The sequence below is a fragment of the Mauremys reevesii genome, linkage group 12, assembly GCF_016161935.1.
Source record: "Mauremys reevesii isolate NIE-2019 linkage group 12, ASM1616193v1, whole genome shotgun sequence".
Lineage (NCBI taxonomy): Eukaryota > Metazoa > Chordata > Testudines > Geoemydidae > Mauremys > Mauremys reevesii.
The window spans coordinates 22,148,088-22,218,222 of record NC_052634.1 but is presented as its reverse complement, the minus strand read 5'-3'; the positions used below and the strand labels follow the sequence as shown (position 1 = coordinate 22,218,222).

General features: G+C 51.9%; 9 non-coding genes and 1 pseudogene across 9 annotated transcripts; 6 read left to right on the top strand and 4 right to left on the bottom strand.

The window, feature by feature from the left end:
- Window positions 1-2,775: 2,775 nt before the first annotated feature.
- On the bottom strand, window positions 2,776-2,848 carry TRNAR-CCG. The gene has a single exon. It is a non-coding gene; the product is annotated as a tRNA-Arg (tRNA).
- Window positions 2,849-6,519: 3,671 nt separating this feature from the next.
- Window positions 6,520-6,613, top strand: TRNAI-UAU. Its single transcript has 2 exons — window positions 6,520-6,557; window positions 6,578-6,613. It is a non-coding gene; the product is annotated as a tRNA-Ile (tRNA).
- Window positions 6,614-10,521: 3,908 nt separating this feature from the next.
- On the top strand, window positions 10,522-10,593 carry TRNAC-GCA. The gene has a single exon. It is a non-coding gene; the product is annotated as a tRNA-Cys (tRNA).
- A 13,287-nt stretch (window positions 10,594-23,880) lies between these two features.
- On the top strand, window positions 23,881-25,208 carry LOC120375704 (annotated as a pseudogene).
- A 7,113-nt stretch (window positions 25,209-32,321) lies between these two features.
- Window positions 32,322-32,393, top strand: TRNAG-UCC. Its single transcript has one exon. It is a non-coding gene; the product is annotated as a tRNA-Gly (tRNA).
- Window positions 32,394-36,836: 4,443 nt separating this feature from the next.
- TRNAA-UGC lies at window positions 36,837-36,908 on the bottom strand. The gene has a single exon. It is a non-coding gene; the product is annotated as a tRNA-Ala (tRNA).
- Window positions 36,909-38,195: 1,287 nt separating this feature from the next.
- TRNAK-UUU lies at window positions 38,196-38,267 on the bottom strand. Its single transcript has one exon. It is a non-coding gene; the product is annotated as a tRNA-Lys (tRNA).
- Window positions 38,268-50,940: 12,673 nt separating this feature from the next.
- TRNAS-AGA lies at window positions 50,941-51,022 on the bottom strand. Its single transcript has one exon. It is a non-coding gene; the product is annotated as a tRNA-Ser (tRNA).
- A 1,233-nt stretch (window positions 51,023-52,255) lies between these two features.
- TRNAC-GCA lies at window positions 52,256-52,327 on the top strand. The gene has a single exon. It is a non-coding gene; the product is annotated as a tRNA-Cys (tRNA).
- Window positions 52,328-66,749: 14,422 nt separating this feature from the next.
- TRNAT-UGU lies at window positions 66,750-66,823 on the top strand. Its single transcript has one exon. It is a non-coding gene; the product is annotated as a tRNA-Thr (tRNA).
- The last annotated feature ends 3,312 nt before the right edge of the window (window positions 66,824-70,135 follow it).

Below are 70,135 nucleotides of genomic sequence, written 5' to 3'. Positions count from 1 at the left end.
AGGACAGGAGGTAAGTCACAATAAGATATATCAACTTCAGCTACACTATTCTTGTAGCTGAAGTTTTGTGTTTTACATTGACCCTGTTCCCCCCCCCCCCCACCCACAGTGTAAACCAGGCAAAAGTGTAAGCAGTCTCTTAGCCTATCCATGCTGTGATCAAGTGTCTTGGGGTCTATCTACACTATGAAATTAGGTCAAATTTATAGAAGTGGTTTTTTTAGGAATTGTTTTTATACAGTCGATTGTGTGTGTCCCAACACAAGGGGCTCTAAGTGCATTAAGTCACTGGACTGCATCCACAGTACCAAGGGAGCGTCGACTTCTGGAGCGTTGCAATTTGGGTAGCTGTGGGTAGCTATCCCACAATCTCCGCTGTCCATTGGGATTCTGGGTTGAGATCCCAATGCCTGATGGGGCAAAAACAGTGTTGCGGGTGATTCTGGGTACATGTCATCAGACCCTCCTCGCCCTCCCTCCCTCCGTGAAAGCAACAGCAGACAATCATTTCGCACCTTTTTTCCTGGGTTACCTGAGCAGACGCCATACCACGGCAAGCATGGAGCCCGCTCAGCTCACCGTCACACCGTACGTCTCCTGGGTTCTGGCAGACATGGGACTGCATTGCTACACAGCAGCAGCTCATTGCCTTTTGGCAGCAGAAGGTGTGTGTTCTGATTAGTAGCCATCATCATCCTAGGTGCTCTTTTTGCTGATCTCAGTGAAATCAGTTGGGGCGCCTGGGCAGACAAGGGAGTGACTCAGCCAGCTCATTCCCATCTTCTGCCAAGCAGCCAGGCGATGACGATGGCTAGCAGTTGTACTGCCCCGTTTGCTACTAGCCTAAGATGTAAAAGCTAGATGGATCAAAACACGAAATTGACCTGATTTGTTTTGTGAAATCAACAGCCTGCTAAACCCAGGGTTTTGAGTTCAATCCTTGAGGGGGCCATTCTGTGTGACAGTTGTTTGTGTTTCTCCTGATGCAAAGCCACCCCTTTTGTTGATTTTAATTCCCTGTAAGCCATGCCGTCAGTCGCCCTCCTCCATCAGAGCAATGGCAGACAATTGTTTCACACCTTTTCTCAGCGCAGAACCAGAAGCTGCAAAAGCAAAACCAGGCAAGGAGGCGACAGCAGTGCGGTGACAAGAGTGATGAGGACATAGACATGGTCATAGACTTCTCACAAAGTATGGGCCGGGCAATGTGCCCCGGCAATGTGCACATCATGCTGATGAGCTCAGCATGGTCACCTGTGCTGATCAGCACACCACGCTGGCCAAACAGGAAACGAAATTAAGAAGTTTGCAGGCCTTTTCCTGTCTATCTGGCCAGTGCATCTGAGTTGAGAGTGCTGTCCAGAGCGGTCACAATGGAGCACTCTGGGATAGCTCTGGAGGCTAATACCTTCAAATTGTGTACACCACTACCCTAAATTCGACCAGGCGAGGCTGAGTTCAGTGCTAATCCCCTCGTCGGAGGTGGAGTAAAGAAATCGATTTAAAGAGCCCTTTAATTTGAAAAAAAGGGCTTTGTCGTGTGGATGGGTCCAGGGTTAAATCGAGGTAACGCTGCTGAATTCAACCTAAAGTCATAGTGTAGACCAGGCCTCCGAGAGATTTTATAGCTACTGGCTGGCTGGGTGTCCAAAAAAGGGAGCAACCCTCCCCCCCGCTTCCATTGATCACACTTGGTAACTACTAAGCAGAAGCACAGAATCATAGATTGATTTGCTGGGTCTCCTGCAGGCCTTCCTAACAGCACAGCAGGGCTGCTCTTGGATCTGCACAATGTTGTTTCGTTTAGCAGTGACTGTGAAGGCACTTCCAGCTATTTGGCCGTGGGAACTCTGGTATTAAGTGGACACCCTGTGTATGGCTGTATTGCTTGTAGATTTATATATTCTGTATTGATGTTACCAAATGGAGTATTTTGTAGCTGTCTGCTATAATTTGTTTAACTTGTATGAAATATGAATATGCTCCCTCAGACTTAACTACCTGCCTTTCACACACTCCCTGCCCCTCGCTCTCTGGGGTGGGAACAAGCCACCAGCATGTGTGTCCATTGGATTTTTTTTTTATTTAATTACTTCTCATTGTTAAATTATTTATGAGTGGTCTTTAAATTTCATTGCAGTGCGTTTTCTTCCTGCCACTGTCACCTGGCAGCTCAGGGATGTGAGATTCTCCTCCATTGCATTTCTGCCCACGGAAAAAGAAGAGAGATCACACGTCAGTACCTTTGGAAATAAAAGCAACCTGGAAACAAACCAGCTGTCTCCTCAGTGTGCAGTTTGTGTCTCTTTTGCTGCAGTTGATGTGTGTGCAGCATGTGTGGTGCACAGGGGCACTGTGTGCTCACATGGGAATTCACCACCCTTGGTGCAGGATTTGACTTGTTCCTGGAGTGAATGTAGCACTGTGGAGTGTCAGGCACAGGCTGCATGACCCCTTCCATTTATCCTTGGCGCAGATACAGCCCAGGCAGTGCTAGTGCAACCTCCCCTCCTGCTGCCCTCCACCATCATCTGCACAGCCCACCTGTCAGGGCAGGAGGGGAATGTTGCTCCATGGATCCTGGTTCTCAGATGGGGCTGCCCTGGGATGGGGGTGTGTGGTTGCATCCATTAGGTCACCAGACTGAGCCTTCTAATATCCTTGGTGATTGTTCCCAAGATCCAGGACGTTGTGCTCAAACAAAGAAACATCTCCCAGCTTCCTGGTTGAAAATAAGGCCCTTTCCTTGCAATACAGAGGAAAGAAGTAGATCTTCACCCCAGATGGGACTTGAACCCACAATCTCTGGCTTCGGAAGCCAATGCCTTATCCATTAGGCCACTGGAGCCCTGATGTACAGCTGTTGACGAGATGGAAATTTCCTCTCATAAATGCACATTCCTCACATTTGCTTCAACACTAAATAGCCCCTTTATGTGCCCTAGAGAAATGTCTGCATCCCCTGGCAGCGAGGCAACTGGGCAGGTCGCTGACAGAGCTGAGCACCACCTTTCTGCCAGCCATCGTTAGAGAAGAACCCCACCCTAGAGTCACCCCTCCCTCCTTCAGCACCTCCACGGCTGTGGCTCTGAGTGGCAGTAGGATGATTAGGGGGTGAATCCGGGGCTGGAAGGGGGGTAAGGTCGGCCTATAAGGAGTGACCAGGTGGGGCTGACCCAGGGGGAGGCTGTGGGCTGCTGGTTGGTTGTTGGGATCCGAGCTCTAGATCAAAGCTGCACAGTGACCTGACACCCAGGGTTATAGGGCCGACATAGTGACCCCCTTACTGGCCTCGGTGACCCCCAAACCCTTGTTACTAAGGGCATTGAGGAGTCTCTGTCACTTAAAGCTTCTGGGAGCTCCCAGCAGGCTGTGGGCGTCAGCCGCCTCCTGCCTCACAGGTTAGACTCTTGGCACCGTGCCAGCCGCCCCCTCGCTTGCAGGCCCAGTGTAAGAAGCAGGAGGCCTGGTGCTGGCAGAAGAGGGTTTTGATTAATCGACCTCTGTGTTATGGGCACAGGACACTTCCACTGTGTCCCTCTGCTGGCTTTTCTTCAGCAGCGCCTAGCGGCCCTGGCTCCAGGCTAGTGCCTGGTGAGCTCTGGCACCGGCAGGAAGCGCTGCAGGGTGCTGGGCAGCGGCCCTGGCAAACCAGCTGCTGGTAGGTGTCTCTGTGGTATCATGGGTCAGTGAGTGCAGCTGTTAATGGAAAGGAGGGGGGGTTATGCTCCCCCAGGGCTGCCACTGAAGGCTCCTCATGGGCTCCTCGAGGTCTGCTGGGGGCCGTGTGGTCCCCTTTGCCACGTTGAAGGCTCCTCCTGGACACAGTGGATTCACCTGCTGCCTACAAGAGTGGGGGCCGTGCTGCAAAAGCGCATCTCCCAGCAGCCATGCCAGAGCCTCAGGTTTAATCCTCAAGGCCGAGTGCAAAACCTTCAGCCGGGAACATTTCGCTCCCTTCCCGCCTCCGCCCAAGCGGCAAGGGAGAAGCGGAGGAGACAGGCCGGCTCAAAGACGCCTCCCTCCCACTTCCCTGTACGCTGTGCAAAGCTCTTGGCCTGCCTCATGCCTCGTCAGGAAAGCACGGCCATGCGGCCCAAGCCTGAGTCACGTCCGCAGCCTGGCCCGCCCCGCCCCGGCTGACAGCGCGCAGAGCCACGCGAGTCAATGGCAGGTCGAGTCGGGAGCCTCGGCTCTTTCCCCTGACAGCCACACACACAGCGCTGCCTAGCGCCCCCAGAGCCTCCCTCGTGTTCTCCCGCAGCAGCCGCCTGCCGCTGTGGGTGGGAAAAGGGGACCAGGAAGCACTGCAGCCTCATTCCGGGACAGGAGGCCCTCGCCACGCCCAGGCCTGCCTCTTGCCTTCAGCCCAGGCAGCCAGAGGTGCCGGGGAGCTCCCTGGCAGGCCGCCGCCTCAACCAGGAAATAAGGAAAAGGCGATGAATGACTAAGTCAGGAAATAACAAGGAAATGAAGAGGTTTGTCGAATGGGTTTCTGCCCGATTTAACATCTTCTCAGCTACTGCTCAAAGTTAAAGACCTAAAGTCGACCTATCGGCATAAGTACAGATGGTTAGATGGGAATTAAAAGGAGCTGCTGTCACAAGTGTTAGGTGCCTGCAAGCAGCATGCAGAGCATTTAAAACCACCGCAGTTAGAGGCTCAGATGAAACGTTTGCCCTAAATCAGAAACGACAATAGGAGGACCAGCAGAACGCCACTCTAGGTAAACGTCAGAGTAATGGAGGCCGTTAGAGGCAAAAAGTCATTCCTTAAAATTTGGAAATCAGATCCTAGTGAGGATAATAGGGAGGTGCACAAACTCTGGCCTGTTAAGTGTCAAAGTGTTACAAGTCGGGCCAAGAAAGAATCTGAGAAGCAACACGCTAAAGACACAAAAGCTAAGCATAAATCCGGTCAGTGCGAGTCCTGGTCTGTCCCTGCAGAAAGGTGAACCCCCTCTGTGGCTGGAGTGAGCTCCTCTAAGCCGACCTCACTACAGACCTGTGCCAGGTAGTGCTCATTGTAAAAATGTTTCCTCTGAAGGTTGGGAAAACAGGACCAGCGGTGCTCAGGCCGGCTGACACAATTAAAATCCCCCCCAACACCAAACATCATGGAGTCCAGAGGAAGGGAGCCTTTGATCTTCCCTCTCATGCCTTAACTGGGGACCATACACACTAATATAGCAGTAATCAGTGCCACAGAGCACAAAGCCACCAGCAATGCCCTCCCTGGTCTAAGCTCCACCACCTTCTGTACTAGCACCGTGAATGTGAAGAACAAGACTCCAGCCCCATCATTCTTCCCTGGCCAGGAGGCCTTTCCTCCAATCAACCTCTGCCTATTGAGCTACCCTAGAATTGTTAATGTGCATTTCCTGAACACCCACCATGGCCAAGTCCAGCTGCTCCAAGGCACTGAACAGCAAGCACCTCCTCCTGGGCCCCAAATCCCTGCCACCTTCCACATGGCCATTTCACAGATGCCCCTTCCCTGGTACTGCCCTTGCTCAACTGCGCAGAGGAGTTTTCATCCCCAATGCCTGCCTGCCACTGCCCAGCAGCCCTCTGGCACCATTCCTGAGGGCCACCACGTTCGGAAAGACAGCTCTCATCTCTCAGGGGCCCCATGAGAATACAGTATTGCAACTTTTTTAATGGAAAGGGCCCCCAAAATTGCTTTGCCCTAGGCCAGCTCTGCTCACCTTGGGTACAGGCACCGCTGTGCTTCCAGAGAACAAGCTGCCAAAGGACTTGCCAAAGGCTGGGGTTAAACCAGGGACCTTTAGATCTTCAGTCTAACACTCTCCCAACTGAGCTACTTTGGCAGCTGCTTCAAAGTGTTTTGGCCCGCTGCTTCTCTGCTCGGGATGTTTTTGCAGCAGTTGAAAAGCAGGTAGGAAAGCAGGGCCAGCCCCCGAGTGGGGCCTCTGACCGTTCCCACTCAAGGGGCTCCTTTTGGCAGGGGGCAGGAGATATTTCCCACAAGAGGCTCCTACGCTGCCTCATCCCCAAGACCCCTCCTCCCGCTCACTGCTCTCCGTCCCTCCCACCCTCACTCGCCCTTATGGTCATTAGAAAGTGGCAAGGCAGAGCCCTCCCATTTTTAAAAGCCCTGGGGTGTTGTTCCCCCCTGTTCAGGCTCCCCTGGGCCCTGCACTTCACACAGCTCTCCCTGATTTCAGCTGTTAGTGAGGGAGCCTCACTGCTAGTGCAGACTGGGCAGTTTCTTGCAGGAGAGACACTGTCCCAAAGCAGGACTAATGCTTAGAGCTGGTTATCAGTGATTTCAGATCTGTTGGTCTGCAGCAAGACTCTCCATTGAGTCTTAACCAGCTCTGTTATTACACAGGGAAGAACAAAAGGGTGAAATGGGGCCTGGAACCCTTAAGAAGAATCCACCCCACCGAGTACAACACTTGTCGCTACCTGCTCTCAGCCCCACTGAGAATGTTTTGGGGGTCACGCCTTGGCTTTATCAGCCTAGGGGGGTTTCAGAAAATACTATCCAGCAGGTGCTCCAGTGGTACAATTGGTTAGTGTACAGTACTTATAGGGCAGTGCTGAGAGAAGCTATGCTGAGGTTGTGAGTTCAAATCTCACCTGGAACAGTGGTTTTCATTAACCACATGGCATCACCCCCCCATTTGGCCCTGTGGAATGTAGAATTCCAGCCCTGGGACACTGAGGAGGGGAGGAGTGGGAAATGCCCCCTTCAATTATTACCTCCTCTCCAGAGGGCAGGTGAGAATCTACAATCCTTTCTCCTCCCTCAGCCCTGTGCCAGGATCCCTCAAGCAGAGCCTGGAGTCCTGCCCCTGGCGTCTGTACTATTGACAAAGACTAAGTGACAAAGACAAAACACTCAAATCCCGCCTGGTGCGGGGAGCCAGGTTTGCTCTTCAAATTCTGTCGTTGGTACATTTCCAGGCCTGGGAATGTCCCCCAACAGCATTGAATGGGAAGCTGCCTGCAGAACAGTGACACTGCACAGAGCTCCTGCGGAGGAGGGGTGGGAATTAGTAACATTTTGAGGATCGTTTGGGAAATGAGCCTTTGCTGACAAGGTTTGTCTCTGTTCATATTTCACCTTCAGGTGTTATGTTGAGGGATCTTTAGTATATTTTTGGGAAGTTAATAACTATCTCCTCAACTTTATTTACTCAACTTAAAAATTGGTGTCACTTGATTTTTGCATCTCCCTGTGAAAATACAACTGACACGTGTGGCTTTCTACACAGGGTCATGATGTTAAAGTTGAGGAATTCAGTCTCTACTTCTGGCCGGGGGGGGGTGTTGCTTTTTTACAGCTGCCTCACGGCCAGGCACACCGGGCTGTTAGCTGCACCCACGGTCCTTGCCAGGGGCGCCTGCTGAACCCTGGGCAGCTGCACTGCAGTGCTGGGGTGACTGCAGGTGGAGAAGCTGCTGTGGAGCAATGTAGAGCAGGTGCAGGAAGGAGACGGGGTCACTATTCACATTCTGAACTGCACAATTTTCCAAATTTGGGAATAGATTAATCGATTCATAGACTTAAGGTCAGAAGGGACCATTATGATCATCTAGTCTGACCTCCTGCGCAACGCAGGCCACAGAATCTCACCCACCCACTCCTGTAACAAACCCCTAACCTATGTCTGAGTTATCGAAGTCCTCAAATCGTGGTTTAAGGACTTCAACGTGCAGGGAATCCTCCAGCAAGTGACCCGTGCCCCATGCTGCAGAGAAAGGCGAATGTCCGATAACAATTCTAAGGGGAAGGTGAATGCAGAGCTATGACATTGGAGATGCCCAGACCTCCAATGGGGGCAGCATGGAAATTAATAATGGGAAGATCACTTGCAAAATTAGTCATCACTGACAAGCTTTGTCTCTGTTCCTATTTCACGCTGTGGTGTTAGTTAGAGGAATCAGTACAGATTTTTACTATATTAATTAAACACTTAATTTTATTTAACCAAGACAAAAACTTAGTGTCACTTATTTTTTCTCTGTCCTAGCAAGAATGAATTGAATTTTGTGACTTTCTGGAAAGTGCAGCGAGATTAAATGTGGGGAATTCAGTCTCTGTGTTTGTGAGCTGATGTTTTCCTCTCACAGGTCAGTGCCTGCATTGAAATACCAAAAGGGATCTAAGGGCTGGTGTACGCTGGGCACTTCACTGGCAGAGCAACGTCTCTCAGGGTATGAAACCCCCCGTCCACCCATATAGTTACAGTGACCTAAACCCTGGTTAGATAGTGCTAAAGAAAAGGAAGAATTTTTCTGTCAATGCAGCTATTACAGGGATGGGAAAACCTCTCCACTGACTGTCTACTCCAGAGTGCTATAGCAGTGCCACAGCAGCATTTTAAGTGTAGACAGAGTGAAACTAGATTTAGCTCCAGTTTGCACTGTGAATGCTCAGGCACTAAAACTACAGTAATCATAACAATAGTGCAGAGCTTGCGTAGTTGGCAGGATTTGAACTCATGCTGGGCAACCCCAATGGATTTCTAGTCCATCGCCTTAACCACTCGGCCACAACTACTTGAAGTATAATTGTTTTACTACACGATAATTCAGTTCTCACTGAATTGTCTCTTCAAATTGTTTGCTCAGACCAGCTTCCCCAGCACATTCATGGCTGTGCATCAGTGTAAGTGTGTCCTTGGGTGAACAGCGAGAATTCCTGCCCATTTCCCTTCCGGCTGGAGCAGGATGAGAGTGTGTTTGTGTGAACGACATTGCTGTAGATTGTTGTTCATTCCCCACTCTGACAACTCAGCCAGTCCCTTTCCTAGTCAAATCTCCAGCACATCATTCCAATATCAGGTGGCAGGATTTCTCTGGGGCACTGAAATTTTTCAGGGGGCTGTTGCATGAACTGAGCCTTGCATTCCACCCTTGATGTTTCATGGACTAACAACAGCAGCAGAAAGAAAGAGCCGAGCCAATATCTCCCTGGCAGGGATGCAGGTGCCACGTCCCCTCTGTCTGACCATCACATTGCAGGAGAGAAGATTTCACTGGAATCGAATGCCCTGGCTCAGACCAGAGACACAGGGAGGTTTTGCTGTTCATGGATCTGTGCAAAGGAAATTGTGTCTCTGTGGGAAATGGAGGCAGGAAATGAAACACCCAATGCCCTAAGGAATGTGGGTGAAGGACTCGGGCTGAGCAATGATTTAACAGGGGTTTGTTTCAATTTATTGGCCTGATTAAATCTATGGCTAAAAGCCCCCTGTAACAGAGGTTGCGGGACAGGACAGGCAGTTCTGCGCACAGTGTTCAGAGCTGCCCCGTATCTGCCCTTTCTCTGCCCCGCCCCTGCTCCCAGAATGCACCAGGCCCTGGACTGAACTCTTCCCCTGCCGGCCGAGCTGGTTTCGTTTGCTGTGATCCTGTTGGCTTGGCAGGGGGGGAAGTGACAGTCCCACCCCAGAGCCAACGCCCCCCTGTCACCCAGCCCCCTGACCCCCAGCAGGGCAGGTAAGCCAGGAGATGGGCCCTGCCAGGCACTCAGGGGCGTCTCCCCTGCAGCTGGGGGCTCTACCCAGCGTGGTCTGTGTGAGCTCGCGCACTAACGCGGCAGCGGCAGCAGCCGCGTGGTGGGTTGGGCTGGTGACCCGGGTCCATCTCCTGGGGTCGGCTGGGTTCATGCTCAGGTGACTGGCCCCAGCCACCGGCCGAGCCCCACGGCCACGCTGCTGCTGTTACCGCACTAGCCCCTCACGCCCCCATTCCCTCACTGAAGCCAGGAGAAGGTTTGCAGGGAGGAGGGGGGGTTGACCCCAATATCCCAGAGCTGATTCTCCCCACAAAGGGGTGTGTGCATGTGGTGGGTGCCGTGTGCAGCGCCCTGTGCCCATGAGGAGGGGACCGGGGCTCTGCCGGCAGGAAGATTTATCCTGCAGGAGCCCTGCCTCCCTCCCCCAGGGGTTCCCCTGGAGCAGAGAATCTTTGAATCCTCGCCGGAGACTAGAGACGCCTGAGCAGCACAAGCTGCCTGGCAGAGGTTCTGGATCAGGGCCTCACGGGCACATGGGGTTCATTCCCTCAGGGCTGCCCTGCCCAGTGCCAGGGCTGCTCTCACTCCTCCAGCACAGAGGGGGCTGCCGGCTCTTTGCCAAGCTGGGTCCCAGCTCAAGGCAGATTTAACACTAGCAGGGGGCCCAGGTATGTGCTGGTGCCGCTCAGGGAGGGAATCTGGGCCAAAGACTGATTAGAAATTGGGTAACACTGAAGTGGAACTAGAAAGACCCTTGATGGGACGTGGCGGGTAGGTAGCCCCCATTGTGTACCGTGCCCTCACCGAGAAGTCTCTGGGAGTGTGGATTCTTCTTGATGCGCCACCAACACGACTCGTTGGTCCTGATGTCGGCTGCTCCTTTCTTGATACTGACAAGCTAGTTGTGGGCGTTTCCCACTCACCCCATAGCTCCGGGATGCACAGACAGCAACACTGGTGTGGAAGAAACGAACTCCACTCTCAGGTTTCAAGATCCTTGAGATCACTGACTTGCCAATGTAATTGTCAGGGGGTATAGCTCAGTGGTAGAGTGTTTGACTGCAAATCAAACGGGCCTTGGTTCAAATCCAAGTACCCCCTTAAAAGCCTGGCCCTTCAACAAAAAGTAATTGCATATCCATTTCCATTATGTTCAGGAGCTCCACTGACTAGGGATGAATGGAAACACTCAACATTTTCCTGTGCAAATGCATAAAAATCTAGCAAATATGTCCCCCAGCTGAAATCAGTTCCAATCCTCTAAGAGTCTAGTTTATGTTTTCATCAATGAAACAAAGGCACGTGAAGACACATTTGCAGGTCCTTGGCCTCCACGGGCTACAATGTGCAGAAGGACAAGAACCACATCCACTTGGGAGGCATGGACTAGTCTGTATTACATTTGGTAAGTAAGTTGCCACTGGGACTGAAAATTCTACTGGAGGTGGACAGGAGCCTGTTGAAAAAATAAAATAACCAAGATTTACCAAACTCCCTGTTACACATTCAATCCTCTCTTTTTTCTATTTTATTAACCTGGGAGCAAGTTACCAGTGACCCAGGGCTGGGGTGGAAGAAGGTGCAAGTGCGGGGAGGAGCCCAGGGCTGGGGCAGCAGGGGGTGTGTGGGTGGGGGAGCACTGGTAGAGGGGAAGGGGAGAGTTGAGAGCTGGGGCAGCACAGGGTGTGTGTGGGAGAGAGCCCAGGGCTGGGTTGGCAGGGGAGTGAAAGTGGTGGGAGGCCCAGAGCTGGGGAGGCAAGGGGTGCAGGTGTAGGGAGGGGAGAACCCAGGGCTCGGGCAGCAGGGGGATGGGAGGGCAGACAAATTTTTATTTTTGCTTGGGGAGGCAAAAAACCTAGAGCCAGCCCTGCCTCCACATACCGTAAGGTAGGTAGGAGCGGATCATTATTATCCCTACTTGAAAGAGGGAGAAGCTCAGGCTGAGACAGGAGAATTGACTTGTCTTAGGTCACACGGCCAGCCAGTGGCAGAGCTGGGAATAGGACCGAAGACCCCTGATTTTCAAACTAACCATCGGATCTTGAATTTCATCCATTGAATGACCTGAATAAAGTGCTCTCAGATGAGCTCCAGACCAACAGTGCACAGTAATTATTCAGCAAGTATTTGAGGAGAACTGCAATGTTAGAGAGAATCATGACCTGCTCAGAGACCATTAATGCAGAGAAGCAGCAAAATTCAAACATATGACTGGTTATGAGTTATTTCCTTGGTCTTAAAAGAGAACAACAAGGACCTGAGTCTCCTCCCTGTCAATAATCCCCTGCTCAGGCAATCAGGGTAGAGACTGAGGACGGGAGGCTGAGGGTTCTCAGCAGGGAGTCTAAAGGATGGTTCAGGTCACTGGTGGGGATCACTGCCCGAGCACTATTTCAGCCCCACATTTTTGGTGGACCTCCCATAGTGGGAGCTGCCAAACACTCCCCCGCAACACATACACACACCCCGCTCTTGGTGTTGGGAGGGAAACAGGTGAAAGGACAAAAGAAGCAAGAGAAGAGAAAGGAGGAAGGGATGGAGGAAAAGGTGAAACACAAAGGATAAACCCTAATGTCTCCAGTAATTCTAGGGGACAAAATCCCTGGTGCGGAATAAAATTCTGCCTCCTTAAGCTCATGTTTTCCATGCTTAGATTTCATCACCAGATGGATCAGACCGAACAGGTTTCAAACCTCAAGGAGGCTCTTACCTTCTAAACAGGGACGGCTGGTCTCTAGTAAACTCCCTAAAAGGGAAGGAGAAAACTCGAAAGAGGTTCCTCCTGGCGCTCACGTACGTGAACCCGAATACTCCCTCAGTCCTCAGAGAGAGACCTGGAGAAGGAGACTTGCTGAAGCAAAGCCACAGGGGTTTCTGAGGTTTCCCTGGCCCCTCGCTCCTGTCCTGCCTGGCTGATGTCAGCATCTCTCTGTGAGGTCACCACCTCCCCACCACCTTTGACCAATAGTCTGAGGTCCTGCAAAAGGCCTTTGTGATGACACTGCCACACCCCTCCCTTGCTGTGCTAATGTCCTGCCCCTGGCCAGGCACTTTGGGGGTTTGAGCTACTCCCTGTGGATCACCCCACTCAAGGAGCGTTCGTTCTAGAAAGCAAGTCGGCTAGACAGTAAAACATCAGATGCTGCTCCCAATACTACACTCAGTTTTTCAGAAATTAGTTGACTTTATGGCCAGAAGAGACCATTAGAGCATCTAATCTGACCTCCTGCATATCACAGGCCTCCTGTATGACACAAGAGCTACTTTTGGGGCAAACATATTCCAGAAAGGCATCTAGTCTTCATCAAATGACATCAGGAGATGGAGAATCCACCACTTTCCTTGGTAGCTTGTTCCTGTGGTGAATCATCTTCGCTGTTGAATATTTGTGCCTTAGTTGTAATATGAATTTGTCTCTTTTCACCGTCCAGCCATTGGGGCTTGTTATGCCTTTCTCTGCTTTAATACCCAATCTTTTCTCTCCATTAAGGCCCTTCTACACCCCCCAGTGCCCAGACCCCACAGCCGGGGCCCCAGACACCCCCACAGCCCCAGCCAGGGTCCTGCCAGATCTTCCCTGGCCCCCAGTCCCCAGAGCCCCTGGCCAGGGCCCCAGACACCCCCAGAGCCCCCCCAGCCCCAGGGAGAGCTGGGCACTGGCGAAGGGGAGAGAAAATGGGGCACAATCGGGGGGGGGGACAGGGAACTTCTCAGGGGGGGGGGGAGGGGGGTCACCCTGGGGGCTGCTCGTGGCTCTAGGGAGAAAGGGGGCGGGGGTCCCCACGGGGGGGGGGCAGCGGTAAATCCGAGGGGGTCTCAGCCCCCCCCTTTCTCTCCCCGCTCCTCGGGGGCACCGGCTCCCCCCCCCCGGCCCCTTTCCCACGGAGGGGCCGGGCATGGGGGGGGGTTAATGAAGGTGTCTCCCGCCGCGATGTGCGCATGCCCAGAGCCCCAACGGCACAAACCCTTCTGCGGCCCAAGAGAGGCTCCAACGGCCCCGCACGAGCCAGACAGAACCGCAGCGCGTCCGCGCTCCCGTTCCGGCTCCCTCTCCGACGTCACTTCCGCTCCACTGAGAGCCCGGAACTACATCTCCCAGCCTGCCCCGGGGGCGCGTCCGCCCTCTCCAGCCCGGGTGAGGGAGGGGTCAGCAGCTGGAACTGCGCATGCTCCCTGCGAGCCCCGCTGGGGGCGGGAGAACAAAGCTGCTGCTGCCGCCTCCTCCGTGCGAGCCGGTGAGTGAGAGACCCGGGGGGGGCGGGGAGTGAATTGGCTCCTGTCCCTGTTGGCGCCTCTCGCCCCCCCCCCCCGTACAGAGTCTCTCCGGTTCTGCCCCGTTTCTCTCTCGGGGTCTCGCTCGGGCTGTAACGTCCGGGGAGATTCGCCCCCCCCTCCCCGGGGGCAGATTAACTTTTTGTGTCCCTGGCACCAAACATATTTGTGGGCCCCCCCTGGGGCAATGGAGCCTGTGCGAGGGGCCGGCTGGGGGCGAGGACGCGCAGGGCAGTGAGCGGCCCCACTCAGCCCAGCACAGGGGCACTGGTTACAAACCCAACATTGCTGGATGCACCTGCCCCCGCCCTGTGCTGCCAGCCTGCCCTCCCCACTGCCCCAGCGCCCTCCCCATGATCCGCTCTCTCGGCTCCCTGTCCCCCGGTCTCCCCGTTTTACCTGCAGCGATTTGTCCTTGTCCGGGTGGGAAATTGTTGCCCTGGGTCAGTCCCCAGCACGTGGCTGCCCCTGGCGGGGGGGGGGGGTGAGATGCCGGTTCTCTGCCAGGGCGGGAGGGGCACGTGTCCCCCGTGGGGGCTGCCCGGACCCTGGTTTCCCAGTTACTGCCCCCCACTACCAACACAGCCACCAGCCACCTGCCCGTCCCCCACTGCTGCCCCCTTCCCTCATCCAGGGACCTGCCAGCTCCCCCCCACTTTGCCCTCTTAAAGCAGCTCCTCACAGGGCTCCCTGCTGCCTGTGGGAATGGTGGGGGGAGCCATCACTTTCTGTATATGTATTGGACTGTAATATAAAATCCAGTCCAACAGCCCCCCTTTTCCCTCTAGCTATTTAGCAGTAATATAAAATCCCCTCAGATCTCGACGGTGTTCATAGACTATCAGGGTTGGAAGGGACCCTCAGGAGGTATCTAGTCCAACCCCCTGCTCAAAGCAAGAACAATCCCCAACTAAATCCTCCAACAGATTTTTACCCCAGTTCCCTAAATGGCCCCCTCAAGGATTGAGCTCACAACCCCGGGTTTAGCAGGGCAGTGCTCCAACCACTGAGCTATTCCTCCCCCCTCTCATGTTATCACTTGCGTAGTTTCTGATATGTATTCTCTGCAAATCTAAAAATTATCCTAAGCCCCACTTTTTCTCTAATTGTCTATTTCTAAATGACTATGGCCTGAGATTTTTCCCTGTCTCTTTAATTATAAAATACTAAGAAAATCTCAGATTTACACCTTTTCTCAGATTCCTGAACATGGATATAAAATATTGGCAAATGTTGCCCATTTTCTCTCTATTCAGTTATCAGATATTGATGTGAAACACTCAGATTTTACCTCGTATCAACAACTGATATAAAATCCCTCTGATTTTCCACTTTCCTCTCTAAACGTATTTAATACCCATCAAACCCAGAGGCCTCCCCCTGTTTGGGGGATCAGTGGTTCCCAGCTGGTAACAGGAGAGTTGGCTGGACCCTTTCCTTTTCTCCAGCTGGCACTGGGTGAGGAGGTCACTCTGAGTGCAGCGTGGGTCCAGCAGTATCCCAAAGCCCATGACAAATGGTCTCTGGGAGGGGTTGCTTCCCGCAGTGCGAAGATGTAGCTAGTGACAGGGCATGGACCTTTCTTGCCCTTCCATTCTCCTGTTAAAGCAGCACCCCCAGGGATCCCTCTGCCCGGGTGACTGGCCAGCAGGGGGCAGTGATAACTTTCTATCCACTTAGCAGACACAGTGAGGTAACTGTTGCTGGGGTAGGGGATGGGGTGTCTGTGTGGGGAGATTGCAGCTGGAGCTGAAGGGGCATTGTGGGAGGGGGAGGCCTCTGGGTGACTGGGCAGGGGGTTCTGGAGGTTTGGGGGGGTGGGTTCTGATGTGCCCAGCCCTGAGGCTGTGGGTCCTGGAGGTGGGTAGCACTGGGGACACATTGGTGCAGAACAGTGAGGGTGGGCGTCTCTTGGGGAGGCGGGGCAGGGGGCTGGAGGGAGCCTGGTGCTGTGCCAGGGGCTCAGTCGTGCCCAATGCACAGAGCTGGGTGGGGGAGTGCCAGGCGCTAGGTCGGGATGCCAGGCAAGCAGAGGGAGGGGTCCCGTTGTAAAGCATCAGGGGGTCCCAGGCAAATGGCCTGGCAGGTCCTGCTGGAGGACAGGTGGGGGTCCTAGGCAGGCAGTAGGGGAATCCTGGGCAGGCAGTGAGGGACTGAATTCCCAGTGAGCGGTCCCCTGGGGGGGTGGTCCCTGGTTGTTGGGGGCTCTTGGTGGGGGGAACCTTTAGGATTCCCAGCCTGCCAGTGATGGTCTGGTGGGGGTTCTCTGGCCAGTGGGGTGCTGAGGGGTATCTGGAGTCCCTGTTCAGGGTTTTTGGGGGTTGGGTCCCAGGGAATATCTGGCTGCGGGGTCTGGGCTCTGGGTACTGGGGGTGTCTGGGGGGCCCTGGATGGAGGCTCTGGGGGCTGCTACTAACCATGCTCCTTCTCTCTGATCAGCTTGTGCCAGAATCCTGACTCCAAGCACATCCCAGCATTCCCCAGCCAGGCCCAGTCACCATGATAACTTTCTATCCACTTATCAAACATCTTGAAAACTCCAGGACCTTCCAGTTCCATTGGGAAAATTTGTCCCCCGAGTCCTTATACTAGATCTTGAGGGTGCGGCAGGTGGGAAGGGGGCTAGAAATGCCACACAGTGGTCTCTTCCACAGCATTCTGGACTCATTCATTCTAAAATCTGGTTTCATTGAGACCATTGTTAATCCAGAGTCACTGTATGGAAAGACAGGGAGTGACTCCAGATGGACAGTGGGGCAAATGAGATCAGCAGTTCTCCCTGTGAGGAGGGGCTCTCATTAGCTGCTCTCCCCAGAGAGCTAAAGGACGGAAGCTGCTCAAACGCTCTGTCCCTCTCTGCTCAGGAAATTGGGGTTCAGCTTCCTGGGTCAGACGCTGCAGCCTCCATTGTGATCTGGGAGACCAGGCTTAGCAGCTGCTGCTCCCCCAGCAGGGGCTCTGTGCTGGGATGTGACCTTAACTAAAGCTGCTTCTCTGCCTGGCCCAGGTGATGACTTTCTCCAGCTGGTCCTAGCCCCTTGGGGCAGCCCTGGGCCCTGTTAATACAAATTCTACCACAGACTCCAGGTAACTGAAAGACCTCTGGGAAAGTGCTGGGGACTGGCAAGAAAGTGACTCTGCACAAACAGCCTCTCCTCCCATTAGCAATTGCCAGGAGCAAATCCAGCCATGGGAGAGCAAAGCCCCCAGGAATGGGACTTTCCCAGCCAGAGGGGCAGGGAGAGAGGACAGGGGAAGGAGAGACTGAAAGGGGCAGTGGGAGAAATGAGTGGGGGGGAGAGATTTCCAGCTCTCTAGTCCACCCAGACACATGTATTGCAGCATCCCTGGGCAGAACCACTTTCCAGTGAACAAGAAAAGGATCAGACAGAGGAAAAGCTGGTTCTTGACTCCATATTCCCCCTGCTGGGGTGTGACTGCCGTGGGGTCAGTGTCCGAGGGAATCCCCCACAGTGACTCCTTTGGTTCTGCTCTTTTCTAGCCTTGTGTTCAGAGACTTAGTTATGAGATTGGGAGAGGGAGAAGGAAGGTTAAAAATCTCTCTGTGGGCTTAGCCTGGCAGGAGGGGCCAGGTCTACACTGTAATACAGAGATTGAGCATTTTCCCAGGATGGCAGAATCTAGGATGTCTGTCTGCAGGGAAAGGGCCTGGGGGAATCATCCTGTGACATTAACTAAAGCCTGTTCTGTAACCCCCACAACTGCCCTTCTCACCCTCCCAGGCTGCAGAATGACGTCCCTGTTTCACTCCAGCTCATCCCATCCTGCCATGGGACAGGGGAGAGAAATGGCTGCAGAGGAGCCTGTTCAGGTAGGGACTATCGGGGGGTAGCTGGTGGGTTCCTGCAGGAGGGAGAGGGACAGCAAATACACTGGAGATGGGAAGATTTGCACAGTCTGGTTTGGAGCAGGGCAGGAAATGCACAGGGTGGGGAAGGGAGGAGGACAGCTTGTGACATTCCTGCTGGGGGAGTTTAATGAATGGCCCAGATTCTAGGAACAGACCCATGAGATTAGGAGGTGGAAATAACCTAATTTGTGAAACAGAAACTAACCCTCCTACATGGGGCTAGGAAAACTGACCAGACTCCCAGTGCTGGAGCCTGACCTGACTAACCAGTGGCTGCTGTGAGATATGAAGGGGACACCCACTAGTGAGGTTTAGGGGAGATTCCCCTCCTTTCGTATCCAGCTCTGCACAATGAGGAGGGTGTTGGGCTTCCTACCGGAGATCTCTCCCTGGTCCCTGCTAGGGGCTCCATCTCCTTTATCCGTCTGTGGCTAGTAGGAGTGTGATGGATCTGCTGGGAGAGAAAAGGGACTCTCTATTCGTCCCCTTAACCTGGTGTTTCCAGGATGCTCTGAGTGGGGTGGAGGTGGGACTCTGACTGTGATCCACCCAGAGCTTGCATTTGATTGACTTCTCTCCCCCACAAATAGTGGGGCTGTGAGTGAGGCAGCAGGTACTGAGTGTTGGACTCTTGCTCTTTCAGAGGCCAGTGACCTTCAAGGAGGTGGCTGTGTATTTCTCCAGGGAAGAGTGGGCTCTGCTGGACCCTGCTCAGAGAGCCCTCTACAGAGACGTCATGCAGGAGAACTATGAGAATGTGACCTCGCTGGGTAAGGATTCCCGTCCCCTCAGTCCTTGGAAGGGGAAATGAAGAGAAAAGGTTCACGCCAGCCCCACAATGCCACCTCTGCTCTGCCCTGTCTCTGCATCACCCCAATATGCCAGTGACCCACACACTGCCACAGACCCTCCCCTGCTGCAGAACAGTTTGGGAACAGAGCACAGGAGCAGTGTCACACAGTGTCAAATATCTCCTGTTTGCACAAGTAAACTTCTTTGAGATGGGGCCACCACATCTGCACGCAGTGTTATGCTCCTACAAAGCACATGGGATCTTTGTAGAGGAAGGTAAATACACAGCATTTATTGAGAATACAACAGTTAGCATATGCTTTTTAGTCACCCACCCGTGATGTTCATAGTTACCAGTCTCTTGTAGCTCAAGTCAATCTAATGGCCAGTTAGATTGAGCACGAGTGTGGGGCTGGGCTCTTGTTGGTCGCAATCCAATGCTCCGGGAGTGTGGCAAGATGAACCCAAAGTCCCATGGCCAAGCACCCTGGTTCTTATAGGCTTTTTTCCTTTGTTGAACTCTATGGATTTTGCTGTATCAGTTTGTGATCGGTTACTTCTTAACTGGTGTAAACATTCCAGTGCACCTCCAAGAGGGTCAGCCTGTCCTTTGTTCTGATTTAATCAATTGTCCTCAGGGGTGCCAGCCTTGACCTCAGAGTCATCAATCTGCCCTTCATTATGGATGCGCGTCGATGATTCTTTGATGTCCTTTAAGTCTCTTGACTCCTTCTTCCTTGACTCTGGCTATAACAATGGCCTTTACACCTTCTCTTTTCCTGATGCATACATCCTCATTCACACAAACCCACTGCGAATACAAACAGTAGTATTTTATATCGAGCAAAAAGGCATTGCAAATGAAACCTTGCCTTCAATGTTTCTCTAATCTACTTAACATAGACACAATAGAGAATCCTGTCTCTTACTTACTAAACCTTAAAACAAAGACATGTAGATTTAACTAGAGTGCCTAATTTGTAATACATAGAGGAAACCATAGTAGACAGTGTAACTTATCCTAAAACAAAAGGTGACCATAATCAGTCAGAAGGATTGTTCTGGTCTGTCATTCCTTTCTGCTATTCAAACAGGGTGGCTGACAGGATGAAATCAAATCGTACATTAAATTCTCCCAGTACATTATAAAATCCAGCTCCTACAGCCGTATTCGAGATGTGGGCGTACCATAGATTTATATACAGGCAATATGATATTTTCTGTATTTTCTATCCCTTGCTCAATGATTCCCAATGTTCCGTTCGCTTTTTGACTGCTGCTGCACATTGAGTGGATGTTTTCAGAGAACTATCCATGACTCCAAGATCTCTCTTGAGTGGAAACAGCTAATGTAGACCTCATCATTTTATATGTCTAGTTGGGATTATGTTTTCCAATGGGCTGCACTATGTGCTATCCTGACATCTAGTACTGCTGAGATCCTGCATTCAGTACTATCCCTGCCCTTCCTGTTCCCTTTCTCCATTGAACCCCACCAGCCCATGCTTCCTGTTCCCAGCTTCTCCAGGACTCTCTCATTGTCTCTGGACCTCTCCGTCAGCAAGAAGCAGTGGCAGGGAGACTTGCCCTCTCTCTGGAGTCTTGGATTTCTGGGACATGGATTTACTTTCTCTGTGTTTTGGGAGCCTCTTTGAAATTGAGTGTCTGTGACATTAACTACAGTGCAATCTGGAGTGTTGAACAGCTGTGTCCCCTCAGTTTCCCAAGCTGGGGTGACTTTTACTCTGTTTTACTGTGAGAGCAGCCACTCCTGGGCAGTTATCACACAGTCTCCAGCATGTAACTCGCTCCCAGCTACACAGTTTTTAGTGCTGCTAGTCAGCGACTCAGGAGTTACAGTGCAGCACAGGAAAACCCCAGAAAAGTCTCTGTTCCCAGACTTCCCCCAGAAATGTGCATCTTTCCCTGTCCAGCACACTACTGAACAAGGCAAGCTCATATGAAGTCTGTCATTTCATCAGTGGAAACTGACATGCACCAGCCTTGTTATCCCATGTAGATGAGTGGACTCATCCCTGCGGCACCCCCTGCTGGTGACTTCTGGGAATTAGCTCATTCCAGCTCCCGCGCACCCTCTGCAGGCCGGTGATCTGCCTTCTCCTCTGGCCCCCCATGTCCCTCCCTGGACCTGGTGCCCGTTTTACCTGGGGTGCTGCCCTCTGGCAGTAACCCCTCAATCTTAAGGTCTCCCCTCCCCACGGAACTCCCACCCACTATTCCCACCTCGGCTCAGTATAAGGCCAGTCATCGTCTAGCCCCACACCCTGGGGCAGGCTGCAGTATCAGCCACTCATCACTGGCAAGGAGGGTTTGGACCTGCTGCCTTTGCCTACCGCTGGGCTGCCCTCTGCAGCCCCCCAGTACCTATTGCCTTCTGCTAGGCCGCAGCCTGGGGCTTTCCAGGCTGGAGCTCCCCAGCTCCTCTGCCTTTCCCCAGCCCTGCTTCACTCAGGTACCCTGTGTCCAGCTCCCTGCAGCCGGGCCCATCTCCCTCTACAAACAGAGAGAGATTCTATCTGCCCCTGGCTTCTCTGCCTTTATAGGGCAGCTGAGTCTGTTTGGGGCCTGGCCCCAGCTGCAGCCACTTCCCCCAAGCAGCCCAGCCTAAAAGCTGCTTTCTCCAGCCACAGCCCCCTCCCAGGGCTGTTTTTAACCCTTCAGAGCAGGAGCGGATGTCCACCCCGCTACATCCCAAATGCAGTTTCCAACACACTTTAATCCAAACACGCTAGTTGGATAAAACAATAAAACAAGATTGTTAATTACCAAAAAAAAAGATTTTAAGTGACTACAGGTAACGAGGCATAAAAGTCAGAATTGTTTACAAAAGAAATGCAGATAAACCACAAATAAATTTGTTAGTCTCTAAGGTGCCACAAGTACTCCTGTTCTTTTTACAAACTAACGTGTAAGTCAGGGGTAGGTAAACTACAGCCCGTAGGCCACATCCGGCCCCTGAGCTCCCGGCCGGGGAGGCTCCCCCGTCCCCTCCCCTCCCCATCTCTCCCCTGCTGTCCCCTCGCCCCCCCTGTCCCCCTGCAGCCTCAACGTGCCGCGCCCTCAGCGCTCTGGCCCACCGCTCCTGGGCAGTGCTGCAGCGGTGGGGCTGCGAGCTCCTACTGCTCTGAGTGGCATGGTAAGGGGGCTGGTCTGCGCGCTCCTGAGGGACCCCGTGTCTAGCTGCAGCAGGCTGCGTGGCTGTGGTAAGGGGGCCAGGGGGTTGGATAAGGGGCAGAGAGCCCTGGGGGGCAGTCAGGGGACAGGGAGCAGGGGACGGTTGGGCAGGCGGTCAGGGGATGGAGAACTGGGGGGTTTGATAGGCGTAGGAGTCCCGGGGTCTGTCAGGGGGCGGGGGTGTGGATATGGGTTCATATCCAGGACCCCACCCCCTACCCAACCCCGCTGCTACCTGTCCCTTGACTGCCCTGACCTCTATCCACCCCCCTGCCCACTGACAGACCCTTGGGACTCCCACACCTATCCAGCCCCCGTCCTCCCAGAACCTCCGCCCCATCCAACTGTCCCCTGACTGCCCCCTGGGACTCCCTGCCCCTTATCCAACGCCCCCACCTCCTTACCATGCCGCTCAGAGCAGCGTGTCTGGCAGCCACGTGGACACGCAGAGCCAGACACACTGCGCAGCAGGAGCGCACAGCCCCGCCCCGCAGGAGCGCTACCCGCACGGTGGTGTGGCTGCGGGGGAGGGGCTAGCCTCCCCAACCAGGAGCTCAGGGACCGGGCAGGACGGTCCTGTGGGCTGGATGTGGCCCGTGGGCCGTAATTTGCCCATCCCTGATCAAGGGCATAAACCTATTGAGTCAGCAAGACATGCAGGGGTATGTCTGTGTGCTGAGACTTCCGAGGCTTTTCCATGCCCTGTGCTGTGAAGCTTGTGTTTGGGACACAGGTAGTACAAGCCACATGGCAAAAGGAATATAAAGGGCAGCTGCATCATCTCCATTTTGTCTTCAATCCCTCTTCCTACCTCTGGAGCCACTTCTCTACAAATTGAAGCCTGGAACAAAGGACTGAAAGACCCATCGAACTTGTGGATGTGTTCCAGACGGACTTTCAAGCCAGCAGCTCAACAATACTGCTAATAACCTGATGTATAGATTTTGGAATGCATCTCACTGCTTTCCCATTTAACAACTTTTTTTGTGTCGTGTCCTGTCTTGTCTTTCCATGCTAAAGGATTGGCTGGCAGTGTGGTCTTTTGGGTAAGATCCAAACCTATAGTGATCTTGTAATGTGGCTGACCTTTTGGGGTCAGAAAAACATTTTGTATATGAGCAGAGTTTTTAAATAACCTCTCACTGTACTGGACCTAGGTGCTGATTGGGAGTTGGAGAACTGGAATGCAATAAAGGGGGCCATGTGATTTCTTTTTTCAGCTTCTCGATAACCCGTGTGTGGGATCAGAAGCACAGTTTGTGACTGGTCGTTGAGTTTAACTTCAGTGTTAACCACCAGTTTTGGGAGCATCTGCTCTCCCTTTTTCAGCCTGCCCTGACCCTGGCATTTTCAGTGTGGACTGCCCCAGGCACACCCGTCACACTAAGCACTGAAGTTAAATTAATAGAATGTTTTTTATGACAAAGTTATGAAATCAAGTGACCTCCTTTGTTTTCTTTCATCTGAGCAGGGTTTCCAATTTCCCAACCTGATGTGATCTCCCAGCTGGAACAAGGGAAGAGCCATGGGTCCCAGACCTCCAGGGTTCAGAGGAAAGAGAGATCCTGAGAGCTCCCTGCACAGGTGAGGAAATATTAAACCAACTCAGAATCTGTAAGTGCCTGAAGGAAACATCTGGGATGCCCTACAATGCCCTTGGAAGGTCTCTCAGTTCAATATTGTCCCTAGCAGGGGTCGTATCCTTAGGGTAAATATAGCTTATGGCTTCCTGTAGACCCTAGCAGACACCAGGAAGTAGCTTCCTCCCTTCCCCCTGTGAATTTGGATGGGATGTGAAGCCTGAATTGATCCCCTCCTCTCTCCTGTTTGGGGAAGAACTTGGGGGAGTTCAGTTCCTGATTTTTATTTGACCTCTCTCCAGTACTTGTATTGGTTTGGCCTTCCCCTTTCCATCCCTGTTTGAGGTTTCTGTCTCTATCACAGCAGGTGACGCAATGGTATGTGAGAAAGAGGAGCAGAATTCTCAGCAGGAAAATGTTGAGCAAGTGGATAAACACAGAGAATTATCGCAAAGATCGAAAAGGAATGTGTCCTGGAGTCATGAGCAGGAAAAATCCCATGACATTCAGCACAGACCAGAAGGAGAGCAGGGAAACCAGCCAGGGGAGAAAGTGGGTAAATGTATTTCCTGTCAGGAAACTCAGAAGGACCTCAAGGAAACCACAACACAACAGGAAATCCTCAGCAGAAAGAGAAAAAATACATGCAGTGAGTTTGGGGAAAACGTATGTGATTACTCCATCCTTATAAAGCATCACAGAATCCACACAGGGAAGAGGCTCTATGAATGCAGTGAGTGTGGGAAATGCTTCACTAGCAGCTCAGGCCTTTATCAACATCAGAGAATCCACACAGGGGAGAGGCCCTATGAATGCAGTGAGTGCGGGAAAACCTTCAGTCAAAATTCACACCTTATTAGGCATCAGGGAATCCACACAGGGAAGAGACCCTATGAATGCAGTGAGTGTGGGAAAAGCTTCACTAGCAGTTCAAGCCTTTCTAAACATCAGAGAATCCACACAGGGGAGAGGCCCTATGAATGCAGTGACTGTGGGAAAACCTTCAGTTGCAGCTCAATCCTTCTTACCCATCAGAGAATCCACACAGGGGAGAGGCCCTATGAATGCCGTGAGTGTGGAAAATGCTTCACTAGCAGCTCAGACCTTACTAAACATCAGAGAATCCACACAGGGCAGAGGCCCTATGAATGCAGTGAGTGTGGGAAAACCTTCAATTGCAGCTCAAACCTTCTTACCCATCAGAGAATCCACACAGGGGAGAGGCCCTATGAATGCAGTGACTGTGGGAAAACCTTCAGTTGCAGCTCAATCCTTCTTACCCATCAGAGAATCCACACAGGGGAGAGGCCCTATGAATGCCGTGAGTGTGGAAAATGCTTCACTAGCAGCTCAAACCTTCTTACCCATCAGAGAATCCACACAGGGGAGAGGCCCTATGAATGCCGTGAGTGTGGAAAATGCTTCACTAGCAGCTCAGGCCTTACTAAACATCAGAGAATCCACACAGGGGAGAGGCCCTATGAATGCAGTGAGTGTGGGAAAACCTTCAATTGCAGCTCAAACCTTCTTACCCATCAGAGAATCCACACAGGGGAGAGGCCCTATGAATGCAGTGACTGTGGGAAAACCTTCAGTTGCAGCTCAATCCTTCTTACCCATCAGAGAATCCACACAGGGGAGAGGCCCTATGAATGCCGTGAGTGTGGAAAATGCTTCACTAGCAGCTCAAACCTTCTTACCCATCAGAGAATCCACACAGGGGAGAGGCCCTATGAATGCAGTGAGTGTGGAAAATGCTTCACTAGCAACTCAGGCCTTTATCAACATCAGAGAATCCACACAGGGGAGAGGCCCTATGAATGCCGTGAGTGTGGGAAAACCTTCAATCGCAGCTCAGTCCTTTATCAACATCAGAGAATCCACACAGGGGAGAGGCCCTATGAATGCAGTGAGTGTGGGAAAACCTTTATTACCAGCTCAGACCTTATTAGGCATCAGAGAATCCACACTGGTGGAGACCCTATAAATGCAGTGAGTGCGGAAAAACCTTCTGTGGGCACTTAGCCCATGTTAGTCATCAGAGAATCTGCAAGGGAGATCAACAACATAAACACCTCTAGGGCTATCAATACTTTTTTTTCCCTCTAATAATTTTCCTGATTCCCACATAGTAACTTTTAAAGCTGTTTGAACTGTTTGCAGCATGGTTATCCCTCAGTTTGACCAGATGAGGGGCCCATTTTTGCCTTTTTCAGTTTTCCCTATTTTGAGGTGGACCCATTTGTCCTTTCTATCAACTCCATTATCCCATGAGTAATTCGAGTGTGCCCTTCCTATCAGGAACCAGAGAGCATCACATTTATACTATTCTTCCTATTTCAAAGTTATTGTCAGTCACCAGTGATACAGATTGTATCATTGCCAGTTGTTCTCACGTTGCTCTGGGTTGTGCCAAGAGCAGATATAATGGGAATTTTTCAAATTATAGTTAAATGAAGAGGAGCAGGGGCTGGAAAAAAAGTATAATTTCAGCCTCTGTGACACTGGAAGGAGATGGGGAGACGCAGAGATTCCCTCCTTCCCCATCACTGCAGAACTGTTACCTTTTGTCTGAGCCATGCAGAGGTTATCATCATCCCATTCTATCCATCCACTTCTCAAAGTGTCCTGTGAGGAAGAGTTCTCAGCTGCTACGCTTGGAGATGATGCTTTGACTTCTTTAATCTTATATCAGAGTCACTCTGACTGGAGATGAAAGTGGCAAAGACCTGGAAGGGGAATTCAAATGGATCCCAAACACAGTGTGCTCATTGGGAGTTTAAATCCCAGGTTCCATCTATTGGTAAAGCCACTTCTGGCAAGGTGAGTGGTTTTGTCCCCCATTATGGCAATGCTCGGATACTAAAAATTTTGTAAATAACATAACTGGCTATTGAGACAGTGCTGAGTGAAGTATGTTTGAATGGATCAGAGGAGAATGTGATGGGAGAATCTCTTGTCCTGATTCTGAATAATCAGATGTAACCTGCTCTGGAATTTCACTTCACACTTCCATTGCCATGTATTCTGTCTCTCTGTGATGTGGGTTTCTATCTTTCCTGAAGGCTGTTTGGTCACTCAGTTGGATATTAGTTCAGTTTGATAGGATGTAGCTCAGATTTATTGGAGAATTTAAGACAAATGACTATTTGCTAAAGTCATCATTTCTCACTTCAGCTTTGCTTTTTCCCCATCCCTGCATGATGTCATGGAGAAGGTTGAGGTGCAGTTCTGTCAGCATTAGAGAACTCTCCAATTTACTGGACAGGCTAACAAAGAAACAGCAGTGATTTAAAATCTCTACTCAGAAATGGTGAACAATAGCGAAACCCCAGCTAACTGAAGGAAGTGCATATGATCACTGTGTAGTTCAATTGTTTAAGTCAATATTGTCCCAGATGATCTGGGGAGAAAATTCCATGCTAAGTGATTTTTGAACTAGGCACAATGCCCATGTAGTTGATTCCAAAGCCTTTGTAACCCAGGCCCTACAGAAGTTCTTTCCTAGCTAATCTTATTGTATCGGAGATGCTGCCCTTCATGATGCAGATGTTGAGGAAATAGAAGTGGAGTTTTGTTGAATTTATCCTTTGTAGGTGCTAAAAATGTATATCGAATCAAATCAGTTTTGGAAATCTAATAGCTGCAGAAAAATAACTATTTTTGAATAGAAACTCCAGCTCTGGTCACTAATGAAGATTGTGATCCAGCCCTTTATCCAGTCCCTTGCCTGGAACTGTGCCACCAAATTAAAGAAAAGCTTGGCATGTTTTGGTAAGCCTCCATGTTTTGGTAAGCCTCACTAACACTGCTGAGATTTGGAGTGGTTTTGTAAAGGATTCTACTTCGGAGAAGTGTAAATTTACCCTACCCAAGGCCAAGGATTTGGAAAGAGCTGTGGCTGAAAGAGTCCACACCCAGTTCTTGGTTTCCACCCCAGTAAAGGAAGCTATGGTGACCAATGACCCAAGGAAAATTGTTTGTACAACTCCATTTCCTAGTTCAGTGTCACTGATTACAGTTCCAAAGGATGCCAGGTTACATTGAGAACAATCATCCTTCACCATTTGGATCCAAAGAGAGAGCGCTTCAAAGGACATTCCTTCCCCGTGGATCCCAAACTGGCTGCCTGATTGGGTAACAAGGACTTCAAGGCTGTAGAAATGATAGTAACCAATGAGGCAATGAATGTATCAGGCTCCAATTTCAGACTTCTGGATACTCGCATGTTGAGTTCTGATTCTATGGTTTTGTGTCTGATGCTATGGCTACACAATAAAGCTGATGTTGGTGCAGCTGCACCAATGTAGCTGCGCTGCTGTAGCGCTGCTATTACAGACGCTTTCAGCCAATGGGAGAGATTTCTCCCATCGGACTTGATTAGTCCAACCCTCGCAAGCGGCAGTGGCTCTTTTGGCAGGAGAAGTTCTGCTGCTGATGTATAGCTATCTACACAGGGGGTTAGGGCTGTGTAACTACATTGCTCAGTGGTGTGGATTTTTCACACATCGGAGTAATATAGTTAACCAATAAATGTCTTTAGTGCAGACCAGACAGTTCTCTCTTGTGTTTTATGCATTTACATCACTTCTCCTCTATCTTCTCTCACTTTGAAAGATTAAAAGTGTGACACGAGAGGCATTTTTCCTCATGATGCAAAGATTCCCTCATAGGAGATCCCTTCCACCAACACATACTGCAGAAGATCCTGAGATATCTGAACTCACAGAAGTGGTTGGGACAAACCACAGCTTGAGCCAAGGTTCAGTTGTTGGCAATGGGCATTAAAAGAAAACTAACATATATGATAAGAATTTGTGATCTTTGAATATGTTTTTGTTACCTATTAAAATGAGATTATTGGTGAAGTTATTAGTTAAAGAAGAAGAGACTAAATGTGTGATAATCTGAAGTATTTTGGAAAACTGAAAGTTGTCTTTTTTTGTTTTGTTTTGTTAGTCGTACAGGAAATGATGGCTAATCTTGAAAAGTTAATTTGATTTAATTTACCCCCTGTAGTGTAAGGAGTTCTGGTCAAAAAGGTTGGGGTGGGAGAATGTGTGTGAGAAAGTGTGTATAAGAGAATATTGGCCCAGTATAGATTTTAATATTTTGTGTTTTCAAATAGAATTTATTTTGTTTAGTTTCTAAGTCAATTTCTATTCAAAGGAAAGCTACTCGAGGTGATAAGTTGTATAAATTTTTACCAACTTAGACTGTAAGGGTCACTGTCTTCCCCACTTCTCTAATTTGCAAAGGAAAGGCCTGACATCTGTCACAGGATGTGTCCAGCAGGTAGGACAGCTGCACTCATCAACCATCAATATAAAGAAAGACTGAAATCCATTGCCTTTCAGGTCAATAAGCCAGCTAAAGGCTGGTCGATGTTGAAAAGCTGTGTTGGCAGAGCACATCTATCAGGGGTGTGAAAAGTCCTCTCCACTGAGAGAAGTAGTTAATGTGACCTGAGCCCCAGTATAGACAGTGTTAGGTTGTCAGAAGAATATTTCCAGTGTTTGAAGTGTAGACACACCCTTAACATCAATTCCAAATTTGACCCATCTCCCTATATGTGAGAAAGTTACTCGTATGGAGGGCTGAGCCAGCTGTCCGCTCACCTGGTTCCTCAACTGTAGCTACAGCTCTTAGTGCCCATGAATGCAAAGACTGAGAGAAATGGAGAGTTCCAGCCATTGTCATCTTAGTATCTTATTGTTCCTCTCTGTTTTTTTGTGCTGGCCTTTCTGTTCTATCAGGATGTGACTGTATAGCTCAGTGCATCTGTGACAAAAGCTCATTGGTGCCAATTGGCAAAGGGGGTCACAGGTCTTCACAAGCAACTCCTGTCTCAGACCTGACAAACTCCCCACACCTACTACACTGCTTTTATGATATTTATCCAGGAAGCATAGCAGTGAGATCTCTACTGAAAGCTTGTAAATTATTGATACTCCTAATCACTGTGAGAGGTGTGTCCGAGTCATAGTTAAGGGGTAATGTAAGTACATGGAAAATTATGCCCCTATGGTATTGTTGTGAAAGTGAGTCACCCCAACCATAGCTCTTGGTGGGGACGGCCCATTCCAGTGGGAGGGAATTGGCACCTGTCCCTTGCTAGCCAGTTATGTGATGTATTGCTCCATTGTCAGCCTTTGCACCAACCCAGAAAAGCCAATGGAAAACCATCAAAGACAAATTATAGACATCGAAACCCTGTGGACATGACAAGGACAATATGAGACTGAGGAGATCATCCTTTCTGTGAATAAAGACAAAAGACTGATTCAGTTCCTAACAGGGTGGAGAAAAACACTCTGGGTCCATTCACCAAGGAGATTCCTAATGACCAGTGGCACTTCATGAAAGGCAGGGCTGTGGTCCTAGGGACTAGAAGCAGCAAAGAATCCTGTGGCACCTTATAGACTAACAGATGTTTTGCAGCATGAGCTTTCATGGGTGAATACCCACTTCTTCGGATGCAAGCAGAAGTGGGTATTCACCCACGAAAGCTCATGCTGCAAAACATCTGTTAGTCTATAAGGTGCCACAGGATTCTTTGCTGCTTCTACAGAACCAGACTAACACGGCTACCCCTCTGATACTAGGGACTAGGAATCAGTGAAATTGACTAAAGTGTGAGGTGAGAATCTACTTAGATAGGAAAGGTAACTATTAAGTGTAGGTTGCATTTTCTGATTTTATTTAGTTGGTAACAGTTGGTTTCCATCACTCACGTTTGTTTAAATCTCTATCGGTTGTTAAATAAATTTCTGCTTGTTTGATAACTATACACAAGTGCGGTGTGAGATACAGTAGCAGTGGTCCACAGTAAAACTAGTAACCTGGGATCTACCATTGCTTTGGGCAGAAAGAATCTGGGATTTCTCTGAGTATCTGGTGATCCGGGCTGGACCCCAGAGGGGGACACATTGAAGGAACTCAGGGGTTAGGGTGGCTGCTGTAGCTCAGAGGAGGGTCTTTGAGTGCCTGACGGGCTGGGTGAGTTTGGTCACTAACATCCAGCTGCCAAATGCAAAACTCCGTCTTCCTAGTGGAAGGTGGCAACAAGGAAACTCTCAGCCCTCAGCTCCCTGAGAAGGGTCACAATATGTCTCTATGTTGATTCACCTGTCAAATTCACACAGGGAAAGCTCCCTATAGCATAAAACTCTGCCATATGAAATCATGGAACATGTGCTCTTCACTCTGTGAAAGCATGTAAAGAATCCAAGCGCTGGAGGGTAGGGTTTGGGTCCAGAGTGACATAGACAAATTGGCAGATTGGGCCAAAAGAAATCTGAGAAGGTTCAACAAGGAGAAGTGCAGAGTCCTGCACTTAGGAAGGAAGAATCCCCTGCACTGTTACAGCCTGGGGACCGACTGGCTAAGCAGCAGTTCTTCAGAAAAGGACCTGGGGATTACAGTGGATGAGAAGCTGGATATGAGTCAACAGTACCCCTGTTGCCAAGAAGGCTAACAGCAGATTGGGCTGCGTTAGTAGAAGCATTGCCAGCAGCTTGAGGGAAGTGTGTTCATTTCAAACCTGCAGCTTATTCATTTCATGTGGTGACCCTTCCTAGTTCTTGTGTTTATGAGAAGGAGTAAATAATACTCCCTTCCTTGGTCCTTTAAAAGATATTATGTGACCTCCTCCCCCTTGTGTCTCATGTCCTGGGACCAACATGGATACACCACCACCGGAAACAACAAGGTTCCAAGTCAATGCACATGGGAGAAGCATCTTGTGTTTCATTCCTTATGTCCTAGTCCCATCGTGTGGCCATTTCCTTTTCTTCCTTTCTGTCAACAGCTTTGGTGTTTTGCACAGAAACATTATTTCCCCAGGAGAGACTCAGGAGCGAGGGCTGCATTCCTGTACCAAACAGTCACTAGAAGGGGGCAGACAAAGGCCTTTAGGACGAGGCGTCCGTCACTGTCAAAAAATCATCTCCCTCCTGTGGTTCCATGGGCAGCAGGAGCAGCCACAGCTCGGTGGCCCCTGGCAGCACTCCTGGGGTGGCCGGAGCTGCAGCAGGCCCCCTGGGGCTCCCCCCCCCCAGGGCAGCAGTTGGAGTGGCAGCTGGTTGGCAGGGCTTCTCCCCTGGTAGCTGGTGCTCATTATCCATCAAATAAATCAAAACACTTCCACCTGCAAGTGGATTTAGCCCAGGACCCTCAGAGTCAGCAGTTCTTACACCCCCCACTGTGCTCTCTGGTCAGGTGTCCTAGCGCCGGAAGCCTCCTGTTTAGATCCTAAAATAGCATTTTTGCATTGGGGGGGCTGAAATTTTGGACTGGACATTGTAGCTCCACCGTTATTTTATTGAATTGCTTCAAAACAGCAAGTCAAGATAGTCTCCTAAGGGCCAGGCTCTCTGCCATGGAAACAGCTGCCCCTGCTCTCCAGGAGTCTGTGCGTTCCACCCAGCAACGTACAAACCTCTGCACTGAAGGGGGGTCAGACAGTGACGGTAACACAAATCTTCCGACTATTAACCCAAGTCCCTTCCTTCCTTTAACCCAGGACGTGCCAGTCAACTGTTAGCCATGGTGTTATCTTCATCTTAAAATACCTCTCAGGACATTTAACAGAGGACGTGAAACCCCCTCCCCCAAATGGCTCCCTGTTGAGACGTTGTACCGTACCTGCTCCTGGAGACTGTCTGGTTTTATATCCTTAGAGCTTTTTCTCTTCAAACCCCTTATCCCAATCTATGGGCCACCTCCGCATTTCAGAGTTTAGAATTTGCTCTCATCACCCTTGTAGGGCGCTTCCCATGTGAATTAGACAAAGTGAGTGGGGGAAGCTCCATGGCTACTGAAAACCGATGCTTTGGGTGAGGCCTGAATTCATAACCCCAGCAGTGCGCCTCCCTCACTAGCCAGGTGTGCCCCTGTAGGTGCTTCATAGACAAGCTTGGGAAGTAGGGTGGTTACCTGTGTCTGTGATTAACCACTTTGGTGACCTAATTGAGAGGGTGATGGTTCAAACCCAGGTGAAGATAGAGGTAGTTTGTTTTTTTTAGTGAGGAGACTCCAGTACATTTTAGCAGGCAGTAAAACGCCTCAATTCTGGTCTAGCCTCATTTGGCAAGCATAAGTGGTGCTTTTTGTCAGTTGCATTGGTGGTATAGTGGTGAGCATAGTTGCCTTCCAAGTAGCTGACCTGGGTTCAATTCCCAGCCAATACAGGGATGTGATGTTTTCTCTGCTGGGAATTGGTTTAATTTCAGTCACATTGTATCAGTTTAGCAATGGAAATGAGAGAATCAATATCCTGCAGGTCATTAAACACCCAGTGGAGGAAGAAAGGGGCAGGACTATACAATGAGCAGGTGGAGTCATCCTGGTATTACAATATTTGGTTTATTTTTTATTTTTTTCCCTTTACTTCCCTCTCCCTTTTAGACTCAGAGGCTTTAAGGTCAGAAGGGACCAGTGTGATCATCTAGTCCGACCTGCTGCACCTTGCAGGCCAAAAGACCCACCCACCCACTCCTGTAATAGACCCGGGAGGGGAGGCAGCTCTGCGCACTGCCCCTACCCCAGGCCCTCTGCTCCCCTCCCCCCATGGGTGTGCAGAGATGTGCCAGCAGCACTAAGGTGGCTCCCTGCCCACTCTGCGTCTGTCCCTCCGTGCCACTCCCAGAAATGTCCGGCATGTCCCAGCATCCCCTGGGGTGGGGGGAGTGTCTCCATGCGCTGCCCCTGCCCCGAGTACCAACTCTGCAGCTCCCATTGGCCAGGAACTGCAGCCAATTGGAGCTCTGGGGGCAGCGCCTGCAGGCAGTGGCACACGGAGATCCCCTGGCCCTGCCCACCTAGGAGCTGCTGCCAGAGGGTTGTGTTTACGCGTCAATTTGGGAACTGCACTGCCCGGGGTAAGCGCCACCCCTCCTGCACCCCAACCCCCTCCCCCAGCGCAGAGCCAGCACCGTGCACCCAAATTTCCTCCCAGAGCTTTGCTTGTCTTCCTTTCACCCAGAACCATCCTTCTTCTCCTGGGCTGCAAGTAGCCATCCCTGGGAAGCCAAGACGCAGGCACAGGATTCTACCTCCCAGCAGCCAACCGCACCTCCCCAGGCTTTGCAGAACGACTGGTGGTGCTCTACTAACCCCACTTATCTGCACTGAGGCGCTTAGCTTCTGCCCTGCCTTCCTCAGCTCGACTTTCCTCTTTTGCCCCATTCCTGCCTCACTCCCTCCTTTGGCAAGTCACGCAGAAGAGCCGGCCGCCATAGGCCAATCTCCAAGGGCAGAGGAGACCAAGTCACAAGGCTTCAAAAGGTGCCTGGCCCAGATCCTCTAGCTTTACCCTGCTGATGCCAAGGCTTTTTCTCAGCTCATTTCACTACCCTCTGTCATGCCGGGGTTGGCGTTATCGCAGGTGTTACCCGAAATTGGGCCAGCTAGTCAGCGTAGGGAGCACTAATGACCCACCAGAGTTTGGCAGAAAGCAGCACATTTATTATATTGATAGGTAAGCTCAAAAGAAGCGGGGCAGGGTGTCACACACTCATGCCCAGGACAGGCACAGCACTGGAGATGTCAGGATTCTGCAAGGTAAGTGTCCCACAGCGCAGCTATGGATGGTGTGATGAAGGTAATTTTTCCTGAGGCACAATGAAATACAACGCAGAGAACCACTGGCCAGGTGGTCCGGACAAAGGGCATTCACTGGAGGTACAAGCTTCTGAGTGCTCTCCTGAGCACATGGCCCCTTCCCCTTTTAAGGGCCTGCACCTCATGGCCTGCGACTAGAGATGACTTGGCTGCATCTGGTTGGTCACACTCCACCTTGGGCAGTGTCCATGCTCTGGGTGTGTGAGCGCTGCCTAATTAGAGTCCCAGACACCTTGTCTACCTGGGAGCTCTTCTGCTCTTCAACCAGCCCATTCATCCCACCAGCATTCCAGGAGGGAGCGGGAGGGGAAAAGCCACTTCACAGGCATTCAGAGAGGGACAGGAGACAAAAGTGGGAGCAGGGGAAGTATAACAGACCTTCTGAGTATAGAAATCACTGCTGCTCCTACAACAGCAGGGACAGGGCAGTAGGAGCTGGGAAAATTAAGCCGGCATGTTTCTGCCTGGTTTTAAACTAGGAACCTTTTGTGGGTTAGGCAAACGTAATAACCACTACACTACAGAAACTCTGTCCCATAGCTGTGCCCCTCCCTTCATAAGACCATAAGAACGGCCATACTGGGTCAGACCAAAGGTCCATCCAACCCTGCATCCTATCTGCCAACAGTAGCCAATGCCAGGTGCCCCATATGGAGTGAACCTAACAGGTAATGATCAAGTCATCTCTCTCCTGCCATCCATCTGCACCCTCTGACAAACAGAGGCTAGGGGCACCATTCCTTACCCATCCTGGCTAATAGCCATTCATGGACTTAACCTCCATTCATTTATCTGCAAAAAGAACAAGGAGTACTTGTGGCACCTTAGAAACTAACAAATTTATTTGAGCATAAGCTTTCCTGGGCTAAAACCAACTTCATTGGATGCATGCAGTGGAAAATACAGCAGGAAGATATATATATATATATATATATACACACACACAGAGAACATGAAAAATTGAGTGTTGCCATACACACTATAATGAGAGTGATCAGTTAAGGTGAGCTATTATCAGCAGGAGAAAAAAACCCTTTTGTAGTGGCTTTCATGGCCTTTGAGAAAGCAAGACAGAGCGTTGGAAGACCCAGCAGGGTTTGTGGCACAGGAATTGTTCTCAGATTCCACTGAGACTTCACCTCAGACTGCAGGATTCAAAGTCCTGAGTGCTGGCCCTTACACCATGGGACCAGCAGAGCACCTGTTGATTACTGTAGACTTCCAGCAGGGAGGACTCTGTGGGCAGGGGCGGCTCTAGGCATTTTGCCACCCCAAGCACAGCAGGCAGGTTGCCTTCGGCAGCAGCCTGCGGGAGGTCCGCCGAAGTCACAGGACCAGCGGACCCTTCGCAGGCAGGCCGCCGAAGGCAGCCTGCCTGCCGCCCTCGCGGCGACCGGCAGAGCGCCCCCAGTGGCTTGCTGTCCCAAGCACGCGCTTGGTGTGCTGGGGCCTGGAGCCGCCCCTGTCTGTGGGGACAATTTTTTCTGTCAGGGAGGACTCAGTGGGAACATGCCTCTCTGGCCAGCCCTGCATTTGCTGAAAAAGTCAGCGCACGGCACTTTGCTGCAGGCCCAGAGGCCTTTCTTCCTCTAGACTGTGAGGCCAGTGGACAGGTGAGGCAGTAGCACCTTCTGTCCCAGGCAGTAAAGGGCCCTTCCTGGGAAAGGCCATGTCCTGAAAAGGAAAAACTAAAGTCAAGGAGAGTCCTTCTAAAAATCCTTGGGGATGTCACAGGGGGAAAGTGTTTCTTTGCTTGACCAGGGACTGGAACCCTGGGCCCTCAGATTAAAACTGAGCTAGCTAGGGTCATGTTGGGGAAAAAAAGGCAAATTTCTTGCAGAAGAGAAACTAGTCAAGAAAAATGAGGGCAGGAAACAATACAGAAAACCTGCTACTCTGGCTCTCTTAGCAGTCCTAGCCCCAGCCTGCTCCTCCATCTGGTGCCTTGAGACCATATTCTTTTTTTCATTAAATATCAAATCCAGGAGAAAACACAGTTATACAAAGCAAAACGAAATCACAAACATCATTGGAAATACAGAAATAAAAGGGGAAAATGCAATCCCCATCACTTTATCGTATCTGGGCCATTCCTGTATCGAGAGCACCCGCCAAGGTCCCTGTGTGCTTACGAGAAACCTGGAGGAACTCATACCACAGCCTGAACATGAAACTCAACTGCTCTCAGGCGCCGCAGTAAAACCCTTTCCCAGCTGTGATGTTGCACTCCATAGGATTTTATGAAAATATGCTAATGAGTGTGAATATAAAGTGACTGGACTATGCTTCATGCAAAAGGTCTCTTGTAAGGTATCATTACAAAGCTTATAATCTACTGTGTGTGTTCATCCTATTTGTATGAACCGATCATTCTTGGATCTGAAACTAGAAATATGAACTATAACTCTGAGGTCCTGTTGTAATGATGAAAAGTGTGGGCCATTAATAGTGGTTTGGATCTTGATGGCTCCCATTAACCAGGACAATTGACTGGAGATGGCTCTGTCCTGCACCATCTGTGAGTCAGGCCAGGAATAATGAAGGCTTGGGGGTCTCACAGGACATGTGACCATGTCACCTGGTACAGGAATCCATCTTAAACCTGGGGCTTTTCCTCAGGAGAGAGACAAAATATTCCAAAGCTGTATAAGGGGGTGGAACTGAACAAACATGGCTGCAGTCATGAGACATCCCCCAGCTACCACCTGAGCTGGAACAAGGGCTATACCAGGAGAAAAGATTGGGCCCAGACTAGAAATAAGTCTAATCTTTGCCTCTCAGTCTGTGCAGATGGGACCTTTCCCTCCAGTGCTGGAGGATTCTCCTCTCTCATCTACCCTTGTCCCAAGCAGCACAGCTGGTGGGAATCTTAAATGTACAGAGGAGACTTAGGAGCAGAAACCCCCCCAGACCTTCCATGCAATTGGCACTTGCCCCTCACTGAGCAGGAGTGAAATTCCTGCAGGGCCATCCCCTTTGGGCATGAACAAAGCAGCAGGGTAAAATGAAGCTGGAGATGCTGGGGATTGAACCCAGGACCTCATACATGCAAAGCATGTGCTCTATCACTGAGCTACATCCCCAGATGGGGGGTATATGTACTAGAGGTTACACTCGGAGCCCTCCTGTTTCCAGAGCACCTAGTGGCCTAAGAGCAGCATGGGGGACACATTCCCTGCTCTGAGGCCAAACTTGCTGTCCTGGAGGTTGCTGGTTCTTAGGGGTCACTTTGCAGCAGGGCCAGATTCGATGTGTGGGGCAGAGAGAGTGGGTGCCCTGGGCTCAGGGTGCAGAGATGCACTCAGCCCTCTCCCCTGCATTGGGTGGGGGGCGCTGCCACCCCCTGCTGGAAGGTAATGGGAGGGGAGGGGCGCTGTGAGTCGCTCAGCACCTGACCCTGGTGGCAGAAGTGGTGTGGGAAGCTCCAGGTGTTTCTAGGATCTGCTATTGCCACCTGCCTGTGAAGTCCAGCTGTCCCCAGCACATTCACTGCGCTGCAATTGGGTCACTGTTTCCATGGCTGAGCAGCAAAGAATCACTCCCAGTTTCCCTTCTATCGGCAGCAGGATTAGCCTGTGTCAGTGGTTAATGAGGTGGATCTAGTTGTAGATTGTTATTCATTCCCCACCTTGACAATTCACACCGTCCCTTTCCCATGCAGATTCCCCGCACCTCGGTGATCCTGGTAGCAGGGGTTGGGGCCTGAGATTTTCAGGGTCATTTTCCCCCTCCACCTGCAGTGAACTCAGCTTTTCCCCCATCCCACAATCCATGAAATAACAACAGGGGCATAAAGAAAGAGGGGAGGGAACATCTCACGCCCAGGGCTGGATGTGCCCAGGGCCCCCTGCTTGTCCTTTGTTTCCATGGAATTTGGCCCCCTGCTTTGCACAAGGGACAGAGAAAAATCTTGCTGTTCCTGTGTCTGTGCAAGGAAAATTGTGCTTCCCTAGGAAAGAGAGGCAGGAAATGGCCCCATGGTGGGACATTATCCTCAGGATTAAGACCTAAGGACTCAGGCTGAGAACTGATAGAACTGCACTCATCTGGGATTTAACAAATTGTCTTTCATGGAGCAGGGCCAGTTCCAGTGTTTTTGGCACCCCAAGCGGAAAAAAAAAATAAGCTGCAATCAATGGCAGCTCTACCGCTGCCACTTTTGGTGGCAAGTCCTTCCCTCTGAGAGGGCCGAATTGCCGCTGAAGCCTCCCCTTTCCATTGACCAGCCCAGGGACCTGCTTGCTGCGCTGGTGCCTGGAGCCAGCCCTGCCATGGAGACACTGGGAAGATGGGGGAATCAGGAAAATAACATGGATTTGTTTACATTGCAAGTGAAGAATAATTGAAGCTTTTCTCATTTAAAGCCACTTTTCCCTGGCTGGGAATTGAACCCAGGCCTTGGCAGTAAAAGTGCCAAATCCTAACCACTAGACCACCAGGGAGGCAATGATGGTGCTGTTCTTCTCATTTATGCTACACTTTCTTAGGCTAGTTTCTAGCCACTTTCTGAAACTGTTCCACTGTCCACTCCCTGAGGGGCTAAGAGCATCATTTGAGTTTGTTTCAGTGACTTGGGTTGGGCTGAGGTTGTGACCCTGAGCACCTGTGCTCAGGGTCACAACCTCAGCCCAACCCAAGTCACTGAAACAAACTCAAATGATGCTTCCTCCAGCAGGATCACAGAGACACACAAAAAAACCACATGAGGAACAATCCTCCTCTGCCTTCATTTACCCCATCACAACCCTCTCAGCAGCCCGCTCTTGCGGGAAGGACACTGAGCTGATAGGAGCTCTGGCATAGAGACCAAGGGAAGGGTGTTGCTCCCCCTGGGTGTGAGCTGATCACATTCTGACTCTGTGTAACAGGGCTCTGAGCTTTGCCATCTTGTGAGTTCTGAGTGCTGAGCCCCCCGGACCCTTCTGCTGGGAGCATGGGGATTGCACAACAGCTGCAAGCCCTTTTCCCGTCTTCTTGTCCTCCTCGGCTTCCCCAGACCTTCCCCACAAATGGTTCTATCAGGCACTGGAGGGATCTAAGGACCTGCAGGTTTCCCTCACCCACCTCTTAAGGCAAACAGTGATTCCCTTCTCTGACACTCCTGGGCCTGGGCTTCTTTTGAGTTTTTCCCCAGGGGACCTGATTCCCTGTGAAAATGTGTGTGTGGCGTGTGGGGAACTCAGACTCAGACTCTCCCCCACTAGATGAATCCAACAGCACCTCCCCTTGGTGGGAGAATCCTAAATTCCACCCTCCCACCCTGGTTACTCTGACCAGCTGATGGCGACAGCATGCTACATCAACCCCAGCTCTCTGGTCTAGAAAGCAGCATCTAACCAGCCTTGTAACAGCTCTGGTTTGCTTGCTGGAGACATAACAAACCAGGAAAAAAGGCAAATGTCAGACAGGGAACCTCAGCTCACAAATAAACACCCTCAGACTCCTTCTACACTGCGACTGGGCAGTTGACTGACTTTAAATCTAGCTAGCTCAGGTGGTAGAGCATGATGGTCTTTCAGGGTGTGAAAAACACCAAAACCACTATAATTAAGCTGACCTAAGCCATGGTTAGATAGTGCTAAATGAAAGGAAAGATTGTTCTGTCAATGTAGCTATTACAGGGATGGAAAACCCCTCCACTTACTGTAGCAACTGTCTACTCTACAGTGCTAGAACAGTGTCACAGCAGCATTTTAAGTATAGCCAGCCCCATGGTGAGACCAGATTTAGCTCTGTGGACACTCAGGCACTAGCAACATACTAATGCCTCCATAGTTGGCAGGATTCAAACCTGTGTGGGGAGACCCCAATGGATTTCTAGTCTATCATCTGAGCCACTCAGCCACAAGTACTTAATGTACAGTTACTTCCCTACACCATGATTCTGTTCTCACAGAATTGTCACTTCAAATTGCTCAGACCAGCTCCCCCAGCACACTCACGGCTGCATTAGTGTAAGTGTGTCCATGGCTGAACAGCAAGAGTTCCTGCCCATTTCCCTTCCGGCTGGAGCAGGGTGAGAGTGTGTTTGTGGTTAATGACATTGCTATAGGTTGTTGTTCATTCCCCACACTGACAATTCAGACAGTCCCTTTCCTATTCGAATCTCCACCATATCATTCCAACAGCCGGGGGCAGGATTTCTCTGGGGCACTGAAATGTTTCAGGGGGTTGAACTCAGCCTTGCATTCCATCCCTGATGTTTCATGGACTAACAGCAGCAGCAGAAAGAAAGAGCTGAGCCAATATCTCACTGTCAGAGGTGAAGGTGGCCACGTCCCCTCTGTCTGACCATCGCCATTGCAGGAGAGAAGGTTTCAATGGAATCGAATGCCCTGGCTCAGACAAGAGACACAGGGAGGTTTTGCTGTTCATGGATCTGTGCAAAGGAAATTGTGTCTCTGTGTGAAATTGAGGAGGGAAATGAAATGTTCACATGGTGGCCCAATGCCCTAACGAATGTGGGTGAAGGAGTCGGGCTGGAAAATGATTTTACAGGAGTTCGTATCAATTTATTGCCCTGATTAAAATCTATGTCTAAAAGGCAGCCACTGTTGTTTGTACTTGAACCTGTGTAGGGACACCCCAGTGGGTATCAAGTCCATTGCCTTAACCAGGGATAGTCGATTATTTTATCAAGATCCAAATTTCTTGGTCAAGATATAGTCAATGTCTAGACAGCAGAGAAAATAATACACTGATGATAATAAGAAGAATTTAGAAATAATTTGCACTATGGGCATAACTATGATGATTGTCTCGTGTTTCACTCTTTATATCTGGCACCACCACTGCCTTTCCCTTTAGTCTTGTAGTTTACCAAGGGTAAAACTAAACATCTCTTCAGATACCAGGGAGTGTTTGTATTCATTCCTGTGAGCTACACGGGGGTTTCATGTAGCTGCTTTCAATCCTCTGGCTCTGCCCTGATAAGTAACATTTCAGGCTGTCACTGAACTGAAGGAGGGAGATCATTTTTTGACAGATTACGCCGCCTCTTAAAGGTGTTTGTCTGGCTGGCAGCCCTGGTTCCCAGGACTCTCCTGAGGGAAGAAAGTTTCTGTGCAAAATACTAAAACTTTTAACAGAGAGGAGGGAAAGGCAATGGCCACATGATGGGGCCAGTATGTACCACAACATGGTTCTTTTATGTGGGATGGCTCTGAACATTGAAGCAGCAAAGAATCCTGTGGCACCTTATAGACTAACAGACGTTTTGCAGCATGAGCTTTCGTGGGTGAACATTGACTGATCTTCACTCCCTTGTGTTTGAAGAGATGTTTAGTTGTGCACTTAGGAACCTATAAGGCTGAAGCAATGTTATGGATGGTGACACTACGATTGAAGGGTTATTTAATGTTGTAGAAATTGTTAAAAACACTGAGCTTAAACTGGAACTGCCTGTTGTTAAAGGCTGGTTTCCCCACGTCAGTTCCATAAGCTCTGCTAGAAACAACCTGGGTTCTCTCCTGCCTCCGTGGGAACTGCGGGGAATCGTCCCCTGCTGCCCTTGGCTCCAGGCTGGTTTTTCTGGGGAGGTGTGAGTCCGGATGTCAGGACTGGGATAGCAGGGGCTGCGGGTCGGGAGTGAGGGGCACCAGCAGAGCTGGGGGAAGCCCAGGGGGTGGCGGGTCGGGAGTGAGGGGCACCAGCAGAGCTGTGAGTCTGGAGGTCAGGACTGGGATAGGACGATGGGCAGAGGGTGATTGGTGGATGGGCCCATCTCTCTGGTCATCTGGGCCAGGGAAGAATGATGGGGTTGGAGTCTTGTTCTTCACATTCACAGTGCGAATACAGAAGGTGCTGGAGCTCTGACCAGGGAGGGCATTAGGAACCCGTTATCCTGCAGGGAAACATTCAACCGCTGATCTATACTCGCAACAAAGAGTGTCATGTATAGCCCAGAGCAGGACCAGTTTTTAACCTGGGGGTTAGTAAACTTTCTGTCTGTACAAACACCACAGCTTACAAACTCCCCACCCCCGCTCTGTGTCACCAGAGCACAACAACAACTCTCCTTGGAGCACACACAGCTCCCAGCTCCCTGCCCGTCAGTCTCTCCAGCATTGCTCCAATCCCTTAAAGCAGGGTCTCAACCTCAATTTACCTTAGGGCCAGGGCCAGTCCTCCAGTCCTCCCAGTGGGCCAATAATGTCACTCATACTGCCCAGAACCCATCCCCCAAAACTCTGCCTCTCATCTGCCTAAAGCTCTGGGAGGGAGTTTGGGTGGGGGGAGGAGGTCTAGGGTGCAGGCTCTGGGCTGGGGCTGGGGATTGGGGTGCAGGGTCTGGGGGGAGTTTGGGTGCAGAAGGGGTGAGAGGCTGGTCTCTGGAAGGGAGTTTGGGTGGGGGAGGGGTTCTGGGGTGCAGGATCTGGGGGGAGTTTGGGTGCAGAAGGGGTGAGAGGCTGGTCTCTGGGAGGGAGTTTGGGTGGGGGAGGGGTTCTGGGGTGCAGGCTCTGGGATGGAGTTTGCAGCGCTGTAACAAGGGGGAGGCGAGTGAGGCACTTGCCTCGGGTGCGCAAAGTGGAGGGGCGCAGCTCTACCCCGATCAGCGGCGCTTCAGCAGCAGCTCTACCGCTGCTGCTTCTTCGGCAGCAATTCGGCAGTGGGTCCTTCCCTCTGAGAGGGACTCAGGGACCCGCTGCCGAATTGCCGCCGAAGGATGAATGAAGCAGCGGCGGCAACTGGGCGGCAGGTCCTTCCCTCCAACAGGGACTCAGGGACCTGCCGCCAAAGAGCCTGGAGCCGGCCCTTGCCTCGGGCACAAAAATTCCTTGTTATGGCTCTGGGAGTTTGGGTGCTGGGTGCAGGCTCTGGGCTGGGGCAGGGAGTGGGGGAACAGGAGGAGGGGTGGGGGTGCAGGCTCTGGGAGGGAGATTGGTGCAGGCGGGAGGGGGTGTGTGGAGGGAGGGGGTGCAGGCTGTGGGAAGGAGTTTGAGGGTTGGGGTGTGTGGAGGGAGGGTGTGTGTGGAGGGAGTGGTGGTGCAGGCTCTGGGAGGGAGTTTGGGGTGTGGCAATTACCTGCGGCTCCAAGGTGGGATGGGCTGGGGGGCCTCCATGTGCTGCTGCCCCCAGGCATCACCCCGCAGTGTCCCATTGGCTGCAGGGGCTCGGGGCGGGGGCAGCGCGTGGAGGCACAGACCCACCCTGTCCTGCCATGCGGAGGGGCCAGCAGCCACTGGAGCGAGCAGGCAGATGCTGATCAGCTCCGCTGCACTGCCGGGGCCCCTGGGGGGGAGCGCCTGGGGGCAGCAGGTGGGGCCAAGGGAGTGACCCAGTCCCAAAACTGCTGGAGCCCCACGGGCGAGACCTGGGGACCAGGACTGCCAGCCAGACAAACACCTTTAAGAGGAGGCGTCCCTCTCCCTGTCAAAAACTGATCTTCCTCCTTCAGTTCAGTGACAGCCTGAATTGTTCCTTATCCCGGCAGAGCCGGAGGACTGAAAGAAGCAACATCAAACCCCTGTGTAGCTCGCAGGAATGGACATAAACACTCCCTGGTATCTGAGGAGATGTTCAGCTTTGCCCTTGGTCAACTACAAGGCTAAAGGGAAAGGAGGTGGTGCCAGGTATAAAGAGTGAAACACAGGACATCATAGTTATGCCCACGGTGGCTGCAAAATCTTTTGATGTACTTCTGCTTATCAGCAGTGTATTGTTTTCTCTGGAGTCCAGGCCTTGACCAAGAAATTTGTACCTTGATAAAATAATCGACTGCCCCTGGTGAAGACAATGGACTTGACACCCACTGGGGTGTCCCTACACAGGTACAAGTACCAACAACAATGGCTGCCTTTTAGCCATAGATTTTAACCAGGGCAATAAATACAAACCCCTGTTAAATCATTTCTCAGCCCAAGTCCTTCACCCACATTCCCTAGAGCACTGGGCCACCATGTGGATGTTTCATTTCCGACCTCACTTTCGCACAAAGACAAAATTTCCTTTGCACAGATCCATGAACAGCAAAATCTTCCTGTGTCTCTGGTCTGAGCCAGGGCGTTCGATTCCAGTGAACCTTTCTCTCCTGCAATGGCGATGGTCAGACAGAGGGGACGTAGCACCTGCATCCCTGCCAGGGAGATATTGGCTCGGCTCTTTCTTTCTGCTGCTGTTGTTAGTCCATGAAACATCAAGGGTGGAATGCAAGGCTGAGTTCACGCACCAGCCCTCAGTGCCCCAGAGAAATCCTGCCCCCTGCTATTGGAACGATGTGCTGGAGATTTGACTAGGAAAGGGACTGTCTGAATTGTCAGAGTGGGGAATGAACAACAATCTACAGCAATGTCGTTCACACAAACACACTCTAATCATGCTCCAGCTGGAAGGGAAATGGGCAGGAATTCTCGCTGTTCAGCCAAGGACACACTTACACTAATGCACATCCATGAGTGTGCTGGGGAAGCTGGTCTGAACAAACAATTTGAAGTGACAATTCAGTGAGAACAGAATCATCATGCAGTGAAATGAGTGTAGGTTAAGTAGTTGTGGCCGAGTGGTTAAGGCGATGGACTAGAAATTCGTGGGGGGTCTCCCTGCGCAGGTTCAAATCCTGCCAAGTATGCAAGTACTGTCCTGTTGTTGTTGTTGAAGTCTTAGTACCTGAGCATCCACAGTGCAAACTGGAGCCAGATCTAGTTTCACTCTGTCTATGTTTAAAATGCTGCTGTGGCACTGCTATAGCACTTTGGAGTAAACAGTGACTAGAGGGGTTTTCTCATCCCTGTAATAGCTGCATGGACAGAACAATTCTTCCTTTCCTTTAGCACTATCTAACCCGGGCCTAGGTCACCTTAACTCTATGGGTTTGGGGGTGTGGGTTTTTCACACCCTGAGAGACGTCGCTCTGCCAGTGAAGTGCCCAGCGTACACCAGCCCTTAGATCCCTCTGGGTATTTCAAAGCAGGCACTGACCTGTGAGAGGAAAACATCAGCTCACAAACACACAGACTGAATTCCCCACATTTAATCTCACTGCACGTTCCAGAAAGTCGTGAAATTCAATTCATTCTTGCTAGGACAGAGAAAAAAATAAGTGACACTAAGTTTTTGGCTTGGTTAAATAAAATTAAGTGTTTAATCAATATAGTAAAAATCTGTCCTGATTCCTCTAACTAACACCACAGCATGAAATAGGAACAGAGACAAATCTTGTCAGTGACGACTAATTTCACAAATGATCTTCCCATTATTAATTTCCACGCTGCCCCCATTGGAGGTCTGGGCATCTCCAGTGTCATTGCTCTGCATTCACCTTCCCCTTAGAATTGTTCTTGGACATTCGCCTTCCTCTGCAGCGTGGGGCTCGGGTCACTTGCTGGAGGATTCCCTGCACCTTGAGGTCTTTAAGCCACCATTTGAGGACTTCAATAACTCAGACATAGGTTAGGGGTTTGTTACAGGAGTGGGTGGGTGAGATTCTGTGGCCTGCATTGTGCAGGAGGTCAGACAAGATGATCATAATGGTCCCTTCTGACCTTAAGTCTATGAATCTATGAATCTAGTCCTACATTTGGAAAATTGTGCAGTTCAGAATGTGAATAGTGACCTCGTCTCCTTCCTGCACCTGCTCTACATTGCTCCACAGCAGCTTCTCCACCTGCAGAGTCACCCCAGCACGGCAGTGGAGCCCCCAGTGTTCAGCAGGGGCCCCTGGCAAGGACCGTGGGTGCAGCTAACAGCCCAGTGTGCCTGGCAGTGAGGCAGCTGTAACAAAGCAACCCCACCCCCAGAAGTACAGAGACTGAATTCCCCAACTTTAACATCATGACCCCCTGTAGAAAGCCACACGTGTCAGTTGTAGTTTCACAGGGAGATGCAAAAATCAAGTGACACCAATTTTTAAGTTGAGTAAATAAAGTTGAGGAGATAGTTATTAACCTCACAAAAATATACTAAAGATCCATCAACATAACACCTGAAGGTGAAATATGAACAGAGACAAACCTTGTCAGCAAAGGCTCATTTCCCAAACGATCCTCAAAATGTTACTAATTCCCACCCCTCCTCCACAGGAGCTCTGTGCAGTGTCACTGTTCTGCAGGCAGCTTCCCATTCAGTGCTGTTGTGGGACATTCCCAGACCTGGAAATGTACCAACGACAGAATTTGAAGAGCAAACCTGGCTCCCCGCACCAGGCGCGATTTGAGTGTTTTGTCCCTGTCACTTAGTCTGTGTCAATAGTACAGATGCCAGGGGCAGGACTCCAGGCTCTGCTTGAGGGATCCTGGCACAGGGGCTGGCTGGGGGCGGGGGAAAGGATTGTAGATTCTCACCTGTGCTCTGGAGAGGAGGTAATAATTGAAGGGGACATTTCTGACTCCTCCCCTCCTCAGTGTCCCCAGGGATGGAATTCTACATTCCACAGGGCCAAATGAGGGGGTGATGCCATGTGGTTAATGAAAACCAGTGCTCCAGGTGAGGTTTGAACTTACAACCTCAGCATAGCTCCTCTCAGCACTGCCCTATAAGTACTGTGCACTAACCAATTGCACCACTGGAGCACTTATTAATTGCAATGCTCCGAGATGCCTAGGTTGATAAAGGCAAGGAGTCACCCCAAAACATTCTTTGTGGAGTTGAGAATGGTTAGTGACAAGTGTTGTACTTGGTGGGGTGGATTCTTCTTAAGGGTTTCAGGCACCATTTGACCCTTTTGTTCTTCCCTGTGTATTGTCATCAGCCCCCAAATCCTTCAGGAGTCCATAGCAAAGAGACCCCCCACACTGTCCTGGAGTCCCTGGGACGTGCTTCCCACCCCCTGCCCAATGGAGCACCAGGGATTAAAGTGGCAGCATCTAGTGTCAGTGGGGTTCAGTGGCTCAGGCTTGTGAGAATGTCCTACAGGATTGTGTCAAAAGCCTTAGTAACACCGAGATAGATCCCATCTACTATCTACCCACCTCCACTAGGCCCGGAACCCTGCCGAAGAAGGAAAGAGGATTGGTTTGGAATCATTTGTTCTTGACAAGTCCATGCTCACTAGTCCTAAGAACCAAAGTGTCCTGTAGGTGCTGCTGACAAACTGATTGTTTAAGAATGTATTCCAGTATCTCCCCAGCTGTGGAAGTGAGGCTAGCTAGTCTGTAAGTCCCAGGGGTCTCTTTGTTCCCCTTTTAAAGATAGGTCCTGTCTTGTTCATGGATGGGAAGATGTTCTTTTTCAGGGATCTCAGATGAGAACTGGGGCACAACACCTGGTTTGTTAAGGCCACAAAAACAGAGGCAGGAACCTCTTCTCTCCTGCTGGCACCTAAGAGACAGGGACTCACATCCCTGAATGGCATTAAAAAGGCAGTGGTTAAAAAGTTTGGCCCTGACCATTTCTTGTTTCCATAGACTAGATATTTTAGCAAACTTTAGAATTCCTTGGTGCTAAACACTGTGAAACTCCCCTTTCTCTTTCACAGAGGGCTTTAACTCGCCTTATCTCACTCAGGCTCACGACTGCCCAGAGTTCGAGAATTGTCCCTCTTTCCATTGGACAGATGGGGAGGAGTCTGAGGTACAGAGAAGGGAAGTGACCTACCCAAGGGCCTACACAGCAAGGCGGTGGCAGAGCCAGAGAGAGAAGCCACCAGTCCTGACTTCTGTTCTAACAAACAGCAAACCCCCCCAGAGGCAGGGATAGAGCCCAGGAATCGAGATGGTCAGGAAATTTCATTGAAACCATTTCTGTCAGAAAATCCCCTTCAGACTAAACCAGTTTGTTTCTCAAAATCAAAACAAGTGGGATGAAAGTTCTTAGCAAAAATATTTTGTTGCAAAAAAAAAGCATGTCCTGTTTGTCACAGTGTGTTAAATTGTCTCGTCGCACACAAAGAGGAGACACTTAGATCACAAACATGAGATAAGATGCTTCAGTCTGAACTAAGTAGTTGCTGCTCTTAACAATTTCAAAACAAAAAAATACAAATCAAATAGACTATTTCAGCTATTCTATTATGTCATAATCTGATCGGAGTAAACGTGATAGAACACCTCATATTATGCACTACTCCTAGTGACGCTCTCTAATGGATCCCCATCCTTGACCCACCGTGACGTAGGTAGGAGCGGATCATTATTATCCCTACTTGAAAGAGGGAGAAGCTAAGGCTGAGAAAGGAGAATTGACTTGTCTTAGATCACACAGCCAGCCAGTGGCAGAGTTGGGAATAGGACCCAAGAGCCCTGATTTTCAAACTAACCATCGGATCTTGAATTTCAGACATTGAATGACCTGAATAAAGTGCTCTCAGGTGAGCTCCAGACCAACAACAGTGCACAGTAATTATTCAGCAAGTATTTGAGGAGCACTGCAATCTTAGAGGGAATCATGAACTGCTCAGAGACAATTAATGCAGAGAAGCAGCAAAATTAATCAAACATAGAACTGGTTCTGACTTATTTACTTGGTCTTCAAAGAGAACAACAAGGACCTGAGTCTCTTCCCTGTCAATAACCCCCTGCTCAGCCAATCAGGGTAGAGACTGAGGACGGGAGGCTGAGGGTTCTCACCAGAGAGCCCAAAGGATGGCCCAGGTCACCGGTGGGGATCACTGCCTGAGCACTATTTCAGCCCCACATTTTTGGGTGGACCTCCCACAGTGGGAGCTGCAGAGCACTCCCCCATAACACACACACACACATACACACACACTCCTGGTGCTGGGAGGGGAACAGGTGAAAGGACAAAAGAAGCAAGAGAAGAAGAGAAAGGAGGGAGAGATGGATTGAGGAAAAGGTGAAACAAAATGGACAAACCCTAATGTCCCCAGTGATTCTAAGGGACAAAATCCCAGGTGTGGGATAAAATTCTGCTTCCTTGCCTAGATTTCAACTGTCACCAGATGGATCAGACTGAACAGGTTTCAGACCTCGAGGAGGCTCTTACCTTCTAAACAGGGATGTCTGTTTTCTAGTAAAATCACTAAAAGGGAAGGAGAAAACTCGAAAGAGGTTCCTCCTGGCGCTCATGTACATGAACCCGAATACTCTCTCAGTCCTCAAAGAGAGACCTGGAGAAGGAGACTTGCTGAAGCAAAGCCACAGGGGTCTCTGAGGTGTCCCTGGCCCCTCACCCCTGTCCTGCCTGGCTGATGTCAACATCTCTCTGTGAGGTCACCACCTCCCCACCACCTTTGACCAATAGTCTGAGGTCCTGCAAAAAGCCTTTGTGATGTCACTGCCACACCCCACCCTTGCTGGGCCAATGTCCTGCCCCAGGCCAGGCACTTTGGAGGTTTGAGCTACTCCCTCAAGAACAAATGGATATAAATTGCCAGTCGGGAAGTTTAGGCTTGAAATTAGACGAAGGTTTCTAACCATCAGGGGAGTGAAATTCTGGAACAGCCTACCGAGGGAAACAGTGGGGGCGAAGGACCTCTCTGGCTTTAAGATTAAGCTTGATAAGTTTATGGAGGGAATGGTTTGATAGGAGAACGTGATTTAGTCAATAGGTCAATAACGTGGAACCACTGGTAATTAGTACCGAGGGTCAATGTTGGGATGTTGAAAGTCTTTTTCCTGAGTGTCTGGCTGGAGAGTCTTGCCCGCATGCTCGGGGTTCAGCTGATCGCCATATTTGGGGTCGGGAAGGAATTTTCCTCCAGGCTAGATTGGCAGAGACCTTGGAGGTTTTTCGCCTTCCTCCGCAGCATGGGGCAGGGGTCGCTTGCTGGAGGATTATCTGCTACTTGAAGTCTTTAAATCAGGATTTGGGGACTTCAACAGCTGAGTCAAGGGAGAGAATTAGTTCAGGAGTGGGTGGGTCAGCTTTTGTGGCCTGCATCTTGCGGGAGGTCAGACTAGATGATCATAATGGTCCCTTCTGATCTTAAGTTCTATGATTCTATGATTCCCTGTGGATCACCCCATTCAAGGAGCGTTCGTTCTAGGCAGCAAGCTGGTAGTTTTGGATCATCTGCAAATTTTGTCAGCTCACTGTTTAGCAGGTTGTTTATGAATATGTTGACTAGTCCTGGTCCCAGTACAGACACCACTAGTTACCTGTTTCCATCCTGAAAACTGACCATTTATTCCTACCCTTTGTTTCTTGTCTTTTAACCAGTTATTGATCCACGTGAGGACCTTCCGGAGGTGAAAGTAAGCCGGTATGTTCTGGTATGGGGTACCGGCAAGAGCCAGTACGCTGTGCCAGCCCGGCCCAGCTTCCCCAGGCTGGTGATTTAAAGGGCCCAGGGCTCCCTGTAGCGGCCGGAGCCCCTGGCCCTTTAAATCACCTCCCGAGCCCCCCTGCCGGAGCCCCAGGGAGCAAATCACTGCCGTGGGTGCTGCTCTCTCCCGCTCTGCCAACACAGAGCAAGGGTGGCAGAAGCTTCCTTACAGTGGGGGGCGGCACCGTTGTCCGAACTGTGGCACCCCCATGACACCCCTTCCCTAAGGACCCCCACTCACACCACCTCTCCCCCCGAGGCCACACCCACAGACGCCTCTTCCCCAAGACTGCACCCTCCCCCGCCCCCATCATTTGTCCTAACAGCCAGTAAAGAGTGGTGGGGCCATGGCCCTCTAAACCCCCTGTTCCAGCACCCCTGACACCGAGCTAAGCAGGCAGCAGTGTGTGTGTGTGTGACAGAGAGTGCTGTGCTGAGCTGAGCCAGTGAGAGAAGGGGGCTGATGTAGGGGCTGCCCCCTGCCTCTGGACTGGTTGCTTCCAGCAGCTGTCTGAACTTAGAGACAGTGTGCGACACACTCACTCTTCTGCAACGCACACACTGTCTCTCTCCCCACCCCCACACATGCTCTCTACCCTATCACACACATTGCAGTTGAAAAGCAGCTGGCAATCTAGTAGGATGCCCATGGACCAATGGGATAGAAACCTGCATCATGTGATGCTGTACCAGCCTGTGAGGCATTGCAAACCCTTTCCAAAGCACCCTGCAGCCAGTTGCACAGTGGACTAGCTACCCACAGTGCACTGCTCTCTGTGGCAATCCAAGAGATGCTAGCATGGATGTGCTCTGGTGACACAGGGGCATAGGGTGGACATGCAACAGCTGTTCAATTAAAATGCTTTAACTTAAGCCACATTATTCTTTCATGTAGACATAACTGAAGAGTGAGACAAGACCCAGCTCCATTGAAACTAAAGAACCACAACTTCCTGCGTAGCTGGCAGGATTTGAACCTGCGCAGGGAGACCCCAATGGATTTCTAGTCCAGCACCTTAACCACTCGGCCACAGCTACATGCTTGATATGTAGCTTTCACTGCACTCTAGTTCTGTTCTCACTGAGTGATCAATTCCAGTTGTTTCCTCAGACCAGCTTCCACAACACACACACTGCTGTGCCCTTGTGTAAGTGTGTCCATGGCTGAACTGAAAGAATTCCTGCTCCTTTCCCTTCTGGCTGGAGCACGAGGAGAGTGTGTTTGTGGTTAATGATGTTGCTGTAGATTTTTGTCCATTTCCTGCCTCGATCATTCAGACAGTCCCTTTCCCGTCATATCCCCAGTACATCAGTGATTGCGATAGCAGGGGGCAGGCTTTCTCTGGGGCACTGAGCTTTGCCAGGGGGTTGATGGCTCCTTTCTTTCCTCACCCTGGAATAAACTCAGCTTTTTATTCCAATCCTTGGTGTTTCAAGGAATAACAACAGATGACCAAAGAAAGAGGTGGACAGGGTGGGCCTCAGGGGAGGGGCAGAGAGATGTGGGTGGTGGGCAGGGCAGGTCTCAGGGGAGGGGGCAGAGAGGTGTGGGCAGGGCAGGTCTCAGGGGAGGGGCAGAGAGGTGTGGGCGATGGGCCAGGCAGGTCTCAGGGGAGGGGCAGAGAGGTGTGGGCAGGGCAGGTCTCAGGGGAGGGGCAGAGAGGTGTGGGCAATGGGCAGGGTGAGTCTCAGGGGAGGGGGCAGAGAGGGGCAGCCCTGCCCTCAGCCTCTCCTCGTAAGTCCCCTGCCCCCTAATCATTTTTGTTGCCCTCCCCTAGACTCTCTCCAATTTGTTTCTGTAGTCGGGGCAGGGGGAGAGAACTGGATGCAATGGTCCAGATGTGGCCTCAGCAGTGCTGACTAGAGGGGAATAATCACTTCCCTCGATCTGCTGGCAACGCCCCTACTAATCCAGCCCAATATGACCAGTTACCGATATTGAATGCAGACACAGCAATATCTGATAAATTGGTTCCTGTCCATTCAGGAGGTTATTTCCCACCTATTCATAAATAATGAAGCTGCTCTAAGCCGAGGAGAGAGAGCTGTCCCGTCCGTGCAGTTAACCCATCTCCCCAAGAGGTGGTAGCTATGTCAGAGGGGGAAGCTATGTTGGTGGGTGTGCAAGCTGTGGTGTCTACATGTGTATATAAAGTTTAATCAAACCCCATTTTTAAACCCCTGAGGTCTGGGAATAGAAAAGGAGATCTCTGAGGCAGAGCCCATCCTTCAAAATCCTTAAGATCACAGACTTGCCTATGCAAATGTTATGGGAGTATAGCTCAGTGGTAGAGTGTTTGACTGCAGATCAAGTGGTCCTTGGTTCAAATCCAAGTGCTCCCTTACAAACTTGTACCTTCAGTAAAAGTAATTCCATCTCCAGTGTGTTCAGGAGCTCCCCTAAATAGGGATCCCTAAAATGAATTGACACACTCAATGCTTTCCTGTGCAAATGCATAGAAACCTAGCAAACATATCCCCCAGCTGAAATCAGTTCCAATTCTTTAAGTGTCTAGTTTCATTCTCATCAATTAAACAAAGGCACATGAAGTCACATTTGCAGGTCTTTGGTCTCTATGGGCTACAATGTGCAGAAGAACAAGAACCACATCCACTTGGGAGGCATGGACTAGTCTGTATTACATTTGGTAAGTAAGTTGCCATGGGGACTGAAAACTCTACTGGGGGTGGACAGGAGCCTGTTACAAAACTAAAATAATCAAGATTTACCAAACTCCCTGTTACACATTCAATCCTCTCTTTGTGCACAAAGCATCAATTGGGGCTCTAATAAATGGCAGCCTTCCTTTAACACAGATAGTTGTTCCTTGTGACTTTCAGATGCATTCGAATGGCAGCTGTTCAGAGGTCATGTGCTGCTAGTTCATGAGCAGCAGCAGAGTCTCTGTACGTTTACCAACCGTAGAGCTGGGTGTGTCTGCATCCAAGTAACTGCAGAGTCAGTGTAGTACAGACAGTTAATTGCACAGTCTCCCTTTCTGGTCTCATTGATCATTTGGGTAGAAACAGCAACGGTTTGGTGGGTTTTGGTTTTTCCCCTTTGTTTTCTCCTAAGGAATGTGTGATCTTGAGCATGTTAGTTTAAGTTCCCTGTGGGTCAGGAAAATTCCATCTCCTTGAAATAGCTGGGAAGTGACCTGTTTGTATAACCTAGAATAAAGGAGCTTTTAAAGAAGACATTGCTTTACAATTATGCTGGGATAAAAACAGTAAATTCCACGGCCAGACACCAGACCAGGATCAATTGATGGGGCCAGGATCAATTAATTACAGGAGAAACAATCTCTTGGGAAGTAGCTGTAATTTGTCCCCAGACCTTTCCTTGTTCTCATATGCTATCAGGGATTCTCTTCTAGAGGGCAGACTCAGAGTTAGGGTCATCTGGGCATGTACCCTCACTCTGTATTCCCTGTTTTTCCAGAGTTTGAGTTTTACTGAACTCGATGTTCTGGAAGGTAAGAGATAGTCACAGTCAAAGTTAACTCTCTGTTAACAAAGGTTTTGTTAGTGACAAATAATGAGACTAATCCCTCACTGCGGTAATTCCACTGACTTCAGTGTATGCTTTCCCTATTTCTAGTTCCAAAAATATAAGCAAATTAAAACAACCTTGAGACCTAAAATGCTGTGAGAAAGTGGAAATTTTAGTAGCTCAAATAATTCAGTTTCTTCTGTGTCTTGTGCATGTGTAAATGGCACAACATGTTAATTTATAAGCACATCTTTCTTAACTTCTTTAAATATTCTGTAGTACATTGACTAGATCAAGTGGGTTGTTCAATGCAGTGAGCTTTTCATGCATTGCCTAATACATATTTTTTCATATTATGTAAATGAACACAACTCATTGAACACAAAATTGTGTATTTCATGCTGTGAACTGTGTCGGTAGCTCAGATTAATAGGTTTATTTTCTCTCTCTCTTTCTCTCTCTGTGAGGCACAACAAAATAATTTAGTGATGCTGAAAACATTCCCTTCTCCTCCAGAACTGCCTTGGAATCACCTTCCCTTTGTAGATTAATCTGCCCCTGTGTCTCTACAAGGAAAATATCGTTTCTATGAAAAAAACACATTTTTTTAATTAAAGGGACTGAGACAGAATGGGTTACTCAGACATAGGTTAGGGGTTTGTTATAGAAGTGGGTGGGTGAGAGTCTGTGGCCTGCGTTGTGCTGGAGGTCAGACTAGATGATCATAATGGTCCCTTCTGACCTTAAAGTCTATGAGAATAGCCACGTGATGGCGACACATCAGGAATGCAAAGCAACAGGTTCCTGGTTTGCACATTGATGGTGACAAGGGATTGAACTCGACTCCCCTCTTTTCACAGACACATTTGTTTTATTCTCTGAGGTCAAACATAAATTTAAATGTTGTACTTAGTCCTCTGCCTTGTAGCTTCAACAGCCGCAGATCAAGATGAGTTACTGCAGCCTAGACCTTGTGTCCGTGTTTAGGTGGTTTTCACCTAAACGTTCAAGCAGCTCACAGCAATGTGCCGAGCTCCCCAAGTCCCACTGACAGCTGAGCTCTTCCTGCCCACTGAGCCCAGCCCAGACAGTGGGTGGGGGGTGAGTTTGTACCCAAATAACTGACAGAGCCAAGCAAGGAGCAAAGAAATGTTTGCTTCGGTCACTAGGTCTGTGTTTCTATTGCTCGTTTGCTCTCTCCCCTTCCCTAATAAGGAGCAACGGTAAGAGAAGAAGAGGTTAAAACATGTGCTAGGTGGTGGCTGGGTTTGGATGACAAATTTAAAACCATCACAGCGCCCTCTAGTGTGACACTGACACCATCAGATTCTCACCTTTCACTCACACGTCATTAATAACAGTTTCCCTGAACTACTTTGCTGTGATTATTTCAATGGCTCCTACACCGATACCTGCTGCCCCTTCTGGCTGGTTAATTGCGCTATTTGGAACCTGCTCCTAAAATTACACCCTTCCTGGGAGCAAGATTCAGAACTGCCCAAGGAAACCCCATTGGGTTCCAAGTGCAGCCCAGGCAGGGTGGCAAGGGGACAGCCCAGGGGTCTCAGAGCTTCTTCTTCTGCCTCACAGAGAGAAGGTTAAGGGGGGCCACTAGTTATGACTCCTGGGTTTTAGTCCTGGCTGTGGGAGGAAAGGGGTGTTTAGTGGATTAGAGTTGGGGGCTTAGGAATCAAAGAGGAAACATCTCCCTTTTCAGCTTCAATGCACATTGAACAAGAACATGGCTTCTCATCTCTTCGGTTTCAGAGGAGCAGCCGTGTTAGTCTGTATCCTCAAAAAGAACAGGAGTACGTGTGACACCATAGAGACTAACACATTTCTCCGGATCTGTTGCCATCATGTGGCCATTTCATTTCACTTCTTATTGTTAAAAGGTTTGGGTACTTCAGTGAGGCTAATCATCTAGTGGAACAAGCTCCGCACGGGATTTGGTTAATTCCCCATCACTGCCGTGTGTAAATGAAGACCGCAGCTCTTGCTGCAAGACACCTGGTGTATGGGTGTCCCTGTTCCCCCTTCAGAACCTCTGGTACATGGTGCTTCCCTCCTCCCAGTTCAAGATCCCCATCATGTGGGTGATCCCATCCAGGATCTCTGGTGGGTGTCTCTGTCCCCCACCCCATGAACTAGCTCCCGTGTGTGGTTTCCCCTGCCTGCCCCCAGGCTCTGTGGGTGTCTCTGTTCCCCTTTTCAAGATCTGTGTTGCAGGGAGGCATCCCTCCCCCCAAGTCAGAATCCCCAGCGTGTGGGTGCTCCCATCCCCCCTCCAGGCTCTGCGGGGGGTGTCTGTATAAAAAGAGACTGTGTCTCACTGTCTCACCCAGGCTATGCTGCAGGGGCTATTCACAGGTGCGATCCCACTACTGATCAGCACAGGAGTTTTGACCTGCTCCGTTCCCGATCTGGGCCAGTTCATCCCTCCTTAGGCAACCTGGGGACCCCAAGATCACCATATTGATGCCAAACTTAGTGCGGACACCCGATGGGCACAGCCCCCTGCAGCCCAGAACTCCTGAGCTCAAGTGATCCGCCGGCCTCAGCCTCCCCAGGCGCTGGGATCACAGGCTCAGCCACGGAGCCCGGCTGGTTACAAGGTCTCCCGCTTCCAATTTCAGGCTCAGCCTGGGAGCTCTGCGTTCTGAGCGGGTGGAAGTGGAGCCTGGCACTGAGCTGATGCACTGAGGGTTATTTGCACTGTGCGCTTCACATGGAGGTGAAAACACGGGGCACAGATTTTTGAGCACAACCCTCGTCCTGAGGAATGGGGGAGGGGGCTGCATAAAGAGAGACCGGCTCTCCCTGGCGGGGCTGCAGCGGCTCTTCACAGGGGCAGTCCCACTGCCAATTGGTACCAGAGTTTTGCCGGCCTCCTTTCCTGGGCTGGCTCCCCTCTCCCTAGGGGGAACTGGTGGCCCCAAACTTCCCAGAAACCAGCATAGCGAGGCCAACCTGAGCACAGACACCTGCTCAGCACCCCGGGGTGCAGCCCTGAACTCCGGCAATCAGCTACACTCAGCTGCCCACCCAACAAGCGTTACACGCAGGAGCCTTCGTGCCCCGCGTGTTCAGCTCCCTCCCAGCGCCAGCTTTAAACTCCGCTGCTCAGGTCTAAGCTTTGGCCACACGGGGGCAGCCTGGAGCTCAGCCAACACCTCCCGTTGCTGGTTGCGTTTCCCGCTCCTCGTGGCAGGTTCACACCCCGCAGGCAGATCTCTGAACCGGAGCCGAACCGTTCCCCAAATCCAGCACTTTAGCAGCAGCTTTGCTAGGAAAGCGCTGACGTCCCCAAGTAACGTAAGAGCCAGAGCGCTGTGTCCAGGATCTTCTCTTGGGCCCCTCACCGTGGTGTCTGTCAGGCGCAAGGAGAAACCAGGGAAATGTTTTCATGGCGTTTAAGGGCAGAAGGGGCCATTAGCTCAGCTAGTCTGACCCCGAATAACACAGAATTACACCATGACACGTATTGATCCCACAGACCTTAGACAGATCAAAGCGTTTCAGCCCTCAGGAAGGAAGCTAAACTGGGTACCAGAGGCAGCGAACAAGGGGCCCCCAAGGCAATGGCAGGGAGCTGACGAGGTGAAATATGCCCAGATGATCCCAGCCGGCGACCCACCCCCATGCTGCAGATGTGGGAGTCCCTGTTCCTCCTGCCCTTAAGAATCTCTGGTGGTAAGTGGGTCCCCCCAGTTCCCCAGATAAGAATCCTCCATGTGGTTTCCCTGGCTTCCCCTCCAGATAAGAACATTGTGTGGAGGGAGTGGGAGGAAGGTTGTCTGGCAGATATGTAAAGGGGAATTGTGTCTCCCTGTCTGGCCCAGGCTCCTGGGAGGAAGTGATCTCAGTGTGTCTGGCTGTCTCCATTCTTCCCACCCATAAGAATCCCTGGTGTGTGGGTGCACCCTAGACCATTAAGGATCTCTGGTGGGTGGGTGTCTCCCCGTAGTCAGGATCTCTGGGGCATGGCTGTATAAAAAGAGACTTTGACTCACCCAGGCTGGGCTGCCATCATGGAACAGACCAGGTCCTTCTGTGGAGGGTTTGCGTTCCTCCAAGGACGTGATCTCAGTGTGTGTGGGTGTCCCTGTCCCTTCAACCCTTAACAATCCCTGGTGTGTGGGTGCACTGGGCCCCATTATAATCCCCTCTGTTTTACCCCCCATGAGAGATCCGGTGGATGTGGGGGTTCTCCATGCTACTGGGGGTGTCTGGTGCCCCTGTCCCTCCGGGTTAACAGTGGAGTGTGTGGGTGTCCCCCAGCTCGTTAAGGATCTGTGTTGTGTGGATGCCCCCGTTCTTCTCATTAAGAATGGTGCAATGGAGCATATGGGTGTGTCCCCCACCCCATGAACTAGCTGCCGTCTGTGGTTCCCCTGCCCCCATCCAGGCTCTGTGGTGTGTGGGTGTCGCTGTTCCTCATTTCAAGATCCGTGTGGCAGGGGGGCGTCCCTCCTGCCAAGTCAGAATCCCCAGCATGTGGGTGCTCCCATTCCCCCCTCCAGGCTCTGCGGGGGGTGTCTGTATAAAAAGAGACTGTGTCTCACTGTCTTGCCCAGGCTACACTGCAGGGGCTATTCACAGGTGTGATCCCACTACTGATCAGCACAGGAGTTTTGACCTGCTCCATTTCTGACCTGGGCCGGTTCACCCCTCCTTAGGCAACCTGGGGACCCCAAGCTTCCCCGGGATCACCATATTGATGCTGAACTTAGTGCGGACACCTGATCGGCACAGCCCCCTGCAGCCCAGAACTCCTGAGCTCAAGCGATCCGCCAGCCTCAGCCTCCCCAGGAGCTGGGATCACAGGCACCAGCCACAGAGCCCAGCTTGTTTTGCTCTCTGGCAGCTGGAGCTTTAAACTCTGCTTGTGAGCTCTGTGCCTTGACCAGACGGAGACAGCCTGGAACTGGGAAATGCTCCTGCTTCCCCTGCCCCCATCTCATGTCAAGCTGCAGGCGCCGCTGTCCTCCCAGGTAAGATCCCGGATGTTTCGGTGCCCCCTTCCCCCACCCAGGTGTCTGGGTACCTCTGCCCCCCATACAGAATCCTGGCTGTGTGGGTGTCCGTCCCTCTGCAGAGGATCCCGGAGTGTGGATGCCCTTGTCCCCCCGTACAAGATCCTGGGTGTGTGGGTGCCACTCTCCCCCCAGCAGATCTCTGGTGGGTGGGTCCCCAGGGTGTGAGTGCTCCCATCCCCCGATACAGGCTGGGAGGGGTATAACTGGCTCTCCCTGTCCTGCCCAGGCGGTGCTACAGCAGCTGTTCACAGGGGCAGCAACCCCACTGTCAACCTGCTGCTTTAACCTGCTCCAGGGGTGACCCATGCGGGTCGGGAGTGAGGGGCACCAGCAGAGCTGAGAGTCTGGAGGTCAGGACTGGGATAGCAGGGGCTGCGGGTCAGGAGTGAGGGGCAACGTCAGAGCTGGTTGACGCCTAAGGGGCTGCGGGTCGGGAGTGAGGGGCACCAGCAGCGCAGTAACTGGGGAGCTCAGCGAGGAATCGAGGGGGCTGCGGGTTGGGAGTGAGGGGCACCGTCAGAGCTGGAGGGAGCGCAGGGGGCTGTGGGTCGGGAGTGAGGGGCACCAGCAGAGCTGAGAGTCTGGAGGTCAGGACTGGGATAGCAGAGGCTGCGGGTCGGGAGTGAGGGGCACCGTCAGAGCTGGTTGACACCTAAGGGGCTGCGGGTCGGGAGTGAGGGGCACCAGCAGCGCAGTAACTGAGGAGCTCAGCGAGGAATCGAGGGGGCTGCGGGTCGGGAGTGAGGGGCACCAGCAGCGCAGTAACTGGGGAGCTCAGCGAGGAATCCAGGGGGCTGCGGGTTGGGAGTGAGGGGCACCAGCAGAGCTGTGAGTCTGGAGGTCAGGACTGGGAAAGCAGGGGCTGCGGGTCGGGAGTGAGGGGCACCAGCAGAGCTGTGAGTCTGGAGGTCAGGACTAGGATAGCAGGGGCTGCGGGTCGGGAGTGAGGGGCACCGTCAGTGCTGGGGGGAACCAAGGGGCTGCGGGTCGGGAGTGAGGGGCACCAGCAGAGCTGTGGGTCTGGAGGTCAGCACTGGGATACCATCCAGCCTAATGGTAAGCGATGCCCAGCTGAGCCCATGGCCAGTACGTCCTGCTCCACCCACGGCCGGGCTGGGAGTCAGGACTCCTGGTTCTTCTCCCCAGCTGTGGGAGGGCAGTGCAGGCTAGTGGTTAGAGTGGGGGTTGGGAGCCAGGGTATCCGGGTCCCACCGCTGGCTCTGGGAAGGGAGTGGGGGCCAGTCGTGGTGCCTCCCCCCTGGCTTGAAGTGGTTTCCATCCTCTGCAGGGTTTACAGGTTTGTTCACTGGCTCTCAGCACCTCCCACTATACAAATTGTCCCAGTGCCGCTGGGTCCAGTCCGGGCCCGCCCAGCCTCCCCAAGTGGAGGAGTCCCAAGCTGCCCATGAAGCCAGGACTCCTGGGTTCTGTTCCTGGCTCTCCCACAGACTCCCACTCTGAGCTGGTGCAGCCCATCTCGCCCTCCCTGGTGCCTCAGTTGCCCCCGTGTGAGACGGGTCCCAGTGTGAACGGCTGCAGCGCCGTGGAGAATCTCGTCCCTTCTCCTGGCGGCTCCTTGGGAGCCCTGGGGAAGCAGCCAACTGCTGCAGCCCCTGGATCCCGTCTGGGCAGCCCGGGGTGGGGGTGGGATCTGGGCAATGGGAAGAAGGAATCCCCCCTTCCCCCACCCCACCCCGGGGACATGGGGGGAGGCTGGTGCTGCGGGGGCAGGGAGTCCTGCAGCCCTCGCAGGGGAGAAGGGCAGGTCCCGGGTTGGGCTGCTGTGGGGGGGGGGGGGGGGGCCACGGCGGGACGGGGGGCTCCCCCCTGCGGGGTGGAGATGGAGCACGGCCTGCTGGGAGCGGACGTCTCCTCTGGATGGGGGAGGGTGACACTGGCCAAATTGTGGGAGCCCCTGTCCCCCCCCCCCCAGACAAGGGAGGGGCCTCTCAGCCTTGCCGGCTCGTCTCTCTTTCACCAGGATCGGCCCAGCACCTGGCCTGGCCCAGACCCCCCTTCCTCAGCACCAGCAGCTGCCCATTGTGGGGAGTGGAGCGGCCGGGGGGTGGGGGCCTTTCAACCCCCCCGCGGGGAGCAGGGCCGGGGCACTGGGGGGAAGGGGCTGCGATGGGGGGAGGTGGGTTGGAGAGATGTCGGGGGTGAAGCTGGGACTCAGGGGAATGGGGCAGGCTGCAGGGAGGAAGTGTGGGGCCACCGGAGGAGCTGGGGGCTGGGAAGCTGCGGGGACACAGCCGGGGGTAGTGGTGACACCGCAGGGGGCTGCTCAAGAGGCAGTGGGCTGGGGGCAGGGCGGAGCTCGGACAGGGGTGGGGTCAGGCTATTGCGGGTCTCCTGTGAATGGCACCAGACTGCAGGGAACCCACGGCCGGCAGCCCCTGCTGGGGTCTGGTCAGTGCAGCCCCCGATGCACCCTGCTGGGGGTCTAGTCACTGCAGCCCCCGATGCACACTGCTGGGGGCTCTGGTCACTGCAGCCCCGCTGCACCCTGCTGGGGCTCTGGTCACTGCAGCCCCCGCTGCAACCTGCTGGGGCTCTGGTCACTGCAGCCCCCGATGCACCCTGCTGGGGCTCTGGTCACCCAGCACCCCCGAGGCACCCGGCTGGGGGCTCTGGTCACTGCAGCCCCCAACCTCGCACTGGAACTGGGCGGGGGGGGGGGAAGGTTTCTTCGCGCGCTCCCATTGGTCAGGGCTCTGCCTCCTCTTCCTATTGGCTGTCTCGGGAGAGGCGGAGCTTCGAGAGGGCGTCACGTGGCCTTGAAGCGTTCGCGAGGCGGCTCCTGAGCAGCCCAACCCCCGAGCGCCCCTCCCCACTGCCGCCCATCCCCTCCTGCCCCGCCCCCAACCCCCACCGAGCTCCTCCCCACTGCCGCCCATCCCCTCTCTGCCCCGCCCCAACCCCGAGCTCCCCTCCCCACTGCCACCCATCCCCTCTCTAACCCCGCCCCAACCCCTGAGCTCCTCCCCACTGCCGCCCATCCCCTCTCTGCCCCGCCCCCAACCCCAGCTCCCCTCCCCAGTGTCGCCCATCCCCATCCCTGCCCCAGCCCCCAACACCCCCAGGCTCCCCTCCCCACTGCCGCCCCTCCCTCTCTGCCCCGCCCCAACACCCCGCCGAGCTCCCCTCCCCGGTGCCACCCATCCCCTCTCTGCCCCGCCCCAAACACCCCTGAGCTCCCCTCCCCAGTGCCGCCCATCCCCTCTCTGTCCCCACCCCAACCCCACCCCGTGGTCCTCCCCAGTGCCGCCCATCCCCAGGCTACCCCTCCCCAGTGCCGCCCCTCCCTCTCTGACCCCGCCCCAACACCCCCGAGCTCCCCTCCCCAGTGCGGCCCCCTCTGCCCCGCCCCAAACACCCCCGATCTCCCCTCACCCAGTGCCGCCCATCCCCTCTTCTGCTCCCGCACTCAAACACCCCAGCTCCCCCTCCCCAGTGCCGCCCATCCCCTCTTCTGCCCCCACCCCAAACACCCCCAGGCTCCCCCTCCTCCAGTGCCGCCCATCCCCTCTCTGCCCCTACCCCAAACACCCCCAGGCTCCCCTCCCCAGTGCCGCCCATCCCGTCTCTGCCCCGTCCCCTAACACCCCCAAGCTCCCCCTCCCCAGTGCCGCCCATCCCCTCTTCTGCCCCCACCCCAAACACCCCTGAGCTCCCCTCCCCAGTGCCGCCCATCCCCTCTTCTTCCCCCAAACACCCCCAGGCTCCTCCCCAGTGCCGCCCATCCCCTCTCTGCCCCCGCCCCAACCCCTGAGCTCCCTCCCCAGTGCCGCCCATCCCCTCTGCCCCCACCCCAAACACCCCCAGAACTCCCCGATGCCGCCCATCCCCTCTTCTGCCCCTGCCCCAACACCCCCAGAGCTCCCCTTCCCCAGTGCCGCCCATCCCCTCTTCTTCCCCCAAACACCCCCAGGCTCCCCTCCTCCAGTGCCGCCCATCCCCTCTCTGCCCCTACCCCAAACACCCCTGAGCTCCCCTCCCCAGTGCCACCCATCCCCTCTGACCCGCCCCAAACACCCCCGAGCTCCCCTCCCCAGTGCCGCCCATCCCGTCTCTGCCCCGTCCCCTAACACCCCCAAGCTCCCCTCCCCAGTGCCGCCCATCCCCTCTTCTGCTCCCACCCCAAACACCCCCAGCTCCCCTCCCCAGTGCCGCCCATCCCCTCTCTGCCCCCGCCCCAACACCCCCGACCTCCCTTTCCCCTCTCTGCCCCCGTCCCCAAACACCCCCGAGCTCCCCCTCCCCAGTGCCCATCCCCTCTTCTGCCCCCGCCCCATCATCCCCCAGCTCCCCCTCCCCAGTGCCACGCATCCCCTCTCTGCCCTGCCCCAACCCCCAGGCTCCCCCTCCCCAGTGCCGCCCATCCCCTCTGCCCCCGCCCGAAACACCCCAGGCTCCCGATGCCGCCCATCCCCTCTTCTGCCCCTGCCCAAACACCCCCAAGCTCCCCTCCCCAGTGCCGCCCATCCCCTCTTCTGCTCCCACCCCAAACACCCCCAGCTCCCTCCCCAGTGCCGCCCATCCCCTCTCTGCCCCCGCCCCAACACCCCCGACCTCCCTTTCCCCTCTCTGCCCCGTCCCCAAACACCCCCAGGCTCCCCTCCCCAGTGCCGCCCATCCCCTCTTCTGCCCCCGCCCCATCATCCCCCAGGCTCCCCTCCCCAGTGCCACGCATCCCCTCTCTGCCCTGCCCCCAACCCCCTGAGCTCCCCTCCCCAGTGCCGCCCATCCCCTCTGCCCCCGCCCCAAACACCCCCGAGCTCCCCGATGCCGCCCATCCCCTCTTCTGCCCCTGCCCAAACACCCCCAAGCTCCCCTCCCCAGTGCCGCCCATCCCCTCTCTACCCTCCCCAAACACCCCGAGCTCCCAATCCCCAGTGCCGCCCATCCCCTTCTCTGCCCACGTGCCCAACCCCGAGCTCCCCTCCCCGATGCCGCCCATCCCCTCTTCTGCCCCCGCCCCAACACCCCCAAGCTCCCCTCCCTAGTGCCGCCCATTCCCTCTCTGCCCCGCCCCAACACCCCCAAGCTCCCCTCCCCAGTGCCGCCCATCCCCCTCTTCTGCCCCCGCCCCAAACACACCCCGACACTGTTCCTGGTTTTGGGAGGGGAACAGGAGAAAGGACAAAAGAAGCAAGAGACGAAGAGAAAGGAGGGAGGGATGGATGGAGGAAAAGGTGAAACAAAAAGAACAAACCCTAATGTCCCCAGTGATTTTAAGGGACAAAATCCCAGGTACGGAATAAAATTCTGCCTCCTTAAGGTCGTGTTTTCCATGCCTAGAATTCAACTGTCACCAGATGGATCAGACTGAACAGGTTTCAAACCTCAAGGAGGCTCTTACCTTCTAAACAGGGACGGCTGTTTTCTAGTAAAATCAGGCAAAGGGAAGGAGAAAACTCGAAAGAGGTTCCTCCTGGCGCTCAGGTACCTGAACCCGAATACTCCCCCAGTCCTCAAAGAGAGACCTGGAGAAGGAGACTTGCTGAAGCAAAGCCACAGGGGTCTCTGAGGTTTCCCTGGCCCCTCCCCCCTGCCCTGCCTGGCTGATGTCAGCATCTCTCTGTGAGGTCACCACCTCCCCACCACCTTTGACCAATAGTCTGAGGTCCTGCCAAAGGCCTTTGTGATGTCACTGCCACACCCCTCCCTTGCTGTGCTAATGTCCTGCCCCTGGCCAGGCACTTTGGAGGTTTGAGCTACTCCCTGTGGATCACCCCACTCAAGGAGCGTTCGTTCTAGGCAGCAAGCCGGCTAGACAGGAAAACATCAGACGCTGCTCCCAATGCTACACTCAGTTTTTCAGAAATTGGTCGACTTTATGACCAGAAGAGACCATTAGAGCATCTAATCCGACCCCATGCATATCACAGGCCTCCTGTATGACACAAGAGGTACTTTTGGGGCAAACACATTCCAGAAAACCATCTAGTCTTCATGAAATGACATCAGGAGATGGTGAATCCACCACTTTCCTTGGTAGCTTGTTCCTGTGGTGAATCATCCTCGCTGTTGAATATTTGTGTCTTATTTGTAATATGAATTTGTCTCTTTTCACCTTCCAGCCACTGGGTCTTGTTATGCCTTTCTCTGCTCGATTAAAGAGCCCTTTTATACCCAATCTCTTCTGTCCATTAAGGCCCTTCAACACTTCAATGAAGTCACCTTTCAATCTTCTTTTGATAAGCTAAACAGGTTGAGCTCGTTCAATAAATCACTAGAAGGCATTTTTCTCCAGCCCTCAGAACATTTATTGGCTCTTTGGTCATCAGATTCCTGAACTGCAGCTGGATGTGGCTCTTGTTCTTCTGCACAGCACAGCTCCTGGAGAAGAGGGATCTGCAAATGTACATTCGTATGATACCTTTGTTTAACTGATGAAAACATAAACTAGACACTTAGAGGATTGGAACTGATTTCAGCTGATGGACAATGACAGATCAAACAATGTTCCTTCTTGCAAACAAAAACCGTCTCAGAAACTCAGAACTCCCTTGCTTTAAATAAAATGTCTAAATCCCAGATTTCTTAAAAAAAAATTCTCTAGTGCTGTATTTCTTAGTTTTTATCTCAAAAGGGAACATCCTCATCATCTCCCCCAAACACCCTGGGACCTGCCCAAATTATTAAAATACCCTCAACCCGAGCAAGGCCAGAGCAGTGAACCAGAGCTAGTGTCTAGGTCAAGCTGTTCTGAAGGAGGCAACTCACACATTTTCTCCCTGCTTCCCTTGGCAAGGTCTGACTGAGAAAACAAAATTCCCCAAACTGAAAAATTTCTGCTGAAAAACTAATACTAGTCTGTTTGGGGACTTTGGTTTGCAAGTATTATTGTTATTATTCTCTTCTGATTTCTGAATCAGTTCAGTCTTTGTCCTCCAGGTGTGTTTCCAGCTGCTGAGTTGTGGGGGAGAGAGGCCAAGTCATGATGTCTCTTCCCCTCTTTCATAGTTTCTTCCAACTTGCTAGGAAGCTCCTTTGCTACGATGTGAGTCAAGCAGTGTCCATTGTCGCTGTGCTATCTCGGAGAAGCCTGCATTGTACACGGTTCCTGGGCTAGTCCTTGGGAGTGTGGATCCCTTCAATGGGCCAGCAGCGAGTCTGGCTCCTCCCTTGTCGCACCTGAAAGTCTGGTGGAGGGGCATTTCCCCACCTCATAACATATCTCAGTAACACACACAGAGAAAAACTTCATAACTTCCCAACCAATGCGAGCACACACAATCCAACAAGATATTAATGTTCAACAGATCAAGACTTTTGAAATGATACATCACAAGGCAGACTTTGTACAAACCATGTCATCATTATATGAGAGTGGTGAATATGGGGCTTCTAAGTGCTGCTCTGAGCACAGCGTGCCACACCTGGGCTTACATTGCAATGGAGACGTACCCTTAGAGTCCATCTCTCCTGGGATAAAGATGGCCCACACCTGACTCTCTGCCAATCCCCACAGGGCCCTGACAAGTGTTGTTCGTGTTTGTATTCTATAAAGCAGAGGAGCAGATGAAGTTTTGCTCCCAAGGTTTGTGTGTGATTCTTTGGACAGGTCTACACTACAAAATTAGGTTGGTGTAATTACATTACTTAGGCTGGCAATGCAGTTCTATCAAGCTAATCCCGGTTAGATAGTGGCTCAGCTGTCAGAACTTTCTGGAGCTATGAAATGGGAGGGACCCAGCCTCTGTAGCAGGAATGCAGGGCAGGTGAGTTTACGGCAGGCATGGTGGGATACTGGTGGAGACCAGTTATGGTGATATAATGACCAGCAGCATTTACACTGACATTTGTCACTTTAAGTTTGCTGCAGAAAGCTCTAGGCCTCTCGTCGAGGTGGTTTTATTTTGTCACCAAAACAGGGCAATTTTGTCGCCAGATGTGGCATTGCAGTGTGTGCACCAGCCACAAGCTGCCGACCGAGGGAGCGTTGTGTGTTTTTCACACACCTGAGCAATATAATGATACTGAAGTAACCTTGTAGTGCAGACCTGGCCAAAGACTCTCTCTCTCTCTCTCTCTCTCTCTCTCTCACACACACACACTCTCACACACACACTTACACACACACACACACACACTTACTTGCAAGGAAAACCTCACCTGCTCCTCTGCTTTGCAGAATCCAAACACAAGCAAAGCTTTTCAGGCCCCGGTGGGGATGGCAGGGAGGCAGGTGTGGGCAGAGACTGTGCTGTTGCCACAGGCACAAGCAGGCACCATGGCTTAGCTGGCTAAAGCACCTGTCTTGTAAACAGGAGATCCTGGGTTCAATTCCCAGTGGTGCCTTATTGACTAACTCTTGGGTAACCTGGTATTGGTTACTGTGGGAGGACAAAACACAGAGCTCTTTGGTCCAGCCCAGTATAGTTGTTTAAATTACACTCACAGGCACTGATAACAGACTTACTGAAAGTTTGGGAGTTAAGAGCTGATAGGTCAGTGGTCCAGCCTGTCACAGATGATCCCGCTTCCTCTGGGACAGGGGCAGGTCTGGGCTCTCACACAGAATGGCTCATTGTGGCTGGCAGAACCTGTGGGCGGCTCATTTAGTTTACACCGAGGGTTGAGTCCTGCTTTGTGCACCGTGTGTGAGAATGAAAATCCTAAACCGCCCTTTGAAATAACTAATGCAGCAGGACGTGTTATTGTCCCTGCCCCAAAGCAGACAGACCAATGGAGAAATGCCATTGAGTCCAGAGTAATACTCCACTGCCGTTCTACCTTGTTTGCTTGCTAAACTCCCTCCCAACCTTGAGGGCTCCCAGAGCCCGATATTGAGCCTGAGCCGAGATGTCTACACTGCAAATTTACCACCCCCACGGCCCTAGCCTGGGAGCCTGCACTGGCACAGGACAGCCATGGGTGTTTCATTGTAGTGTGGACATAGCCTGGCATTATGTCTACACTGCCATTAACACACCCAAGTCACTATTCTCAAACCCTGAGTCAGTTGATTCAGGCTTGTGGGGCTTGTGCTGCAGGGTTATAAAATTACAGTGTAGACACTTGGGCTTCAGCCCAGCCTCCAAGACCCCACGAGGGGTGAGGGTCTCTGAGCCTGGGCTCCAGTCTGAGCCCCAGGAGCCCAAATCAGCTCATCCAGGCCAGCCGGGCCACAGGGATTTTGTCACAGTATAGATGCCCTCTCAGGGTATGTCTACACTGCAATGTAAGCCCAAGGTTAGTAGAAGTCATGTCAGCAGCCCCAACACATAAACATAAACCACGAGGGAAAGTCCCACCCCCAAATAAGCTGGGCAGGGTCCTTCTCCCTACAGCTCGTAAATCCGGCAACCAAAAGTCCTTTAACATGAGCCATCCCCTCTCTGCACCCCACTCACAGCTGTTGTCCTTAGTCAGTGCAAGCCCAGAGGTGCCTCTGTCCAGTTCACCTGCTACCCTGGGTGGAAAAGGGGAGAAATAAGAAGTCACCATACTCACTATGCTGTTTAGGGATTCACTCATCCCTCCACAGCCACCCTGTCCTAACATTGGTCTAACACCTAAATTTTAGCATTGACAGCCAGACCCTGGCCCACTTGGCTTTGGAACCGGTGTCCCCTGCCTAGCAAGTGCTATTGAATTGAGGGTGAGTCCTTCAATCGGGGTCTGCCAAGCACAGTTGTGCTGCCCTCGATTCACACAACAAGGATAACAACCCTTTATTTCTCCTGCCCCTATAACATGAAGACTGGGAATCCAACACCAGCCACAAGTGATCATTTCGGCAAGCAACCCAACCTATTTCCAACATACTGTAAAATCTACATGCAGACTCATACACGAAACCTTGCAAGAAAATCTTCCTGAGGGGGTCTGAAGCACCTGCTGCTGGAGGGAAGGAGGGAGCCATCGGTTGGGATTGAGGAGCAGCGTGAGGCGGGGGGGCCTGTGGGTTGGGATTGAGGGGCACTGGGAATAGGAGGGGGCTGTGGGTTGGGACAGAGGAGAAGGGTGAAGAGGAGCAGGCTCTGGTTGGGAGTGAGGAGCAGTGAGCATAGGAGGGACTGAGGGTTGGGATTGAGGGGCACTGGGAAAAGAGGGGACATGGGTTTAGGCTGAAGAGCATCTTCATTTCCGGATCCAGCAGGAAAGGGGAAGGCAGCAGGTGATTCTAATTCCTTAGGGATATTCTGTGTGTGTGTGTGTGTGTGTGTGTGTGTGTGTGCGCGCGCGCAGGGGAGGAACATGCTATATGCCCAGAGGCCTTTATTCCTCCAGGCTGCAAGGGCAGAGGGGCTGTCAGGAAGTTGCCCCTTCAAACCCACACAGAAAAAGGCCCTTCTGAGGAAAGGGAAAATCCTGCAGAGAAAAAGTAACATCAAAGAGGACATGAGAAAGACAGTTTAAGATCTTCATGAGTAGTTTATCACCTGACCACAGATTTGAACTGTGGATCCACAGATTAAAAGTCTGATACTTTACCAACTAAGCTAGTCAGGCTCATGAAGCACAGGAGCAAGTTGGTGCAGAGGAGAAACTAGTCAAGAAAACAAGAGCAAGAAAAAATATGGGAAACCTGCTGCTCTCTCTGGCCCAGTCAACACTACGAGTTTATATCAAAACGTCTGTTAGTCTATAAGGTGCCACAAGACTCTTTGCTGCTTAACCAACTGAGCTAGCCAGGCTCACATAGGAAAAGTGCAAGTTGGTGCAGAGGTGAAGCTAGTCAAGAAAATTCTTGGGTGAGTTACCAAAGCCTGAAGGGTCAAAAATATTGTCACGGGTGGTTCAGGGTATATGTTCACCCCCCCCCAAAAGCAAACAGAAAAAAATTGTTTCTCGCCTTTCTTCAATGTCACCGTATGTCTACTGGATGCTGCTGGCAGACACGGTGCAGCAGCGCTACACAGCAGCATCCCCTTTCTTTCCCTTCCTGAGGGCAGATGCTATGGGAGGACTGATATCTGTCATTGTCATCCCGTGAGTGCTCCTGGTTGGCCTTAGTGAGGTCGGCCAGGGGTGCTTGGGCAAAAATGGGAATGACTCCCAGGTCATTCCCTTCTTTAAGCTTTGTCTAATGGAGATTCAGTCCTGCCTGGAATATCATAGCAGCTGGAGGCTGCCCTCCCCTTCCTGCCTTTGAATTCTACTTGCAGAGGCAATAAAGTCAGTGTTGTTTCAAATTCCTGCATTCTTTATTACTTCATCACACAAATGGGGGGATAACTGCCACGGTAGCCCAGGAGGGGTGGGTGAGGAGGGAAGCAATGGGTGGGGTTGCTGCAGGGGCACCCCCTAGAATGACATGCAGCTCATTGTTTCTGCCCGATGTCTGGGGCTCTGACCTGGAGCGGCCATTTGCTTCTCTAGTTCTTTAGTGCTTAGTGTGGCCGCGTTCACTTGACTGTTTCCAAAAACCGGTTTCTGTAAAATCGGAATAATCCCATAGTGTAGACACACCCTGACACAGCTTTAGAACCCTCTACCCACTATACGGCCAAGAGACAGCAACTCTCAGATCCTGTGTGGATTGTCTGATGGGCTTGGGGCCAAGAGCAAACTGCGTACCCCCTGCCAGAGCAGGAGAAGTAAAAAATAGGGGCTTCCCAAAAAAAGGGAAGGGAAGAAGAGAGAAGCAAGGGCAAAAGGAAGAGA